The 69,899-nt window shown below is 44.7% G+C and overlaps 5 protein-coding genes across 12 annotated transcripts; 4 read left to right on the top strand and 1 right to left on the bottom strand.

Annotated features, from left to right (window-relative positions):
- The first annotated feature begins 36,637 nt into the window (after window positions 1-36,637).
- LOC115544978 (ly6/PLAUR domain-containing protein 6-like) lies at window positions 36,638-37,836 on the top strand. Its single transcript, XM_030357668.1, has 3 exons — window positions 36,638-36,944; window positions 37,077-37,190; window positions 37,409-37,836. Exons 1-3 carry the CDS (start codon window positions 36,896-36,898, stop codon window positions 37,561-37,563), a joined length of 318 nt encoding a protein of 105 aa, XP_030213528.1. The 5' UTR covers window positions 36,638-36,895; the 3' UTR covers window positions 37,564-37,836.
- A 1,781-nt stretch (window positions 37,837-39,617) lies between these two features.
- On the bottom strand, window positions 39,618-47,534 carry LOC115544974 (myogenesis-regulating glycosidase). 3 transcript variants are annotated; one of them, XM_030357660.1, is made up of 7 exons: window positions 47,379-47,534; window positions 44,779-44,934; window positions 44,273-44,694; window positions 42,779-43,310; window positions 41,814-42,618; window positions 41,581-41,690; window positions 39,618-41,261 (listed from the first exon to the last, which is right to left on the bottom strand). In XM_030357660.1, the coding sequence occupies exons 3-7, from the start codon at window positions 44,548-44,550 to the stop codon at window positions 40,914-40,916; spliced, it is 2,073 nt and encodes a 690-aa protein (XP_030213520.1). In that variant the 5' UTR covers window positions 44,551-44,694; window positions 44,779-44,934; window positions 47,379-47,534; the 3' UTR covers window positions 39,618-40,913. The 3 variants fall into 3 exon arrangements, with proteins under 3 accessions (XP_030213520.1, XP_030213519.1, XP_030213518.1); XM_030357659.1 differs by having other exon boundaries at window positions 40,905-41,261; window positions 44,273-44,691; XM_030357658.1 differs by lacking the exon at window positions 47,379-47,534 and adding an exon at window positions 46,987-47,035 and having other exon boundaries at window positions 40,905-41,261.
- A 70-nt stretch (window positions 47,535-47,604) lies between these two features.
- izumo1 (izumo sperm-oocyte fusion 1) lies at window positions 47,605-53,990 on the top strand. 5 transcript variants are annotated; one of them, XR_003977046.1, is made up of 11 exons: window positions 47,607-47,966; window positions 49,011-49,232; window positions 49,346-49,420; window positions 49,695-49,778; window positions 49,869-49,889; window positions 50,372-50,461; window positions 51,283-51,410; window positions 51,562-51,712; window positions 51,919-52,087; window positions 52,629-52,825; window positions 52,946-53,990. XR_003977046.1 is itself a non-coding variant. In XM_030357666.1 (10 exons), exons 1-10 carry the CDS (start codon window positions 47,963-47,965, stop codon window positions 52,687-52,689), a joined length of 933 nt encoding a protein of 310 aa, XP_030213526.1. In that variant the 5' UTR covers window positions 47,605-47,962; the 3' UTR covers window positions 52,690-52,731. The 5 variants fall into 5 exon arrangements, 4 of the variants coding, with proteins under 4 accessions (XP_030213526.1, XP_030213527.1, XP_030213524.1 ...); XM_030357666.1 differs by lacking the exon at window positions 52,946-53,990 and having other exon boundaries at window positions 47,605-47,966; window positions 50,444-50,461; window positions 52,629-52,731; XM_030357664.1 differs by lacking the exon at window positions 52,946-53,990 and having other exon boundaries at window positions 47,607-48,277; window positions 52,629-52,731.
- On the top strand, window positions 52,343-57,536 carry dusp2 (dual specificity phosphatase 2). Of its 2 annotated transcripts, XM_030357661.1 has the most exons (5): window positions 52,343-53,183; window positions 53,322-55,134; window positions 55,405-55,526; window positions 56,049-56,328; window positions 56,724-57,536. In XM_030357661.1, the coding sequence occupies exons 2-5, from the start codon at window positions 54,741-54,743 to the stop codon at window positions 56,939-56,941; spliced, it is 1,014 nt and encodes a 337-aa protein (XP_030213521.1). In that variant the 5' UTR covers window positions 52,343-53,183; window positions 53,322-54,740; the 3' UTR covers window positions 56,942-57,536. The 2 variants fall into 2 exon arrangements, with proteins under 2 accessions (XP_030213521.1, XP_030213522.1); XM_030357662.1 differs by lacking the exon at window positions 52,343-53,183 and having other exon boundaries at window positions 54,237-55,134; window positions 56,049-56,268.
- Window positions 57,537-61,555: 4,019 nt separating this feature from the next.
- On the top strand, window positions 61,556-65,994 carry adra2b (adrenoceptor alpha 2B). The gene is made up of 2 exons (XM_030359456.1): window positions 61,556-62,502; window positions 62,730-65,994. Exon 2 carries the CDS (start codon window positions 62,763-62,765, stop codon window positions 64,299-64,301), a length of 1,539 nt encoding a protein of 512 aa, XP_030215316.1. The 5' UTR covers window positions 61,556-62,502; window positions 62,730-62,762; the 3' UTR covers window positions 64,302-65,994.
- Window positions 65,995-69,899: the final 3,905 nt, after the last annotated feature.

Here is a 69,899-nt window from a genome sequence, read left to right as displayed (position 1 = left end):
GATGACACCGAAGGGTCCGTCATAGGGGGGTCGTAGCGGAGCCCTGTGGCCGTCGTGGCGGATGAAAAACATAACCCGCTGACTGCAGCTCCGGGGGCACCCGTGAAGCAGGGACGCCATGCCGTGCGGTCGGGGCCGAGGCAAAGTTCCTTGCGCCGTCCAGCTGGGAGGCGCGCTGAGCGGAGGCGGACCAGGGCTCCATCGACTTGGGGAGGAAGTCACCAGGGACCCGCAGCGGCTGTCCGAACACCAGCTCGGCCGACGATGACCGGAGGTCCTCCTTGGGCGCTGTCCTGAGCCCCAGTATGACCCACGGCAGTTTGTCGAGCCAGTTGCTGTCCGTGAGGCTGGCTCGAAGGGCGGCCTTCATGGAGCGATGAAAGCGCTAAACAAGTCCGTTAGCCTGCGGGTGGTAGGCGGTAGTGCGGTGGAGCTTGACCCCCAGATTCTCCGCCACCGTCGCCCACAACTCCGAAGTAAACTGCGGGCCACGGTCAGAGGAGAGGTCAGCAGGAGTGCCGTAGCGGGAGACCCACACCACGATGAACGCCCGGGCCAAGTCGGGGGCTGTCGTTGAGGAGAGCAGGACTGCCTCCGGCCAGCGCGTCATCCTGTCCACCATGGTAAAGAGGTAGGTGTAGCCGTGCGAGGGGGGCAGGGGTCCCACCAGGTCCCCGTTGACATGTTCGAACCTCCGCTCGGGCACCGAGAACTCTTCCAGGGGGGCCTTGACATGGCGATGCACCGTGGCGCGTTGACAGGCAGTGCAAGTGTCGACCCAGGCCCTCACATCTCTCTTGAGCCCGTGCCAGACAAACTTCTCTGACACCAGACGCGAGGACGGTTTCCTACCTGGGTGAGACAAGCTGTGTACCGCCTCGAAGACGGGGTGTCTCCAGTTGGCGGGGACTGCAGGCCTTGGCAGACCTGTGGAAATGACGCACAGGAGCTTGGCCCCTGTATCACTGAAGAGCACCTCCTCCAGGCGCAGACCCGTGTTCGACGACTTTAGAGCTTGGACGGAGGGGTCGGCGGCCTGATCCACAGCCATGCGGGAGTAGTCCAAGTTCAGCTGGACCGCACCGACCACCGCCCTGGAGAGACAATCCGCGACCACGTTGGACTTCCCTTGACTGGCCCGCGCGGAGAGACAATCCGCGACCACGTTGGACCCTTGACTGTCCCTTGACTTCCCTTGTCTGTGGTGAACTCGGAGATGTAGGAGAGTTGGCTGGCGGTCGGACCACGGCTCCACTGTCTTGGACATGGTGTGTGTGAGCAGCTTGTGGTCCACGTAGGCAGTAAACTCACGGCCTTCCATTAAAAAACTGAAGTGTCTGACCGCGAGCCACAGCCCGAGGAGCTCCCTGTCGAAGATGCTGTATTTGCGCTCTCTGGGAGACAGCTGGCGGCTGAAGAATGCGAGTGGCTGCCAGCAGGCATCCCCAACCCACTGCTCGTACACCACCCCCACGGCAAAGTCCGATGCGTCCGTGGTGAGAGCAGTGGGCGCAGAGGGTGAGGGGTGGGCCAACATGGCCGCGCGGGCCAGGGCTGCCTTGGTACCCTGAAAGGCTTTGACACGTTCCGCCGTCCAGTCGACCGGTTGTTTCAGAGCCTTGCCCTTCTGGGCCTCGTACAGCGGCTGAAGGATGTGAGCTACGTGGTGGAGGAAGCGATAATAGAAAGTCAAAACCCCGATGAACCCCTTGAGCTCGCTGACTGTGCAGGGGCGTGGGAAGGCTGCAACAGCTTCCACCTTCGAGGGGAGGGGGATCACACCCTCCGCGGAGACACGATGCCCGAGAAAGTCAAGGGTGTCTCGTCCGAACTCACACTTTGCCGGATTGACAATCAGCCCATGTTGGCTGAGCCGTGTGAAGAGGGTCCGGAGGTGGGACAGGTGCTCCTCTTCCGTGGTGCTCGCGACGAGGATGTCATCCAAGTAGACAAAGAGGAAGGGCAGGTCCTGGAGCACCTCGTGCATGAGGCGTTGGAAGGTCTGCGCCGCGTTCCTCAGGCCGAAGGGCATCCGCAGAAACTCGAAGAGACCGAAGGGGGTGACGACGGCTGTCTTAGGGACGTCCTCTGGGTGCACCGGCACCCAGGGGCGGACTGGCCATCGGGAGGTTCGGGAGAGTTCCCGAATGGCCGAACGATTTCAGGCCGAGCCAGCCGGCCGTAATTCTTTTAGATTTTTTTTTTTAATTATTATTATTATTTTTTATTATATATTTATATATATTTTTTGTTGTAAAAGATGTAAAAAAATAATGAAAACGTTAAGTAAGCCGTGATTTGGGGTGGCCTGCTGCCGGATATTTGCTTACAGCGCGAAACGGAGCTCTTGCCTGACGGTGAAACGGGGCCGATGTATTGCTGTCAATTTAGAGGGGGGAGCACCCCCACAGTGTATGGGGGCAAAGCGAGCGGCCAATGCGAGCGACCGAACGGCCCCTCCCAACTTGGACTGCTCCGCGGTCTGTCATTTCTGATTGGCTCAGCCTGACACACGGCCGGGTCACTTACTTCTCGTTGATCTCACTGAAGTTACACAGAAATACGAAAATGTCAAAAAGGAAAAAAAAGTGGTGGAGAGGAAAAAGAATTGGGTGGCGCTAAGAAGTTGAGGCTGAATAGGAAAAAAAATTTAGAGCAAGACGCAGCCAAATGTGCTAAATTAACCGACCTTTTCCGTGGAGAAGCCAAGGTTGACGGCGACGCTCCTGTCAGCGAGACCAATGGTGAAGCGGGAACAGGACACAGCGGCATAGCTATGACAGGTGCACTAGCGAGCATGTTTGGCAATATATGGTGACTTAAACTAATTATGGAAGTACCAGAGACGTCGGAGAACTATTCATAATATTGTAATGACCACGGAAGAGGCAGTGAATGAAGTATTGATTAGAGAGTGATTTATTAGATACCACTGCTAATAAACCATTGGATCACTTCAACACCGGTAACCACAGCAACGCACAACAAACCCCGGCCCGCCCCCATCTCCCAAACCCTGTGTATGACAATTTTTTTCCACTAAAATAATTGTATCTTGCACTATTTACATCATTTTCAGCCTTGATTTACCTTTCTAGGCACATGCAATTTCTTATATTTTGTACATGGACAAGATTGCTTAGAAAATATTTCCCAGTGATCTTCACAATATTCTAAACACATGCACATCCCAACATTGAGATGCAGTTGCAATGCACATATCCATGGATAAGGACTACTGTTTATTATTTTACACCGTGGCAAAATTCTACGCACGCTATTCCTGCGGTCTCATAAAAGGCCTCTCCATCCCAAAGTCCTGGGCCAAATTTTTGTCTCAGTCCATCCCTGCCGGCACCTGATGGTACCCCCGTACCAGGTCCACCTTGGAGAAGAAGCGTTTGTCCGCCAGGTGTGCTGAAAAGTCCTGGATATGTGGGACCGGGTAGCGGTCATTGAGGCGGCGGTAGTCCCCACATGGGCGCCACCCACCGTCTGGCTTAGGGACGATGTGCAGGGGAGACGCCCAGGGGCTGTTCAAGCGTCGAACGATGCCCACCTGCTCCATGTGTGCGAACTCCGCCCTGGCGACGGACAGCTTCTCTGGGTTGAGGCGCCTGGCCCAGGCGTGGAGGGAAGGCCCAATGGTCTTGATGTGGTGCTCCACGCCGTGCTTCACCACGGGCGCGGAGAAGGTGGGCTTAGTAAGGTCAGGGAATATATACATTAAAATAAATAGATACATTAAAAGCAACCAAGGGGAGGAGCTTGTGATGGAGGTACTAGCGGCTGACTTACGCGTCAGCATGGAAGAGGTCTCATCACCAGTTCACCCAGTACACCCCGAATGTCACACGATTCAAGATCTATCCATGTTGGTTCTCTGGATGAAGTTGCTACTTAGCACAATGAGGCGAGGTGACACCTACATCTCTTGAATGCTTCTGCAGTTCAACCCTGTGGAACCAACCTATTGGAAGCGCTGCAGTTCAACAAAACCAGTTCAGCCAAGCTAGTTTAGCCACGCTAGGTGAGCCATGCTAGCTGAGCCCGCTAACTTTGCCACACACACACACACACACACACACACGCACACAAAAAACACACACACACACACACACACACTCCTACTCCCTCCCTAACTCCAAGTCCCTCATGTATTTGTTTTGCCAGACCATTGATTGAATAAAATCAAAAGGTAACTCGGTCATCCACACACATAGTGGACTAAGGGAGGGAGGGAGGGAGGGAGGGAGGGAGAGAGAGAGCGATGGAGAGAGAGAGAGAGAGAGAGAGAGAGAGAGAGAGAGACATTGAAGGTGAAAGGGTGTGGAGGACGGTTCATATGCAGGTCTTTCAGAGAGGGAGAGAGAGAGAGAGAAAGAGAGAGAGGGAGAGAGAGTGTGCGTGTGTGTTGTCATGGGGGGGGGGGATGGGTTGACCTAGAAGGATATTAAGGCTGTATGAAAACAGAAAAGATCTGACTAAATGTAGAGAAGAAACCCCATGGAACGTGTATGCAGGCTTGCACCGTGTATCCAAAACAAACACAGCAACATGTCAGGTGCCTCATTCCATTGGGCCCGATGCAAACGGTTCCATCCGATTCCATCGGTTCAGCTCAAGGACGCCATTATCCCGGCCACGCCTATGGGATGTTGAGAGGACTTTTAAGTCAAAGCTGTTTTCAACAGTTTAAAATTGCGTGTTTACCTTGGATTAAAAAATGTGATAAGTGTCTTAAAAAAGGAAAGAGTTAAGAAGTTAAATGTAATAACTGATAAAAGAATTGTGAAAGGTTAAGAAGTTTAATCGTTATAGATAATTTAAGAATGTTGAAAAGTTCAGAAGTTGAAGTGTTATAATTTGTTTAAAAAATCAATAAATGGTTTATGAATTGTGAAATGTTAAAGTGTAGTCAATTCTTAGTTCAGAACGGCGTAAAGTTGGTCAAACGATGTTTGAAACGGCGTTCAGAACGCAGTTTATTGTGCTGTAATTTGCATGCAAAACAGCATAAAGTTGTTCAAACAGAGTTCAATACGGCGTAAGATTGGTCAAAACGCTCTTTATTAATAGCGTTTATTAGCCTGCCTATCGTCCCCCAGTGGCAAAAACTTGCGTTCGGTGTCAAACAAGGACAAGGTATCCTGCTTGCCTTTGAAAAAATGGAAGCTCAGGCGTGCTGAGTTGGCATGTGGCCCCATATGTCGTCATAAGGGGCCAAGTTACCTCCTCTTTCTCTGCCTTGCCCGCCCAGAGAATTTGCCCCGCCAATGAGACAATGAGCAACGACCGTGAGAGCGCCACATGTGTGTGTTTGTGTGTGTGTGTTATTACACACAATATAACGCTGTGTTGTACACTTCTTTGTTACTTGGATAACCGTTCTGCTGTTGGTGTTATGGCCATAACACGTCGGTTCTTTGATGTCTCTGGTATTTCCACTGTTGACAGTGGTATTGGTATTTCCACTGTTGACACTGCCCGCGGTAGCGGGCAGCCGGCAGCGGGCTGCCCGCTGCCCGCTGCCCGCTACCGCGGGCAGTGCGTGGGTCAGTTTACCTCAGATTGATGTGGAAGTGGAAGAGCCAGAGACGTTGGAGGACCCGAAGCAGTCGTTTGTGATTCATAATATCGTCTGGAGGCGCACACAGCTTTTGGCCGTGATAATATATAATATGATATAGATATTTATGTATTAGGCCCTATATGATATTATTTAGATATAGAGGTCCAGGACTATAATGCAAGCGTTTTACACTTTGTTATTTGGATAACCGTTTTTTTAACACTTTGTTATTTGGATAATATGTCTCCTATTAAATAAAAAATGTTCATGCAAAGAAAACGAAAGAAATTCACGAAGAAGATAATGTTAGGTTTTGTGTGAGGCCGCTTTGTGAACTACAGCCCCTCACTGCTCTCGATGCGAATGATATATGTCCCCACCACTCTGATACAGGCATGGCGATCTCTCTGCTCCACTTCACCGCTTTTTCCAAGGGGAGGATAACTTCAATAGGTCCATGAGGATAACGGTATAGAAAGAGCTGAAAAACATTATAAGTCGGGGCATGTGTAGATTTTCAGTTATGCCAATGGGGAGATTGTCGGTCTTTTCCACGCTAGTCGCAGGGAGCGTGACGTCACATACAAGACATGTAGTCTTTCTTATTGTGTTTTCTCTACAGCCTTTAACTGAACAATTGCACAATAAACGGTCAAACTCTTGACATGAAAAATTATCATTTAAATCCACAAACAACTTATGTGTTATCCTGCACAATAAACGGTCAAACTCTTGACATGAAAAATTATCATTTAAATCCACAAACAACATATGTGTAATCCTGGGCATATAGAGACCAAAAAATAATTACTTTTTCTCCATTGAAACCCATTCATATTTTATGATCTCATAGGTCCCATGGGGGTCTACCGGAAGGGGCGGACTTACTGCTCCTTGCTTGAAGAATATGTAGATGAAAGCATAATTGATGATAGCCTTTTTTGATCTGGTGCCACGATTTGATAGACTCTGCTATCCTTCGCACTAGGGTGGACATATGTGCATTGCATTGTGAGTCTCCTCAATAGAACACGCAAGTAAGACAGATTACTTTAATCTTTGACTTATTGCTAGATTCAGATGTAGTGTCTAAGTATTCTCCAAATCTTGTCCTAAGAATATCAGGGAGGCACTGAATTTTAAACTTTATGATACAGGATGTCTGGCTGGCTGACTAAAAAGGTACTGAATTTGAAACTTTATGATACAGGAGGTCTAGCTCACATTGCTTAAAAACATCACGATCATAAAAGCGTGACAATCTGACAAAAGCGTAAATATCATAATGAAGCGAATCGCTCCGGCAACTTCTGGAGTAGCGTCGCTACCGCTTCGGCTACTGCGGCCATACTATTATCCGCCGTTTTACTCATAATCAACTGTATGACGCTAGAACTAATAACTTTGTGCATAATTTATCTTATTAGACTTCATGACATTCAACCAAACAAATAGGCTACATAGAATATATAAAATACATTAACCCCATTCATATAAAGTACACGAATTCTAGGGAATGCGAAAAGTACACGAATGCCCGGGAATGAGCGTGCACGCGGATCTCAAAGGGTGTTTATAGCCCAACTGTATGGCCAAGGCTAAAAGTACCAGGGGTACGAATAGATAATCCGATTTTTTTTTTCACAAGGGCTTCGAGTCAAACAGTATACAGGCTGTTTCCCAAAGTGAAGGCTGCAGCCTCGCTAGAACACTTCCTTGCTAGTCGCGTCCTATGGAGATGAGGCTAGAGGGCTGGCTAGAGCGCTGCCTAGAGGGCTGGCTAGAGCACTGCCTAGAGCGCTGCCTAGAGCGCTGCCTAGAGGGCTGGCTAGAGGGCTGCCTAGAGCGCTGCCTAGAGCGCTGCCTAGATGGCTGGCTAGAGCGCTGCCTAGAGCGCTGCCTAGAGCGCCGCCTAGAGGGCTGGCTAGAGGGCTGCCAATAGTGCTTCCTAGAGTGCTGCCTAGCGTTTGTAGCGTTCAGAGTTTGGAATGACTTGCTAATGTTGAAGGGTTTCCGCTTCCGCTTTTTAATGCTGCTTCAGTAAATATTTTAATGTTTTAATTGTTTTAATTGTTATTGGCGAGAGTAGTTTGTTTAAACACCAGCTACTGTGGTAGAAATTAATGATTATATTCTATGGTAAACCATGATTATTATTAGGCCTATATATCTAATGGTAGAAAACATTTAAAGCGTCTCTGGATTCTGATCCAGGGCTTGACACGGTGCCTGGGAGTCTGGGGTCAGAGCGTGGGTTGGGGCAGGAAGGAGCAGGAAGCTACGGGGACAATGCATGCTGACCTCAGCCTGGTGTCCTAGGTTATCTCGTTGACCATTTGGTTAGAGGAATTTTGATTGATTATGGGCGGACACCTCAAACAAAGAACTGCCATGTGTGTGTGGATAAAGAGGACGGTGGAATCTGTTAACCGTCAGTGCTTTTCAAACCATTCAGCCTTATTGTTGTCTTTTTAACGATAAAGTATTTTGTCAATACTTGCTCTGGACCCCTCGATTTCTTTTCCTCTCTCTTAAGTTAGTCGAAGTGTTAATATCTTGGTTTAATTCCACGACACTACTTACATATTAAAACAAATCAATCCATGCAAAATATATTCTATTATTACGTTGCAAAAAAATCGCACAGGTACATTTTTTGCATTTACATGATGAATCTATAAAAAGCAATAAGGCTCAAAATGTTTCTGAAAACGTTCAAATAACTTAACTGGTGTAAAGCAATGTGCATTGCTTTCCATACACAATTTGTAAAAAAAAAAAAAACGCGAAAAGGGCGCAAATTTCCGAGTGTTCTCAACATTGGGACAGTGCTTGTCGGTGTTCTATTACGTAGCGTCCTTAAAAGGGTGGCCGTTGAGCATGCTTCCTTCACATTGGGAAACAGTTTCCTTTATTCAAGTCTTGTTTTTAAAGAAATAGAGAAGGGCGTTAACCCATGGACCTATAAAGAAAGCGTTTACCTCATCTTGGTTAAGTCTTCCACTAGCTGCCTCATCTATCATCTGCTTACATGATGGGCTTCGTTTGCCTTTTCTTTGTTCTTTCTTTGACAATATCCACCGGTAAGAACACCTTATTCATAAGTCCTTGAGCAACAAACTCACTTTTATGTAAATATTTGAATCCGTTCTGTGGTGGAAAAAATAACCTTTCAACCCCGCCTCTCCAGAGATGTACTGACAATGTGTTTCTGTGTAGTTGGGGGATTAAGTTGCTACTCGTGTACGGCCAAACCTTCCAAGGAATGCATTGAGACAGTTGATTGTGCAAGCGACATGTATCGCTGTTTCAGCATGAAAACAGGTGATATTGGTAAGTGTTTTACTTTATTTTTTCCTTTTTTTAAGCTTTTTTTCTGGGGCATCCCCAGAAGTAGGCCTTATTGATAATACACTGTATCTGCTTTGTGTTCTTAATATCTGAGTTGTTACAGCTTAGATGATATTAACAGTGTTACCAAATGGATATTGAAATGGCCAGACTGATGAAAAAATAATAATCTACCATCTCGTTTTGCATGGTAAGCCACAAAGGGGTGTTTTCCGAGTGCTGCGTGCCTCGAAGGAGCGACCGAAGATTGCTGCATTGGCAATTTGTGTAACAATGCAAAGAACATCGGATCAAGTTTCATCCTCCTGCTGTTGTCTACCGCTGCACTGTATTTCCTCTGATCAATGGGTTTGCGTGCACTCTAGAAACCTGGGGCCAGATTTACAAAGGAGTCTCAAAGTAATGAAATCCTGTGCATTATCTGGAGAATATGCTATATACTAGAATATTCATACAGAAGGTTCTTTACTGCAATTCCTCAATAACTTCCTCTTCCTCTCATTACACTTAAGAAATGTTTTTCAAGTCTTTCCAACTTTTATAATTTGGGCATCTGTGAAGATGCGTGTAAATCAATAGCTTGTAATCTCTAAAGTGAAAAGGTAAAATCCTAACAATTGATAAACTAATTTGTAGTTAAGCATAGCGTTTAGCAGCTTAGACCTATGTCTTTTTCTTTATTATAATATCAATACAATTCGTAGAGTTGTCCTTTGTGTAATTTTAAAATGTTCAGATTAACTTGCCACTATCATTCAACACTTCTAAATATTTTAAACTGTTTAAGATATTCTACTATATTATATTAAGATATTCTACTATAAATATTTTCTTTTACAAAGGAAGTCAAAGGCCCATTGACTCCCAGTAGCTGACACTTCAACTACTTCAGACTTTGTAACTTCATTTTTTAACTGTTAACCTTCATTAAAACATCTAACAAACACACTTGTATCTTCAATCATAAAGTCTTTCTCTATCACTTTGCTTTTTTCAGTATCAGTTTAATTTCTTACCTGCCTCATACCCATCGTTTTTTATGACTTTACACACTCCAGCTTGGAGTGTGTGCAGTCCATTAGCATTTTAATAGTGAATAAAGTATTGGTGAGTTAAAGGTTGGGTATGGAATTCGCTTTTTTGGCCATTTTTGCAAATTACTTGAAATCCTTATCTTAACCCACTTACAGCCACTGAGTTAGAAGTACTGACATGAAAATTAAACAAGTCAATCATCTGTGGAACGGGCAGGGCTCGAAAAACTCCAGCCAATGATTTCCAGAGCCACCGAGTTGCATTGGACAGTAAGTACGTCAATCAAACGGTCGCACTGCAATCCCACTCCCCGCGCGACCCCTTCGTGCACGTACTCAAAGCTCGTGACCCAGAGCAAGCTTCTGTTTGTTGTTATCCTGCGGTAGCTACTGGAGCTAGCTAACTAGCTAATGGCTCGCTCTCGCGCATCTGTGTTTCGCTCGTGCATGATTGCGCGTCCATGTACTTGGAATGGGTGGAGTCAGAGTCAGCGTTGAAGGAGAGGGGGTAGGACCATTTGAGTTGTTTATTTTCAAAATCTGCTGCCGTTTCGCAAATCCTATACCCAACCTTTAACTCATGATAGATACTCATGATTTGGGAATTGTAATCAGGCAGTCACTTACTGCAAGTGTTATTCAAATTAAGAAACCAAAAAACAAGAAAAAAAAAAGAATGTGCATTAACGCATACATTTTTATCAAATTAAACTAAGATTGCGTTACCGCGTTATTATCTATCAATCTATTATCCTAATTGTTATAGATCAGCCGTTTGTGTGCTGGAACCCCCATTTATATGGTTAGAGACTAAGTGCTTGCTACGTATCCGGTTTACTCCCGGTAGAAGCTAAATGCTGGAAATCTATCTTTTGAACAGGAACAGGAATTATTTGTATTTCTTTAGTCTGCAGTTCACAGATAATCAATATAAGTGACCAGTGGGATAATTATCAAACCAAAAGACATAAAAACATTGCCTCAGCATAACAAACACTGTATTTTGGTTTATTAATCAGCTACTTGACATGTAGCCTTGGGGCTAAGTTTGTGCTAGTGGGGGGTCAGGTTGGGTATCTGGGCCCTGGGCTCCAGTGATGTTCATGAAGGGGGGGTGTACCCGTCAGGGAGTTGATTGGGCGTCGCCAGCCGCTCGATGCGAGGGGAGGCTTTAGCCCTCTGTGCTGCCATGGAAGCCTGGTAGACAACACCATTCATTATACATAATACTACAGTATATACACAATACTACAGTATATCAAGATAATACTGAAGCATTATGCAAAGGACTACAGTATCGAAAGATAATACTACAGTACAGCAATTACACATAATACTACAGTATACCCGGAAATGTTAAAGAAATAATGATACATACATACAGATAATCCAGTAAATTCACATAGTGCTACAATAATTACACACAAGACTACAGTATATATAGTTCAGAACAGACACATAATACTAAAAGTATAACAGATAATGCTCTGAGTTGTATAATAAATTATACTTATTAATTTACTGTTATTACTAATTATTCTTGTGACTGTAAGTGAGTAGGTTATATAGCCCCTTTAACGCAAAAAAAGTTGCATAACATTTAAAAGTGCTTAACAGAAACGCTCCATAACAACAAAAAGTATGTTAAAAAAAAAGTATAGGCCTATACATTAAACCATAACATAAAATGATTAAAATCATCAGCCAAAAATCCTACAGAGCTCTCCCCAAAAAATGACATTACAGGTTCTGGGTAATGAATGACTGAATAGAGATAAGTAACATTCAAACCAAGTCTCTTGCAGTCCGGATGGGCTCCTCGGGTGGGCTTGGCTGGTAGCAGACCTGGCTGAGGCTCAGCCTGGGCAGAGACAGGTGCTCCAGTCTGGGGGACTTGGACTGTGCTCTGGAGGTCTCAGAGATCCCCTTCTCCAAGACCTGGTGGACAAGGGTCCACCAGCCCCTCAATGCTTTATGCATTGAGGGCCATCAATGCAAAACAGTTTGTTTGGAGAATAAAATATGGGGTGGAAAGGAGAAAATTAAATTGTCACCCTAAAAACAAATATTTGAAACCTTTAAAAAACTTTCAACTGAGATATAATTAAGTGCTCCCTTTCTTCACTCACTCCTTACTTTGTCCAATAACTAGTTGATTGTAATCTAACTGTGATCTAATTTACAGGTGGTTTTATGTAACCCTATCTGTCTACTAGGGTCCAAACCTGTGTACTTGGGCCCTTACCTGTGCTCTATGGCCACTACTTGTGTTAGAGAGCCCTGCCTGTGTTATAGGGGCCTACCTGTGTCCTAGGGCCCCTGCCAGTCTGCTAGGGCCCCTACTTGTGTTCTACGGCATGTATTTCAGTGCCCCTACCTGTGGTCTAGGTGCTTACCTGTGCGTTCGGGGCCCCCACCTGCCTCTTGTTCTGGAAGTGAGGGTGGGTGGTCTTGGGCCTGGAGAGTTCCAGGAGATGATGGGAGAGTTTGGGTTTTTTGATCCGGAGGTCCACGTGCCACACGAGACAGGTGGGCTCACATTCCGGGGCAGGCCCGAGGCTCCCTATACGCAGAGTACGCAGAGTGCGTAGGGCACCAAGTACCTGAGGGGGGCACCAAAAATTTAGTTTTGTAAAAAATAATAATAATACAAAAAAAAAAAAGTAAATTAGTTATGAAGATGCCCACCGTTGTTTGTTCTTAATTGTATAACCTATCACTAGGTGTTAGGTTATACTAATATAGAAAACATTTAAAGCGTCTCTGGATTCTGATCCAGGGCTTGACACGGTGCCTATATGTTTTTACCTAATATAGAAAAAGGGGCTCTCCTCTCCTCTTCCCCCACAATTTTATTTATACCTTAAACCAATTGGACAGACGTATTATTCTATCTTTTGCAGCACAACAAGCAGTACGATTCTCGTCTCTGTGGGATTTTAGTGTAAAATAAACATGTTTGTTCTAATTGTATAAGCATTTATCAGTAGCTGAAATACTGTTGCCATCAAAACGTCAATTTTGCAGTTTTCAGATTTGTATTTCAGGTATGGGTACATAAGTGATGTCCAGACATCTCCACATGCTGTTCGGCAGGCACGGTTGCATTTAGCTACTGCCCTGCTTCAGGGTAAAGGTCAGTGCCATCAAAATAGTTTGTGAGTCAAAATCCATGCAAATTCCAGGACCTCAGTCACGTTAGGTGATCAGTTTGTGTGGGATTTGTACTATTAAGCAACTATTTACCACGCTTTTATTTTTGTAAAGTTATTTAAGCATTCTTACAGAAAATATCTAATGGTTTTAGTGTCCATACAGCATAAACAATTGGGAGTTATTTGCTACACATGAAGTATACGATATGTGTGTGTGTGAATACTTTTGTAAAATTGAATGACTGGAGATGCCTTAGTTTAAAACCATTGTTTCAGGAATGCAGAGGACCACTGTGTGGTGTGCTCATTGACTGAATAAGATGCAGATGAAAGCATGATTGATGATGAGAAATGGTACATAACATTAAATGTGTTTTGTATTATTAATTCACTCAAAAATGTGTGCATAACCCTACAATGTATTTCATTGTAGGTTTTAGGTGCGGTTGGAATTGTGCATAGGTGGGAAAATTTTGAGCGCTCTATATTTCTGCACAAAATGTCCCAAAAGGAAATAAAGATTTAAGAAATGTAGTTGTTATTATTTTATCTCTTGAATAATTATTATCTATTGCATATAGCCTATGTATACACACATCCATACAGAATCCCTGCTGGTATCTCCGCCTGCAGGTTGCATCCCGGTGTGTGGCGCTTTTACAGTAACTACACCACTGCTTGCGTTGACAAGATCTAGCTTTGTGTCCTTTCAGGCCACATCTGAAACAAACAATGTCCCCACTCTCGGCTCCACGGTCACTTATACTGGCTGACGCAGGTTGCATTCGCCCCTTCATCACGTTGTCGTCCGACCCTGTGGTGCGCATTTTCTCAGTAGCCTCGTATCTCCGTAGTTTCGTTTTAAACTCTGCAAAAGACGTATTCACATCACTCTGTGTAACATGAACAGCGAACGGTCCATAAGACTCTGGCAGGCCCTTCAAAATCATTGCCACTACAGTCCGTCGCTCAATGTTTCACCGGCGTTTGTCAATGCTGTGATGGTGGTCTCTGCACGTATAACATATTCAGTCATACTTTCGGTACTTAACTTTTGAATTGAAGTCAGTTCGGTATACAGGCTTATTACCCTGGGTTTTCCTTTGCCAACATAATAGTCTCTCAAAATCTTCAGTGCTTCTCGGCCATTGTCCGCTGCATCTCTCATTACAAGCGTCAAACTTTATCATCGAGAAACTGAATCAGCTCTGCGTATGCCTCAGCATTTCTATCTTTCTCTTCATCATCTCCATCGTCTGGCTCGTATAGAATAGTATCCTTTAAACCTTGTAGCCGGAGATGGCCCAAAAATGTTGTCTCCCACAGTTCATAGTTCTTTTCATCTCCGTCAAAAACCAGCCGTGACTATTGGCCACTTGACTCGTAGGCTCTTCTACTCATGGCGCTAGTTTATGCCGCTTTTCCACTGCATGGTACCAGCTCGACACGACTCGACTCGACTCGACTCAGCTCGAATTTTTTGCGTTTCCACAACGAAAACATGGTATCTGGTACCTGAAGTGGCTGCTTTTTCTAGTACCGCCTCGCTCTAGGTTCCAAGCGAGCTGAGCCGATGCTAAAAGGTGACGTCGCCAGACGGCCGGCCACTGATTGGCCAGAGAGTGTGACGAAGTCACGAGAGCGACATGGCAACCATGCTGGTAACAGCCATAGCAGCGCCGCAGCCAACATATTCCACTTCTTCAACTTCTTCAACATGCCAGCTAATAATACGAACACGAATACCATCGCATCGATGTCCTCCATTGTTGTTATATGGGTTCTGTCCATGTGTGGGTTGCGTAGGGGTTGTTTGCGTCGCGTACAAAAATACATCACGGCCCTTTCGCGCAGCCGACCCCGCCCACGTCCAGGAGGTACTATTTGCGGTGGAAAAGGACCCGTGCTGCTACCGAGTCGTGTCGTGTCGAGTCGTGTCGTGTCGAGTCGTGTCGAGTCGAGCTACATGTGCGGTGGAAAAGCGGCATTAGTATGCTAACTCACCGGACACGCGGTACGTCGCGACTTTTCTCTCGGTGAAAAACTCGATGGAAACTCTCTGGGTAACTCTGGGCCCATAACCTGTTAGCAGAGATGGTTTGCTCAACGATCCTGGCATGCATACCCAGTGATAGGCCGAGTATAATAAATGTAGAAATGACACACAGTGGAGCATCAGTGCTGTTTGACTGGAACTAACCATCGTTTATTAAACGTGCGCTCACTTGACCTCTCCTAGGGCACATGTCTATTCAGGGACATCCTATTGGCTGCCGCTGTACACACAACACTGCATACAGAATATTATGTATAACAAAGTAAATGCAACAGATTGTGACAATGGAGGGCATATACTTGTACATGTCAACAATATACTATTATATAAATAGCTCCGGGAGTCGCAAACGGCAACAATCACTTTCTCCTCCATGCTGCAGTTCACCCCAGACTGCACTGCACTGAGTTGGCCAGTTGAACGCTGATTGGCTGTTACGTTACACATGTCACTCAGTGGCCAGGCTGTTGAACGCCGATTGGCTGTCATCACTCGAATGTCGCGTCAAAGTTTAAATATTTTTTAAGGTTGATAGATTGGAGGACCCTTTTCCCAGAAAAGGGTCCTATGTTCCCCGCTTTTCCCAAAAAGGGTACTATGTATGTTGGCCAACCCGGAAGTGAGCGTCGCCCTGGGTTCCCCTGACAAAAAGCCAAAGGATTTTTCCATTGGATTTTGGATTATTGCAGAAAAATTAGCATCTTTGAAGCACCTCCTCAAAAACTGAAAATAAATAAAAATAACCGTGCTCCAAAGAACGAAATGTAAACCAATGCATTCTGAATGGGAGTGTTTCTCCGATTTTTCCATGCTACACAGAACGAAATGTAAACCCATGCAAATAAAGACTTCATGGTCATAATAATTTAAATATCATTAATCTCCTGAGTGTGTTGGGTGGTATTCTATTTTTTTCAACGGGGCTGCATCCAGTCACTTGACCGTCATGGTTGCTATGGTGGTTGCTATCGACCGCCCCCTCTAATCCTTGGCTCTAAAAACCACGCGGCAAAGGAGCTGCCGTCAATTGTGTTGTTTTTGTCGTAAACTGGGGTCCGACGGTTAGAAAATAGACAGATATTCCAAGGTATCCTTAAAAGGCAGCTTGGATGTTTTTATTTTCTGCAGTTTAGACTTCTTCTATAACCTATTTTTGAAAGCAAAACACCAAGCTCATTGATTTAACGAGGCAGGGTTATTTGAAACAATTTATTAAATAAATATTTGTGAGAGGTCATTCCTTCTCCTGAGTTTGCTTCCTATTTATGTCTAGTGTACAACCCTACTGTCCACAAGCCCCCCCCCCCCCCCCCCCCCCCCCCCCCCCCCCCCCCCCCCCCCCTCTCCCCATATGGATTTGGAGAATTGTTGCCACGTCCCAGTGGTGGAGGTATCATATATATGAAAGAGGGCATTCAATTATACTACAATGATCAATTAGGAGGCCGATGCCCTAAAGGAAGTGATGAAATAGGTGAGTGGGTCGACAACATTTAAGTAAGCTGCACCTTGAGGTCTCTTATATATCAAAGGGGGTCTCAAAGGACGCATACGCTTCAACCTGTGGCTCCAGCCCTACAGGAAATGACTCGGCAAGTGCTCCATCTCGTTGCACCTGCACCCAGTGGCTCGCTTGCCAGATTTTGGCCTGAAGTTCTTCCCAGACCTACACCGTAGCCATCCAACCTGCATATCTGAGAATCAGGCCTCTCTTCAATAATGACAAAAAGTTATGAGAGAAATACACATTAACTTTTTGTTATCTCATAAGCGGCGTGGTGCCGGCTCATTTTGACCTTTTGACCCCAGACTTCAAAGACGTGGCCACAGGCCAGCTGTGTCTACACACATTAAGCCACAAATGTACACCTCCATCCCGCAAAAAATGGGGCCTAGAAACTAACCTCTGGCTTATGCATATTGACTGTGCTGTTGGAGGTCACGCCCCTTTTCCGGCCTTTTCGAGATAGCTAGGGATGCTAAAATGTTTACACACATTTCCCGGGGCCCCGAGAACGACATATCCAAGATTTGTAGTTCTAGCCCATAGAGAAAAAAGTTTTCCCAAATGGACTGTCATTTGGACAAAGCCCCTCAGAAGTGTTGCCTGCAAGACCTAATGGTTCAGATTATGGTGGAAAAACAGTTTTGATTTCCAGATCCAATAATATACATTTTTTTGACAGGGCGTCCTCTACATTGGCAGAACTCCGGCAGAAAGGCTGGAGGAAGTCAGGTGACGAAGAACACAGAGCGACAAAGCAAATAGGGATTCATCGTTGTCGATGAATGGATCAAAGACGACGAGCACCCAGGTGACCGGGGTGACTTGTTCTTTTCTGTTGGGGGGGGGGGATTAAGATGCTTCGAGTGTGTCTCTGGAGACTACCTCTCCTGCTTTAAACCCGTTGAATGTCCCTCATCCATGGATCGCTGTTTCACCACTGGCCTTGGTAACTTTTCTTTTTTCTTCAAACATTTTTTTCTGAGGCGACCCTAGAAGTATTTATAATACACCTGATTTATGTTCTTAAGATCATAAGTTGTAACATTACTGTATTACCATATGGATACTGAAATGGCCAGTATAAAAAATATGAATAATTCTATCTTGTTTTGCAGGGGATACCTTGATCAAGGGATGTCAATTCAGTCCTCTGTGTCTCCTGCCAGGGAGCGGTTGCTGCAAAGGCGATTTGTGTAACTTTGCAAATTCCAGCAATAGCATTGGATCAAGCTTCATCCTTCTGCTGTTGTCTACCGCTGCACTGTATTTCCTCTGATCAGTGGGTCTGCATGCACTCTAGAAACCTGGGGCCAGATTCACTAATGAATCTCCAGATAATGACATTCTGTTCATTATCTGGAGACTATGTTTGCATCTAGATTACATTTAGGGCCTTAAGCAGATGCTTTTATCCAGAACCACTTACATTTATTACATTTGTCGGACGAAAAAGAAAAAACAATATAACGCTGTTGGTAGGCCTACAGTGAGGTTCCTAATAAACCTATTGTTTTACGGATACTACCAGTTATTGTTACATTTAACAATTGTCACATCATAAATACCAATTGATAAACAATAAGGCATATACGTGTAGCACAGTTGAAAGGAATGACCCTATAGCCTACGTGATGCCGTTTCTGTTTTGGACAAGGCAATTGAATAGTTATTGCAAAACAAACAAAAAGTACGAGAAAATAAATGTCAATTTGCAGAAGTATGTTATAGTTTTTGTATGTCAGACCTAGAAACAAATCAGGCGAAAGGCTTGGTTCAACCCAGGCAATATATTTATTCTATGTCACATGGAGGTTAGAAAAATATATATGCACGTTCGTGCTGAATTGCTTGTATTAGTGGAAATTATGATTTAAATGTTTTACTAAATTGTTCATGTATCACACATATTTGATTGCTAATGTAATTCATACTTAAATATTTGAAAAATAAATATTTGTATTGCTTTCAATGGCATCAATGTCATGTGACCCAGTAACTCCATATATTATTAGTATACCATATTATGTATACCTTAAGCTTAAACCAATTGGACACACTAAGTACCAAAGTACAACCTATAGGCTTACATATCACGTTCACGATAAATATTGAAAGAGAGAGAGAGAGAGAGAGAGAGAGAGAGAGAGAGAGAGAGAGAGAGAGAGAGAGAGAGAGAGAGAGAGAGAGAGAGGTATAAGTAAGGACTAATCACCGAGAGGCAGGGCAATAAACAGTTTGATATGCCCGGCTCGTGGACAGCCGTCGAGGGCGGTAACCTTCCACGAGCAAGGTACGTTTTATTACTCTGTTTTCTGGGAATAATTGACACAAGCAGAAACCAAAAACCAGCCGTTTTTTCGTTTTTTCGTTTTGTCCAAAAAAACGAAAATCAAAATTTAAGTTTGTTTATTCGTTTTTTTGGTTCTTCTTACCAAAACGAGTTTACCACTCAATATCTGGTTTCCGCCGGTGGGCTATGGAGGTAGATTTGTGTCTTTATTATGCAATCAAAAATAATAGGTTTGAGAGCAAAACTTTCCACACTGCAATCAAAAAATAGATTTGAGAGCAAAACTATCGACACTGCAATCAAAAAAAAAATTATTGCAAGATAAATTAATGTGATAAAAAAAATATTAATGGGAATCCAAAAGTTTTGTTTGCAAACCCAAAAGTTTTGTTTGCAAATCCAAAAGTTTTGTTTGCGAATCCAAAAGTTTTGTTTGCGAATCAAAAAGCTTTGTTTGCGAATCCTAAAGTTTTGCTTGCGAATCCAAAAGCTTTGCTTGCTGTTGAGCTGAATCTCGTGGGCGGGACCTACGCCGAAAGATGTAAGACACGTCTCTATTGGCCAGTCTCGATCGGAGTGACAGCTTGCCAACATCCGAAAAGCCGCTGCCCCCCGACCGCCTCCAGAAGCAGATTGTCGGCCTGTTCGTTTGTGCCTCTCAATCCGCGGCGGCGGTCAACAACATCGCCCTGCTCTCCTCTGCCATGGTCTCCTTGTCGGCTGACAGGGAGGCCTACGGGATTTTCAGGGCACGCAAGCGCGCGCACGGGACAAGCCCATAAGGCGAAGCCTAGACGGCGTAGCCTACATGAAATAGAACTCCCTCTCTCGTTACTAACTGTGGATGTTGCCAAGCTGTCACTCCGATCGAGACTGGCCAATAGAGACGTGTCTTACATCTTTTGGCGTAGGTCCCGCCCACGAGATTCAGCTCAACAGCAAGCAAAGCTTTTGGATTCGCAAGCAAAACTTTAGGATTCGCAAGCAAAGCTTTTTGATTCGCAAACAAAACTTTTGGATTCCCAAACAAAACTTTTGGATTTGCAAACAAAACTTTTGGGTTTGCAAACAAAACTTTTGGATTCTCATTAATATTTTTTTTATCACATTAATTTATCTTGCAATAAAACATTTTTTGATTGCAGTGTCGATAGTTTTGCTCTCAAATCTATTTTTTGATTGCAATGTGGAAAGTTTTGCTCTCAAACCAATTTTTTTGATTGCAGTGTGGAAAGTTTTGCTCTCAAACCTATTATTTTTGATTGCATAATAAAGACACAAATCTACCTCCATAGTGGGCGGGTCCTCTTGTTGGCTAGCGTGCTTCATTGCCCTGTGCTCTTCATAATAAAAGTTCTTCCGTTTGATAATGTCGACAAAAATATTACTGTATTATAGACACTAGCAGACACAGAGGACTACACCACCCACAGTCAACCTGACACGGCTTCAAATAACAATAATAGTATTCATAATCATTTGAAAATGAGAACTTATGAAGTTATGATGACTTCAGTGCAGTTGATGTTTAGCCACAGTTAATACATGCAGAGCAGACCTGCGATCGCTGGCTGCTGATTTCCTCACAGCCTGAGAGCTATGAGGAATAGGCCTACAAGTGATCACAACACATTACTGACAGCTGAAAATTGCGCATTTGTTGACCTTTATCCATTTAAAGTAAACAAATTATTTTTTCTTGTTGAAAGATATTTTATATTGTTTTCATATTATTATTTACTGATGGTGTTTACAGAATGCGAGTGCGTTTTATATTGAAAGCGAGGCTGAGTGTGCCTATGAATATAGGCTACAGTGAGTTTTTTAAGGTGCTGTACAAGCCAATCATATTGTCTACTCTGTACAGTGACAGGGAGTGTAAAGTAACCTACTTCATTCAATATCGAATAGGCTACTGTAGCCTACACTATGTACAAATGGTTTTGCTCATTGCAGTTGTGACAGTCATTTTAACGTGTCAGCAGGCAAGCTTCACTCATTCCAGGATGCATTATGCGTTGCCCTATAGCCTACTTGGAACATGTTTTGGAATGGATCTATAGTAGCGTATAGAAATTTGCTCATAACAGGCCAGCTGGAATACAAAGCAAACTCTTTGTATTCCAGCTGTTTTTTTTGTGATGTTTTATGATGTTTCAATGTTGCGTTGGTAATGTGTTAGACAGCTTAGATGTTATGTTTTGTTAACCTGATTCCTATCCCACTCTGTTTAAGTAAAACTGTGCTACTGCTGCAAAATCTCTTTGCTTTTGTTTTTTTCTTTTCTTTAATGTGTTTGGAAATGACATTTAATGATGTTAACTAGATCTCATAACTGGCCTAAACACATAGAAATTTGTATATACCCTATACCGTTTGACTATAAGACCTCTATAAGAATCTCTATTCATGTAGTCAGTCAATGATCAAACTAGTAGCATGAATATGAATTACAGTCCAAGCGGGTTAGGCAAGGCAAGGCAATTTTATTTTTATAGCCCGTTTTTACAAACAGTTTGTCTCAAAGGGCTTTACATAGCATGAGCATCATAACAACATTCTCTTCCCTTAAGCCCTCACATCGACTGAGTAAAAACTCCCAGGAAAATCAAGGGGAAAAATTGGGGGGGGGGGTACTTGTGGACAGTAGGGGTGTACACTAGACATAATTGGGAAGCAAACTCAGGAGATGGAATGACCTCTCGCAAATATTTATTGAATAAATTGTTTCAAATAACCCTGCCTCTTTAAATCAACATCGTTCAACATTTTGTACGGGATGTGGGCAGGACGTTTTTTGCAGGCAGGACCTGGCAACCCTGCGTCCTGCCCACATCCCGTTCAAAATCCACCCAGAAGCAGCCCAAGTTGTTGTTTTAGTAGCGAAATGCATTGTGTGTGTGTGTGTGCGCGTGTGTGTGTGTGTGTGTTGTGGCAGCCCGGTTCGCGGATGTTTCTGTTGTACGCGGAAAGCACCACACTCAGGGTCCAAGGTAAGCCGTAGTCGGCGTTTATTCAATGAAGGTACAGGGTAAAGCAGACACTATCGATCGTGGCCTCGGCGAGGCTCTCTCCTCTCGACTCGTCGTTGGCTGCTCCTACTAGTTCCCCTGGTGTGCGTCCGTGACCGTCTTTTAAGCCAGCTCTCCCCTCCTCCGGCCGGGTGCGTTGCATCCCGGTGATTGCGCCGGATGCCGGCGCATGCTCTGCTGCCGACTGGTGGGTGAAGGCGGTACACCCCGTCGACCACTACCCCGCGGTTCCCCCGGGTAGGGAGCGGGTTGTCACATCCCTTCCCCCTTAGATGAGGCCTCCGGTCCCCGGGAGCCCAGCCCAGGCAGGCATCCCGGCGTGACAAGGCGTCGGCGTTCGCGTGCTCCTTGCCCGGTCGGTGGTCCACCCTGAACCGAAAGTCCTGGAGAGCCAGGAACCACCGCGTCACCCGGGCGTTGGAGTCCTTGGCGCCGGCCATCCATTTTAGCGGGGCGTGATCGGTGACCAGGGTGAACTCCCGACCTAGGAGGTAGTATCTTAGTTTAGTGAGCGACCATTTAATGGCCAGGGCCTCTTTCTCGACGGTCGAGTAATTCCTCTCGTTGGGAAGGAGCTTCCGGCTGATGTAGGTGACGGGGTGCTCCTCCCCCGCCCGGACCTGGGACAGGACCCCCCCCAGCCCCACCTCCGAGGCGTCGGTGTGCACTATGAGAGGGGAGGTAAAGTCTGGGGTTATGAGAACCGGTTCGGAGCACAAGGCTCCCCGAAGCGACTCGAAGGCCTTCTCGGCCGCCTCCGTCCACTGGATCCGATCTGGAAATGTCTTTCGGGTCAGGTCGTTCATAGGGCTGGCCAGGGTGGCGAAGCCGGGTATGAACCGCTGGTAGTACCCGACCAGCCCTAAGAACGACTTTACCTGCTTCTTGGATGTCGGTCGGGGCCAGTCCCGGATGGCAGCCACCTTGCTCTCCTGGGGCCTGACGTTTCCCCGACCCACCCGAAAGCCCAGGTAGGCCGTCTCTTCCAGGCCGAGGCGACATTTGGCCGGATTGGCGGTGAGACCCGCCTTCCGTAGCTCGCCTAGTACGGCCCTCAGCTGTTGGATGTGGACATCCCAGCTGCCACTGTGGATGATGATGTCATCTATGTATGCGGCGGCATAGGCCCGGTGCGGCCGCAGGACCTGGTCCATCATCCGTTGGAAGGTTGCTGGGGCTCCGTGGATTCCGAAGGGGAGAACGGTGTACTGGAACAGTCCCCCCGGTGTCGCGAACGCCGTCTTCTCCCTGGCGGACTTGGTCAAGGGTACCTGCCAATAACCCTTGGTCAAGTCCAGGGTGGTGAGATACCGGGCAGGCCCCAGTCGCTCGATCAGGTCGTCCACCCTGGGCATAGGGTAGGCGTCGAAGTCGGAGACCTCGTTCAGCCGCCGGAAGTCGTTGCAGAACCTGTAGCTCCCGTCAGGTTTGGGAACGAGGACGACTGGACTTGACCAGGCGCTGCGGGACTCCTCGATGACGTGCAGCTGCAGCATCCGGGCCACCTCCTCCTGGATCGCCGCCCGTCTGGCCTCCGGGACCCTGTAGGGCGGGACTCTCACCTTTACTCCAGGTGCCGTCCGGATGTCGTGTTGGATCACCGAGGTCCGCCCCGGGAGCTCGGAGAAGACGTCCTGGTGTTGCAGGACCAGGTCAGCGAGGTCTTGCTTCTGGTCTGGGCTGAGGTCCTCTCCTACCGGAACCACCGGGACCCCTCGACGAGCCACCAGCCCCAGGGGTGCCGGACCGGGCGGATCCCCCCCCTCCTTCCACTGTTTCAAAATGTTCACATGGTAGAGTTGGGTAGGCTTACGCCTCCCGGGTTGCCGCACTCGGTAGTTTACCTCCCCAACTCTCTCGACCACCTCGTATGGCCCCTGCCATTTGGCCAAGAACTTGCACTCCGCCGTCGGGACCAGGACCAGCACCAGCTCCCCAGGCCGGAAGACGCGCAGCTGGGCTCCCCGATTGTAAATCCTCGCCTGGGCCTGCTGGGCACGCCCGAGATGTTCCCGGACGATGGGCCAGACTTGGGCCATGCGGTCCCTCACCTGTTCCACGTGCTCCACCACGGTGCGGTGGGGTGACGGTTGGCTCTCCCAGGTCTCCTTGGCGAGGTCCAGGATTCCGCGAGGCCTCCTCCCGTACAGGAGCTCGAACGGGGAGAAGCCCGTAGAGGCCTGGGGTACCTCCCGCACCGCGAACAGGACATGGGGCAACAGCTGGTCCCAGTTTTTCCCGTCTGTGTCCATGGCCTTTTTCAGCATCTGTTTTAGGGTTTTGTTGAACCGTTCCACCAAGCCGTCCGTCTGGGGGTGGTACACCGACGTCCGGAGCTGTTTGACCTGGAGGAGTCTAAGCAGTTCTTTCAGGACACGAGACATAAAGCACGACCCCTGGTCCGTCAGTACTTCCCGTGCTATCCCCACCCGGCTAAACAGAAGCATAAGCTCCCTCGCTACCGCCTTAGCGGTGGCCGCGCGCAGGGGTAAGGCTTCGGGGTACCGGGTTGCATAGTCCACCAGCACCAGGATGTAGCGGTGTCCCCGGCTAGTCTTGGGGAGAGGTCCCACAATGTCCAGAGCTATCCTATCAAAGGGCGTCTCTATGATGGGCATGGGGATGAGCGGATTCCTCGCCGAGGGGCGAGGAGCTACCCGCTGGCACACCGGGCACGATTGACAGTAACGTTCAACATCCCTTTTTACCCCCGGCCAGTAAAACCGCGCCAAGAGCCGATCCCGGGTTTTGTCCATGCCCAAGTGGGCTCCCAGGAGGTGCGTGTGGGCCATGTACAGCACCTTGCTGACATACGGGCGGGGGATCACTAATTGTTCGGTCACCGCCCCGTCCCGTTCCACCACCCGGTACAGCAGGGCCCCCCTGGTGCTAAAGTGTGGGTGTGGTAGGCTACTCACCGAGTCCCGGGTCTGTCCATCGTGTGCGAGGACGTGACTCCAGGCATGCTTGAGGGCGTCGTCCCGCAGCTGGGCGCTAGCGAACTGGCCCGGCCGGGAGGTTCCTACCCCCCCCTCCGGCAGGAAGTCCGAAAACTCGGTGAGAGGGGAGCTCTCGGCGTCCTCGGGTGGGTCGTTCAGGTCTGGCGCCGTCAGGGTATCCGACGTGTCGGGTCCGGACCGCGGTCGTCCAGCAGCACAGCCTCTCGAGGAGGTAGGAGTCCCCGGTGGCGAGGGTCCGTCCCCTTCCGGCCCGGTGTCCTCTGCCGATGCCTCCTCCTGGGTCGCCGGGATCCGGGTGGCCCCATACGACGGTCGCGTCTTCCTCCCCGCTCGGGGAGGCGGCCCTCTCCTTACCCGATCTTCCCGCTCCGGATCCCAGAGTCTACGGAAAATCGGGCAATCCCTCCCGATAAGGAGGGGTACCGGTAGGTGGGGTACGATCCCCGCCCGGGCCGTGAACACCCCGTAGGGGGTCCGGATGACCACATGGCAAGACCCGTAGGTCCAGGTATCCCCGTGTACACAGGCCACCTCCATAGGCTCCCCACCCTTCCCCCCAGCTAGTTCGGGACGAAGGAGGGTCACTGCACTACCCGTGTCCAGGAGGGCCTGTGTGTCCTGGGTCATAACCCGTGCTGGGACAGTCGGGGACCCGGCTAACCCCTGTGCCCAACAGGTGGCCAGCATACAGGGCCGGTGCGTGTCTCCATCCGCGTAAGCCGACGGCATCGACACGTCTCTGTCCCCGGGACAGTCTCGTGCCAGATGCCCCGGTTGTCCGCAGGCGTAGCACCGCCTCGTGTCTCGAGCCTCCCGGGACACGACCGGCGGCTCCGGTGGTGGTGTCCGCGACGCCGTCAGGGGCCCCCTCCGGTCACGTCGGGTCTCCGTCGGTCGCAGGTTGGTCCGGGGACTGGCGCTGAGTTGCTGGGCCACCTGCCAGTTCTCTAATTGCCGGATCAGGTCGTCTACCGACTCGGGATGGTGGTGGGCTAGGACCCTCCGGGCGTCGGCTGGCAGCTGGCGGACGGTGTTGTCGATAAGCACCCGATCCAGCGAGCAGGGTCCCTCACCCGTGGCCAGCCACCTCCTCACTAGCCGCCCCTGCTGAGCGATCTGGGTCCGCACCGCACCATGGATGTCGAACCGCCAGTCGTGAAACCGTTGGGCGCGGGCGGCGAGGTTGTGCCCGTAGTAGGCCATTATGGCCTGTTTGAGCACCGGATACTGTTCGGCGTCCTCGGGTGGTAGATCCTGGCTGGCCTGCTGCGCAGGTCCGGTGAGGAAGGGCGAGATGATGTGGGCCCACTGTTCGGCCGGCCAGCTCTCCCTCCGGGCGGTCCTCTCAAACACCTCCAGGTACGCCTCGACATCGTCGTCCGGCCCGAGTTTAGTGAGCCGGCTGGTCGGATCGGCTGTCGGCGCGGCTGGCGGCGTGTTGTGGACGGCATGCTGCGTGAGACGGAGCACCGCTTCGCGGAGCAGAGCGAGACTCTCCGCCGTCTCCCGCTGTGACGCGGCCGCCTGCGCCAGGATCTGTTGTTGTCTCTGAGCCCCCGTGGGAGCGGCGGCGCCGTCGGGGTTCTGCATGCTGGAGTGAGTGGGTACTTTACCGCGTGAGGTAGTGGCGTCGAGCTGCCTGCATTCTCCACCATATGTGCCAGCCCGGTTCGCGGATGTTTCTGTTGTACGCGGAAAGCACCACACTCAGGGTCCAAGGTAAGCCGTAGTCGGCGTTTATTCAATGAAGGTACAGGGTAAAGCAGACACTATCGATCGTGGCCTCCGCGAGGCTCTCTCCTCTCGACTCGTCGTTGGCTGCTCCTACTAGTTCCCCTGGTGTGCGTCCGTGACCGTCTTTTAAGCCGGCTCTCCCCTCCTCCGGCCGGGTGCGTTGCATCCCGGTGATTGCGCCGGATGCCGGCGCATGCTCTGCTGCCGACTGGTGGGTGAAGGCGGTACACCCCGTCGACCACTACCCCGCGGTTCCCCCGGGTAGGGAGCGGGTTGTCACAGTGTGTGTGTGTGTGTGTGTGTGTGTGCTTAACACGCTATTTTATGTTTTATGTTATGTTTGCGTGCTGACATGTTAAAATGACTGCCACAACTGCCATGAGCAAAGAGCAAAACCATCTGTACATAGTGTAGGCTACAGTAGCCTATTCAATATTGAATGAAGTAGGTTACTGTACACTCTTTGTCACTGTAGTCAATATGATTTGCTTGTACAGCACCTTAAAAAACTCACTGTAGCCTATATTCATAGGCACACCCAGCCTCGCTTTCAATATAACACAAACTCGCATTCTGTAATCACTGTCAGTAAATAATAATATGAAAACAATATAAAATATCTTCCAGCAAGAAAAAATTATCTGTTTAATGTAAATGGGTAAAGGTCAACAGATGCGCAATGCAGGGCTCTCCATTTTTGAACTGAGTTCAGAGTGAGATTTTGTCGGGGGGGGAGGGGGGGGGGGGATATATTAATATGTAACTGCATACAAATTTGTTCACAGACATGGTGACTAATGTATGATAGTAGGCATTATTGGCTCTTAACACTAATATTCAGAAACAACACTGCCTCAAAAGGATATTGGTCTAAGCAACACCAGTAGAGGCACATACTTTCCCTGAACTTTTAAATGTTGCAAACGTGCAAAACATATATTATATTTACGCGGCATTCAGTCCAATGCTTAAAAATATATCTGTGGCATTCAGTAGGCCAATGCTGTGGTAAAGTGTGCAAAGTATGAGTATGAATATTTGATGGAGTATGAGTAAGTGTTCCCTTCTGTTACATAGATAGAACTTTATCAATCCCCTGCAGGAGAAATGTGTTAATGTTTGTCCCTATAAAACAATAATGGTAAAAAAATATAATACAAAACATGACGGTAACTCTAAAGTCAAACCGTCCAATCTGAAGGCTTTACTTAACCACTCCCCCTACTCACTTCCACCAATGCAAAGCGGACAGAACTGAGTATGGGAGGGCGTATATGAAGGTATTATTGTAGCAAAAGTCTTTAGCACCTGTAACTGCAGAATTTGAATGCGTACACTAAAGTCACAGCAAATTTGAAGTCGTATATATTTATTTTGCATGCGTACTCTAAAGTCACAAATGTGTAACAGTACATTTGTAGTCGTAAAAAAAAAAAAAAAAAAAATTATACCATTGTAAACACAAAATAGGGTCTACGAGTACGCTAATCTGTGTTACAGGTGCACAAATCCTTTTGCTACAATTATTGCAGCGCAGTTGGTGCAAAACACATTCGCACACCCGTGTTTCATAATCTGAGAACATGCCCAAAAGGCGTGCATTCGTAAACCCAAATTTGAACAAATGCATCAGAAGTTGCACATCTGTGAACGCTATGTTAATTCAGCATTTTAATGAGCGAGCACAAAACCATTTTACAACTGCTCGAATCTGCTCCTGCAAGTCTCAGCTGTGGGGATTTTTGCAGGTTGTTTTGCAACACGCCTAGGTGGTAAATGTGTAGCAAAAGTATTCGTATCCGTAGATGACAGAGCGTCCGTGAGCGGGACAAAATAGTCCCGCCCATAATTTCCTAATCCAATGAAAATCGCCGGCAGGGATGCATTTCTCAAATTACAGTGACGGCTGGTGGTGATTTTGGGTGGGTGGGCTAAAGAATGCATTACATTTATCAATACTTCACAGGGACGCCATGAGGTCACCTTTATATCTCTGCTCATAACTTTTATATAATATGAATGATTTTTAAACAAGATTAAGGTGTAGAGAAAGGCATGTCTTTATTTGAAGCACAATCATAGATAAAAAGAAAAATAAGGTGTTTAAAGTGCTTCACTGAGCTGAAATTGAACATTTCGAACTAAACCATTAAGCAAAATAAAACTTTTTTTGTGCTTAAAGTATTACACAATTAAAATGTTGACTGGTCTCCCTTTGCGCAAAATGCGGCTGTAGACGATCACACACTCTTTGGTAGAGGCGTCTGTGTCGCCGTCAATCATGAAGGACATGTAGGCCTATGTGGCGTTTCCGACGTCCGCAGCTGTCTTTTGCTTTAAGGTGTCGCCCATTAGGCCTACTGCAATGAATTGTGCACATTCCATCTCATTGCTATACGTTGGGTTGATGTTTAATCCATTTCTCTTCATGAGAATAATTTCGGATTTAAATTGAGAATGGCAACTCCTCTTTGGCAATGTTGTATGCAACATTAAATGAGATCATTTCCGATTCCTTAGAGAACCTTATTGTTACTGCCTGTCGCTGAAATGCAGCTTGGAGAGGGGCCACTTTCTCTACACACTTGTCACGTCATGTTGGGTTATTTAGACAGCTTTTTAAATGTTTCGATACGAAACGTAGTTGACCCGCTTACAAATGCATTATTACCGGCCATATTCTGACCGCACTCCTGACAGTAAATCTGTACATCGTTTGGTTGATGTGTCCCCAATCTTTTCACTTCCAATTTTTCCTCCAAAGACATTAAAGAAAACCGATTAGAAAGTAAATAATCCACTTCATCCATTTTCATGCTAACGCCCACCATACTGCACTTGCGCTACTGTGCTGTGATTAGTCGAAGGTCACTGTACTGTAGCTACTGTGCTAGGTCAGCCTTTGGGCTAAATTAAGGCCCCGTCCACACGAAGCCGATTTCATGGTGAAACCGCAAAGGTCTTCTACGGTTCGGCCTTCCGTCCACACGAAGCCGGCGAATCCGCTGACCGAAACCGCAAACTTCTGAAACCACCCTCGGAGGTGGTTTCAAATCTATCCGGTTTCGTTTTGGTTTCGTGTGGACGCCTGAAACCGACTGAAACCGCAAACCATGACGTCATCGCCCCACCCCTCGACCTCCTAGCCAATGGCTCTTAAGCCCGCGGAGTCTCAGAAATCCCAACAAAAAAGATGATGGCGGACTACAAGCTTGTAATCGTTCTGCAGCATATCATGTCCCTTGTTGGGTTGCTAAGCCATTATTTATTGAGAATCTAGTTCGCCTTCGTAGAAGAGCTGTTTGTTTGTGTTGTTAGTGGTTCGGGGGGCAGCCTTTATGCGCATGCTCGCCTCTTCTTCTTCTGGATTTGTGTACCAGAAGCAGCGCCCCTTATGGGCCTGGAATGTTTACTACAGCGTTTCTACAGATCTATCCGGTTTCGCTTGGCTTCGTCTTTACGGAGATACTTCGAAACCGGATAGATCGAAACCGTAACGGTTTCGGCTTCGTGTGGACGGGGCCTAATTTAGCCCAAATAGGAAGCATATGAAGGGGGCGTGTCAGGGCACCTGTCAATCAACGTCAATGGAAGCTTACGCTACTGCGCTTGGGCTGAATGCATTTAGCCCATTCACAGGAAAAAAACGAAGATATATATATCCTGGGTTTTTCTGTCACTTTTTGGTGCTGTTGCTCCTTTAGGTTCTACCAAAATTTAAAACAATATGTTCTAAGTTTTTAATAATATTTTTTTTATTTTCACTGTAAGAGGGCTTAGCCCTGTTAGCCAATTTATACCAGCCGTCCCCAGGGGTGGACTGGGACAAAAATTCAGCCCTGGCATTTTCTGTCCAGACCAGCCCACTACATTATCAGCACTAGGGGTGGGACGGGACGAACGGGAAGAACCCTGTATGTACTTTATTAAAACAATTTAATCAAGTACATACATCCGAATAATAGTACAGCACTGCAAATAGCAGTTGTTGCTTTTTTTTGTTTTTGTTTTTCAAGTTTGTGTCTCTTGTGCTGCTGACAAGTGTGTGCTGCTGGAGAAACCTGAACAGGAAGTTAACAGACATGCTGCGGTCGCTGCATCTCCAACCCCCATACCTACGTATCTACAAAACCCTTCTTAAATATCACACTTGATCCAACGCTAAATTCTCTCTTGCAGTTTTTAGTCTGTGAATGTGAAAATCTTTCGGTGTAAGCCCAGCATTAGTTAAAACCAGACTCTGACAATAATAACAAAATATCCTGACAAAAATCTAAATAGAAACATATTACAGACAGTAGCAGCATTAGAGCTGAAACTCATTTGTTTCAACTGTGACTCAGTCATTGTGAAACCATAAATAGAGAATTAAAAAATTTTTATCTGTAGCTGCGAGAAAAAGTCTAAGAGATGAATTACAGGTCTGAACAGATATGCATTCTCATATTAGACAATATACTTTTTCACACAGCCATAGATAAAAAAAATATATATAAATTTATGGTTATATTTAGGGCAATATATATATTGCCCTACTTCCTCGTCCGCAGCCAGACAGCTACACACAGCCATGTAGACTTTTTGTGACGTAGTGACACTTAGTGAACAAATTTGTCTGTCATGAAGGATGACTTGAGGAGATGATGGTAGCAGAGAATATAAAGAGACATTTATGAATTACCAATTGTCATTTTATCACACATATAGTATGTTTCTTCACATAAACCTTTAAACATATACAGATTGCATTCCTCTCACCACATTAAATAGTCATCACCTCAGTAAACAATAAATGAATTGAAAGATTACAATAAATTCAATGGCAAATATTGCAAATTAAACGAATTATTTCCTATTGGTTTACGTGTATTTTGTGCTAAAATTCAAAGTATCTCATCTGTATTTACAATACAGCATGATTCTGCGTCTCCATTTACAGCTCATTAGTCCATGTCAATGTTTACTGATGCTATGGCAACAAGAGACTGCTGACGTTAGAAGCTGTTAGCAATGCTAAATCATCTGAACAATAACCCATAATATCACAATTCGGCATATTTAAACAAAATCAACCACAACTTCCAACAGTCACAGCCCTTCAACTCTGGGCTAATATTTTGTCACAAGTATGCAGTTAATTAGTTCACATCACATCACCTAATTTCATTGTACAACAGAGAACATCTCTTTCGTGCATATGACAATAAACACTTTGAATTCAACTGAATTGAATCACATTCAATGTAAAAACGTTTTGTTTTGGACATTTCTCAAAATGTAGCCTAGCTAGCCCCAGGCTAACGTTACTTAACATATTTGCCTCCACTCGCTCGTCTCCCAGCGCAGCAGCACCAGCTGGGGTGTTGACCCCGGCTCCAAATAGGTGTGTACATTTTGAACATTTAGCAACTTCCACCTCCAGAGAGTCGCAGTTTTTCAGCGCCATCCGGGCGTTTCTTACGCTTATCCATTTTCAGCTCCGTCCCGACTCCCACGACCGCCATGCGGTCCAGCCCACCCTGATTTGTGTTGTGATTGACAGCACTGTCAGGGCTCTCTGAGCCTGTCAGCCCATGATTGATTGACAATGACAAACATAGACCAATAATATGTGTCGATGCTGGCCACACACTGCTAGCCCTCTGTTGCCCATTGGCTGGCCAAATTGGAGGGAATTTAGAGAGAGAGAAAAAAAAAAAACATAGCGGACCGGACCGGCCCACATTGGGTCAACGGCCCACTGGGACGATGCCCGGTATGCCAGATGACCAGTCCACCCCTGGCCGTCCCTGACTGGGACCCATCGCGTGCCAGCCATGGAGCTATAAAGATTGCAGCATTCTCAGCGCGGGTACGTTTCTTTCTGGAGAAGTGAAGAGGGCGTCCTACTGAACGGAGGTTGGTATCCTACATTATGTAAAATTAAATGACTTAGTTCAAGTGAATTCTCCCCAAAGTATTGCATTAACATTTCTGAATTTATGTTATGGCGACCATTAAAATACATTCAAGGACATTTGCGGCATGTTAATGAAATACTTTGGGGGGAATTCACTTCAACTAAGTCATTTCATTTAACATAATGTAGGATACCCATCTCCGTTCACTTCTCCAGAAAGAAACGTATCCCGCGCTGAGTATGCTGCGATCTTTATAGCTCCATGGCTGGCACGCGGTGGGTCCCAGTGTAATTTGAGAAATGCATCCCTGCCGGCGATTTTCATTGGATTAGGAAATTATGGGCGGGACTATTTTGTCCCGCTCACGGACGCTCTGTCATCTACGGATACGAATACTTTTGCTACACATTTACCACCTAGGCGTGTTGCAAAACAACCTGCAAAAAAACCCACAGCTGAGACTTGCAGGAGCAGATTCGAGCAGTTGTAAAATGGTTTTGTGCTCGCTCATTAAAATGCTGAATTAACATAGCGTTCACAGATGTGCAACTTCTGATGCATTTGTTCAAATTTGGGTTTACGAATACACACCTTTTGGGCATGTTCTCAGATTATGAAACACGGGTGTGCGAATGTGTTTTGCACCAACTGCGCTGCAATAATTGTAGCAAAAGGATTTGTGCACCTGTAACACAGATTAGCGTACTCGTAGACCCTATTTTGTGTTTACAATGGTATAAAAAATATATGTATTTTTTTTTACGACTACAAATGTACTGTTACACATTTGTGACTTTAGAGTACACATGCAAAATAAATATATACGACTTCAAATTTACTGTGACTTTAGTGTACGCATTCAAATTCTGCAGTTACAGGTGCTAAAGACTTTTGCTACAATAATACCTTCATAGGCGTAGCCCAACTAGTTTGTGACAGACCCAGAGGAACGCAACGCAAATTAAATGTGAACATGTATTGAGGCTTTATTAAAATCCCGGACGATTTTGAAATTTCACCCGGACGCATTTGATTCCTACCCTGTCAAATAGCGGCGCAAGTTGTGTGGCGTGTGAGCGTGTGCATGGGTTGAATTGCGTGCGTCTCACGGAGAGCCCTGCGCAATGTGCAGCTGTCAGAAATGTGTTGTAATCACTTGGATTCCTCATAGCTCTCAGGCTGTGAGGAAATCAGCAGCCCGCGATCTCAGCTCCTTTGATGTGAACGCGTACAGAGCGCATAGTTCAGAGCCGGACAATGATGTCGTAGTAAAGCCCTCAGGTCTATTCTGCATGTATTAACTGTGGATAAACATCAACTGCACTGAAGTCATCATAACTTCATAAGTTCTCATTGTCAAATGATTATGAACACTATTATTGTTATTTGAAGCCGTGTCAGTCTTGACTGTGGGTGGTGTGGTCCTCTGTGTCTGCTAGTGTCTATGATAAAGTAATATTGTTGTCGACATTATCAAACGGAAGAACTTTTATTATGAAGAGCACAGGTCAATGAAGCACGCTAGCCAATAAGAGGACCCGCCCACCGGCGGAAACCAGATATTGAGTGGTAAATTCGTTTCGCTCAGTAAGAACCAAAAAACGAATAAGCGAACTGAAATATTGATTTTCGTTTTTTTGACCAAACGTAGAAACGAATAAACGAACTGAAATCTTGATTTTCGTTTTCTTGTCAAAACGAAAAAACGAAAAAAACGGCTTGTTTTCTGGTTTCTGCTTGCGTCAATTATTCCCAGAAAACAGAGTAATAAAACGTACCTTGCTCCCCAATGGTCTTTCCTCTTTTAAAACATAAGCGACGTTTCAGTGACGATAAATGATTTAGACTGGGGTCAAATTCTAAAAGTGTCCAATGCTTATTGACTTATTTGTTTGACTTTGATGCAGTGGAGTATTCAGACACAAAAGTCACTATACTATCGTAGGTGTAGGATAAGTGGTCAATAAGTGTTTCATCATACCCTCTTTGTCTAAAACGTTGGGACATTTTTTCATACTTATCCTTCTTTGACTTGATAAAGCCTACTATTGTTGACTGCACATCACCAGCACCTGAAAATAAAAGGCTGTGCATAGGGACTTCTTTCTTTGTAGTATCAAGTAGACCCATCCCTTTTTTTAAGTTTCGTATTCAAAGGAATATATGCAGGGCGTTTACCACACCTTGGTTAAAAGTCTTCCACTAGCGCTATCATTTATCTCCTGCTTCCACGATGGGCTACGTTTGCATTCTCTTCGTTCTTTCTTTGACAATATCAACCGGTAAGAACACCTGTTTTATGTCCTTGGCAAAACAAACTCACTTTTATGTTGTTGGTTTAATCCGTTCTGTGGGGGGAGGGGAGCTTTCACCCCTGCCTCTACGGGGATGTAGTGACAATGTGTTTCTGTGTAGTTGGGGGATTAAGATGCTTCGAGTGTGTCTCTGGAAACGTCCTCTCCTGCTTGAAACTCGTTGAATGTCCCTCATCCATGGATCGCTGTTTCACCACCACTGGCCTTGGTAACTTTTCTTTTTTCTTTAAACATTTTTTTCTGAGGCGACCCTAGAAGTATTTATAATACACCTGATTTGTGTTCTTAAGATCATAAGTTGTAACATTACTATATTACCATACGGATACTGAAATGGCCAGTATAAAAAATATGAATAATTCTATCTTGTTTTGCAGGGGATACCTTGATCAAGGGATGTCAATTCAGTCCTCTGTGTCTCCTGCCAGGGAGCGGTTGCTGCAAAGGCGATTTGTGTAACTTTGCAAATTCCAGCAATAGCATTGGATCAAGCTTCATCCTTCTGCTGTTGTCTACCGCTGCACTGTATTTCCTCTGATCAGTGGGTCTGCATGCACTAACCTGGGGCCAATTCAATAATGAATCTCCAGATAATGACATTCTGTTCATTATCTGGAGACTATGTTTGCATCTAGATTACATTTAGGGCCTTAAGCAGATGCTTTTATCCAGAACCACTTACATTTATTACATTTGTCGGACGAAAAAGAAAAAACAATATAACGCTGTTGGTAGGCCTACAGTGAGGATGTTTCTGTGTCTGTGTATGTTATAGTTTTTGTATGTCAGACCTAGAAACAAAACAGGCGAAAGGCTTGGTTCAACCCAGGCAATATATTTATTCTATGTCACATGGAGGTTAGTACAATCATGTTGGAAAGATGTTATGTGAACTGAAAAATATATATGCACGTTCGTGCTGAATTGCTTGTATTAGTGGAAATTATGATTTAAATGTTTTACTAAATTGTTAATGTATCACACATATTTGATTGCTAATGTAATTCATACTTAAATATTTGAAAAATAAATATTTGTATTGCTTTCAATGGCATCAATGTCATGTGACCCAGTAACTCCATATATTATTAGTATACCATATTATGTATACCTTAAGCTTAAACCAATTGGACACACTAAGTACCAAAGTACAACCTATAGGCTTACATATCACGTTCACGATAAATATTGGAGAGCAAAGTGACAAAAGAGAGAGAGAGAGAGAGAGAGAGAGAGAGAGAGAGAGAGAGAGAGAGAGAGAGAGAGAGAGAGAGAGAGAGAGAGAGAGAGAGAGAGAGAGAGAGGTATAAGTAAGGAATAATCACCAAGAGGCAGGCAATAAACAGTTTGATATGCTAACCGTCGGCCTAATGCGCCTCTTGTTTGACTTATCGAACAAACGGCCCTTCGGAACAACGGGTTCCGTTTTCGTAACATTGAACCGTCGGCATATAGTGGCATGTCGATCTAATGGGAAATATTTCGGACCATTGAGACGTCGGAACAAAGAGGAGTCGGAATTAGGGGCAGCCGCAGGCCCCAATGGTCTTTCCTCTTTTAAAACATAAGCGACGTTTCAGTGACGATAAATGATTTAGACTGGGGTCAAATTCTAAAAGTGTCCAATGCTTATTGACTTATTTGTTTGACCTGCTTTGATGCAGTGGAGTATAGTGACAAAAGTCACTATACTATCGTAGGTGTAGGATAAGTGGTCAATAAGTGTTTCATCATACCCTCTTTGTCTAAAACGTTGGGACATTTTTTCATACTTATCCTTCTTTGACTTGATAAAGCCTACTATTGTTGACTGCACATCACCAGCACCTGAAAATCAAAAGGCTGTGCATAGGGACTTCTTTCTTTGTAGTATCAAGTAGACCCATCCCTTTTTTTAAGTTTCGTTTTCAAAGGAATATATACAGGGCGTTTACCACACCTTGGTTAAAAGTCTTCCACTAGCGCTATCAGTTATCTCCTGCTTCCACGATGGGCTACGTTTGCATTCTCTTCGTTCTTTCTTTGACAATATCAACCGGTAAGAACACCTTTTTTGAACACCTTTTTTGAACACCTCACTTTTATGTTATTGGTTTAATCCGTTCAGTGGGGGGGGGGGAGCTTTCACCCTGCCTCTACGGGGATGCGTTGACAATGTGTTTCTGTGTAGCTGGGGGAATAAAATGCTACTCGTGTGTCCTCACCGAAGACCCCCTTTCCTGCCTTAAGACCGAAGAATGTCCCAGCATGGATCGCTGTTACAGCCTGGATCTGACTGGCCATGGTAACTTTTCCTTTTGCTTTGGAAAAAAAAAAATGTCTGAGACGTCCCTCTAAGTATTTATAATACACACTGTATCTGATTTTTGTTCTTAAGATTATAAGTTGTAACACTAGTGTATTACCAAACGGATATTGAAATGGCCAAGCTTTGTTGGAATAAAAAATTAGAATATTAAAAAAAATAAGAATAATGCTTAATATATGCTTAATGTTTTGCAGGGGGAGGCTTGACTAAGGGATGTCTACCGAGTGTTGCGTGTGCCCTGGGACCAGTCGGAGCTTGCTGCGAAGGCGATTTGTGTAACCTTGGGAATGCCACCGGATCAAGCTTCATTCTCCTGCTGTTGTCTACTGCTGCACTGTATTTCCTCTGATCTCCTGAAATCCTGTTCATGGAGTTTGCGTTTAGATTACATTTAGGGCATTTAGCAGACGCTTTATCCAAAGCGACGTACAATAATTACATTTGTCATAAGAAAGAGGAACATAACACTGTCGGTATAGTAAGGATGTTTCTACATTTCTGAAGAGGAATTTCTACGAAGTGCCTAAGAATATTCTTTACTGCAATTCCTCAACAACTTCCTAATAACGTGTTAATTGTTCCAATTTAGTTGTTTTTTTAAAGGGACACTGTGTAAAAATTACTCCCATCTAGTGGTACAATTGTATATTGCATTCAAACTAATAGTGCTCGCTTGTTCAAAAACTACCGTGGGCAATATGTGCCAAGAAGCTGTGTCATGACATCCAATTCTACCTCATCGAGTCATTGGAGTGATGATGAGGTTCGTTATTTCAAACAAATATCAAACTGCATTGAATCATTAGTGTAAGCCAGTGATTTTCAACCTTTTTTGAGCAGAGGCACACTTTTTACATTTTCAAAATCCTTGGGCACACAAAAATGACACTCTAACACAGTACATATAATGCATATTGTAGTGGAGATTTGTCCTCAATAAAACAATAACTTGAAAATTAAGAAATCAAACAAAGCAACGTAATCAAAATAGCCACTGTGGCACCAGGGGGGACGAATCTTACGCAGTGCAGGGGAAAGAGTCAACTGTCCAGTCGTGAATTTAGATTTCTGCAGGTTTATTTTCCGATCTTCCAAGCAAACAAAACAAATGTGCAACAGTGTGAACCAGCAGCCTCACTCCTTTGTCTCTCTCGTACAGCTGGTAAAAAACCATGACCCTTCTCAGTGCCTGTCTTACTATGTCCGCCACCTCTATAAATAGGCTATAGTAAAATTAGTAATAACTTCAAAACAAAAGCATAAACAAACTCAAATTAACTAATTTATAATACAAACGAGAAAATAAACAAAAGTCATGTTATTTTATATTAAGCAAACAAACTAAATACATGTTTTACAATTAAATCTAAGAACTTCATAGCTCCAACACATATAGTTAATAATATAGTTTCTAAATTTATTTATACTCACTTAGTGTGAAACCTGGGCCTGTTTCGATGAACACAAAATGGAAATCCTGGCAGGAATGGTAGGAAGACACACACAAAGCTCTTCCTCAACAGCTCTCAGTCTCTCTCTGTTTAAATGTTTAATTACCATTAGGGCTGGCCCGAATGCCATTTTTCAGGCTTCGACTACTCGTTGGTTTTTACGAGCGAATATTCGAATACTCGTTCCAGAAAAAAACACCATCAAAAACAACATTAATAATCCTTATATACTCCCTGGAACCGATTTTGACAGTTTCTGCATATTTTGTTGAAGTAATAGCTTTTGAACGTTAATTAGTAGGCCTAAGTAGGTTGAAGTTCTTTAGTTTTTCCCCGTGAAAGCGAACAGCTGTTGTTCCGTTCCAAATCAGCTGTCCTCTGCCATCTCAGCCCTTACGGGAGCATCTCAATTCATCCTGGAACGTGCATCTTTTCAGGGAATTTGTACAATAAATCCATAACAAATACCGAATATTGATTGTCTTATGTGTCCATATTATATCCATTATATATCAATAGTATCAAATTCATGAGCTTGTTCTGTACATGAACTGTTTTGCTATTTGGTTAATTTTTTTGTCTTGCTTTTTTCTGTTCCATCTTTTTCTCCGAAACTTTTCATACTACTGACACATATGTAACTAGCATACTGTATAGAATGCTTGATATGCTTACCTGATCGGCCTCACAAATTAATCCATTTAAAAATAAACGTTTGAGGAAATTGTGAGTTCAATTTTTAGGGTTGATAAATAGATAGGCCTACCAATTGATAAACAATGAGTTATATACGTATAGCACAATTCAGATTAATTACCCTAGCAAATGTGATTCCGTTCCTGTTTGACAAGGCAATTGAATAGTGGTTGGATCACCCCCCCAAAAAAGTGAGTTTTGTATGTATGAGCGACCATGCAGGTTTGCGCTCTGAGAAACAAAAAAAGATAAAGGCTGGGTTCAACCCAGGCAATATATTTATTCTATGGCACATGGAGGTTAGTACATTCATGGTGGAGGAAAATCCTGAAATCCCCTTATTTATATACGAGGCAAAACAAGTCATTATTTAATTTGTTAAACAAACGCCTATAAAATATGGATGAGGAACTGAAAATCAAAGTCAAACAAGCCATTTTCCAAGCCCACATAGCTAGCTTTGGCAAAAGTTAAACATATAGTTACATTGTTTGATTACAAATACATAAAGCCAAGCAATGTGCACATGAAACAACATTCCATTTCATAAATCTAATACGGTTTGGAATAAAAAAGAAATTGACATCCAAAATGAAACTAATCTCATAAATTACAGAAGTGTGATATTCAGTATAGCTTTCAAGTCAGCTTTCAAACACACCCATCCTTGATGTACAAGGCATACATACTTACTTACTCCTATTAAGGATGGATAACAATACATTGTCGTCTTTTACATTTCCTCTGAGCATTTATTTAAACATAAGCATGATTCAAAGCAGATTTTGTAAACACCAAATAGAAAGCCTGATAATAATAATGAATACAGAGTGAATGATTTATTAAAATAAATTAACCTCTTCAGACAGATATCAAGTTTGCGATATGCAAACATTATTTATTAACCAATTCAGATATGTTATATTGAGCTCTTGCCCCGTTTCGCTCTTGGATGGAAGTTGGAAGTAAAGCAAAAATATATTCTCCTAATAGAAAGCCCCCAAATTTCTGTCGATCTTTTAACATCGTAACTCGTCTATTTCATACAACACTGTTTTGATTTCTCCCGTGCCTTTGCAAAGCAGCTGATTAATAAAAACAAATTGGTAAAATATGAAGCAATGCAGCATTAAATCAACCATATGAAATTATACATAAACCCAACAAGAAAACGCAGCTTAGGTCAACCCCAGCCATACTTCCCTAAAGGCTGAAGGGGAGGGCAGGACTTGGTTGGCTGCTAAGCAGGCAGACAGTGGTCAACATGGTACAATCTCAGTAAAGTGTTATTGAAGGCTGTGGAAGGCACATGATGATGGCTGGAAGATTAAATCACTGAATCCGACCAGAACTTTGGGCAGAGCATTGCAATCACCACCGGGGAAGCAGTTTGTGGGCGGGAGCAGGTTGAGAGCAGCAATGGAGTGAGTCATTACAAGGTTATAAACTGTTGTTTCGCCTTTTTTAACGTTTCAACTATCCTTCCCCCTTCCTGTCTGTTCAGTATTGCGTATATGTGTGCTTGTGTGTTCCCTCTTGTCTAACCGTGCCTTTAATGTACCCATGTGAAGTAGGCAATCTCATCCAGGTCCACTGGGTAATCAGTGAGATACATGGGTCCTTTATCAAAGTATTCCCCCTTGCGGCTCTTCCACCTTCCAGCCGGCAGGTAAATGTCCCTTTCCTGCTTGCCTGGCTCCAACACTGGCGCCACCATCAGGTCGTCTCCTATCAGGAACTGGGAGTCAATCTTGTAGGCAGCCTCGTCGTCGTTGGCGATCCACCACAGGGGCCGTATGATTGGGTCGCCCGTGTTCAGAACCTCGCCGGCCAGCTCCAGAACCCTCGGTGCCACGAGGTTCTTGTGGAATTCCGTGAACTTTCGTGCAATCTCTACTACCTGTTTTTGACAAAGTGAGTGTTTTATTTATTAAACGCACAGTACAACACACGGTCATTCTTGACAAGGACATTGTTGGGACAACGGGCAACAGAAAATGTTGGAGGAATCATATACACAGACAACACAAACACAATCAAATTCCTGTGAGAATTAATGCTAAACCTTATCTGGCCTGCCAAATGTTGTGTGTAGCCATGAATACATTTAAGTTGTTCCAGACATGTACCATTGCAGTACACTAGTACATCTGAAATTACTTCTCCACTAGCCAGAAATGCATTTAGAAAAAAAAACACTTTCAATGGTTTCTCCTCACCTCATCATCATAGGCCCAGGGGGGAATGGAGAACTGCATGGCGGGCATGAAAGCAGACAGCTCTAGCCACCGGATATATAGCTCCCTGTCTGGCAGACCATGTCCATCACCTGTCATCACAACCAAATACATTTTATTATAAAAATGTGTATGCATGTTAAAACACCCACCCACACCCACCCCCACACCCACACCCACACACAGGTCAACTTTGTTTCAGCCGCACTACACACCTGTGGTGCGGTTAGGGTAGGCGTTGCCTCCTATCATGTCAGGCAAGACAAACTGGTAGCCCAGGATACCGATGGTCAACACGGTGGGGATGATGGACTTGAGGCCCAGCTCGTACCCCCACACCGAGTCCCGGTCGATGATCCTGAAGAAGCAGGAGATGTTCTGACTCTGGTAGCCCACCCGCAGCTCCGCCCGCTGGTGGAAGGGCAGCGCCATCTCCGTGTAGCGGCGGGTGAAGACCGAGGGGTCCGTCAGCGGCCCCAGGGTGCTGAACTGGCGCGGCAGGTAGCTGGTCTCCCCGGCGTCAAACTTGAAGGAGGTCACCCCGTAGCGGCTCTTGAGCGTGTGCAGCTGGGCGGCGTACCAGTCGCGGGCGTCCGGGTTGGTGAAGTCCAGGATCCCGCCGATGCCGTTCCACCACTTCACCAGCGCCGGCAGCTCGCCGCTGGGCTCCCGAACGAAGTAGCCCCGTTCCACGCCCACGGCGAAGTTGATGGAGTCGTAGTTGACAAAGGGGTGGGTCCACAGCGACACCTGGAAGCCGCTGGCCGCCAGCCGCTCGAACATGCCGCTGGCGTTGGGGAACTTCTGCGGGTCGAAGTCGAACTCCCCGTAGTCGGCGGTGTAGCGGTCGTCCAGCTCCAGGTGGGAGCAGGTGAAGCCGTGCCGGGTGATGTTGGAGGCGTACTGCAGCAGCTTCTCCTGGGTGACGGCCGTCTTGTAGAGGGCCCAGGTCGACCACACGGGGTGCTGGAACACGTCCGAGGCCGGCACCTGGATGGGCTTGGGGAAATACCGCCGCACCTAAACAGATAATTGGAAAGGTGAACAATAAAAAAACAAATACAAAAACCTGTAAAGTAAGCAAGTATACAATGAATGAAAGTAAGACGATAGATTTAATAAGCTTGAATTTAAAAAGTACTTAAAAATGATGCCCGCTGTCCGCCTGTGATGAACGCACCATATATTTGTGAATAGACGTGACATCAGAGCCGACGCAAACTCTGTAGCTGAGTTCAGGCAGGGCCCGTTGTCCTTTGGGCGGTCTGTAAGGAGAGTCCTCGTAACGGGCTTGGAACCGGAGGGTCCTGTCCTTCTCCGACCAGCCCAAGTGAAACGGAACCGAATCGTTTATCTTTATAGCGGTTGCGTTTGATGAGAGCCAATAGCGTTCCAGGATTCCCCCAAAGGCATTCCGATTATTGTAGATGTCACTGGTGATGAAGGGGAGTGGCTCCTCCTCACCCTGGATGCTGATAGGCCAATGTTGTGTCGCCGACTCTGCCCCTCCGTACCAGTGGGAGTCGTTGTAGGCCATGGCGTGTTCCACCGAGCGCTCGTGTTCTAGCTCCTCCCAGCGAACGCGGTAACACATCACCGTGTCCTTGAACCCGACAGTCTGGACAAAGAAATTGAGATTGCCAGAATCGGAACGAGAACAGCTCAGAACGCTGCCCTGCTTGGAGCAGGAGTCCAAGTCGAGAGTGCCAGATCTAAAGGGAGGTTCAGAGAACAAAGTCTGTTATTATTGCAATGCTTAACGGAACAATGCATTCAATGTGAACAAGTTCAGCAGGGTAATGTTTATATTTATTTATTCCCATACAGTCCCCTAATGTTCTTGATGTTATGAAGTAAATGGAAGATGTATTGTATATAGAGTGACAGTGTTCGGAACACTCCATGCATGTGACCACGTGCAAAAACCCTTCTTCCCTTAGGGGGTCATCATATCCTTGTCTAGCATCAAGCTGCCTAATAATATCCTGAAAGCATCACAGAGCGAGCTGTGAGACTGCCACACCAAAATGTTGGGTCGGCTTTGCCTGAAGTCCTGACCCTTTTTTGGTGTACATTCTTTCAAAAACAAAAAGGCGACAGCTACCAGTGTTCAAGTAAAAGCAAATAATTGTGTTCTTCGTCCAGGATACAGTTTGAAGGATAAATTATTATTTTTTGATATTGTATACTGATATTGAATATGCGGATAGAGAGCACTGAAAGAAGCTAAAGGACTGTTATTGGATAGCGACATTGCACATATTCTACTTGATTAGCGTGAGAAGTATTTAGTGTTTCTGTAGCCAGTAGTAATTAGTAAATATGATTAGCATACACATTGTGCACAAACTGAAAGTCCTTTCTGTGTGAGTCATTCTAATTTTCTGTAGGATGTGTGGCATCTATAGCCACAAACCTTGATCAGTCAAACTCTTCGCCCATGACATCCCTGAGCAGTGAGAGGCATCACTTGAGGGGATGCCACCATCACACTCTCTAATCCATGCAATTCCTGCCTTCTGTTGGATACCTTTTAGATATATTTTATATTGAGTCTCATATTCTACTTTGGTTTACTGGAAGTGAGAGTGGCATGAAAGTCACGTGGGAGCCCAAAATAATTATAATCATTCTATAAAAAAGCCTCCGTGTCAGGCTCCGGCACTGCACTCACTTAAAGGCCATGCTGAAGATGATCGACCCAGCCTGGTTACGGATGGCGAAGCCGTCCTTGTTGAGGTTCAGCAGCTCGGTCTTCAACAGCTGGGCTTGACGGAGCGATGCGGTGTAGTAGCACCACGAGACGATGGCAGCCAGCACCAACACACAGCCGAGCACACCAGCCACCACCAGGGGCCGGCCATCCCGACCAAGCTTCTTCTTCAGTGGGGAGCCGGTGATCCTTTCACTGGTGTTCTGGTCCCCCTGACCCCCTGGTACTATCTGGTACATCCTTGTGGCTCTCTCTTGCGCACTTAGGCGTTAGGGGCGGATGCTTTGAAAGGGGTTTGGTTGTTTGGTGGAAGAGGGTAGCAGTTGTTATAATTTTGACTGAGACAGTAGAGGTCTATCTGGAGATCTTTGGATTCTGCTCTTCTGGAACAAAAGAACAAGAACACAAGTGAGGCTGAGATACGTTGTTTAGTTTCATCTACCCTATTGTGAGTTGAGTTTCCTAACCTCCATTGCTCTTCTTTATTTGTTTAGTTGATCTATTCCTAGAGGTTTCTGCGGTCATAGAAGTGCAAAGTAGACAGGCCAAGGAGGAGACTAGGAGGGAGTAGGCGAGCGTCCGGATCGGAGGGGGCACGCAGGGCCGGCGTCCCGGGTCGCCATCTACAAGGGAACCCCAGACAGGAACAAGGGTTGGGTTAAACTAACAGATAGCAGGAAGAAAAGTGAAAGAGACAGAAACAGGACATCCCTCATCAAGCACACTAAATATGTATAGAAGATAGAATACCGTCCCCTGTGGGTACGTAGACCTAATCCATGGATTCACATCTATAGTAGTAGGACAGACTACTGTTTTTAACAAAAAATATACATAAAATAACACAGCACATACAACAGTTATCAATAACTTATTGCCATGTCCTTCAATGAGAAGACATGTGGGTCATGGAAAAATATATACAAAGTATATTGCTTGTGTTTTAGTGTGTGTGTGAATGTTGTAAATTTCAAAAAATAAATACTGACCAGTGTAGGGTTTTTAAAACTGTTTTATAATACCTGATATAGACCAATGTCAAAAGTAGGGCTAGGTAAAAATGTCGATTCATCAAAGCACTGCAATTTATTAGTTCTCGATTCCGATTTATTTTTTGAATCGATTATTTCCAAAAAAAGAAAAAGCATACTCAGTCATTGTAATCTGGAAGCGAGTATGCCTAAATGTAAATGCTCTTTTACATTTGTCCATGTTATGATTATTACTTTTATGCTGCAAGTATAGCTCAGGAACAATACTATACAATGGTGTATTCCCTTTTTGCTAGTTAAAGCACAATGAAATGGTTAATTCATTATGAAAGGGTTCATTCTAAATAATATTACTATTTTTGTCATCGGCATGCATTATTGAATCGATATCGAAGCAATTGGATCAATATTGAATCGAAATCGAATCGAATGAAGACCAAAAGAATCAAATTGAATTGTGAGGTACCTGGCAATACCCAGCCCTAGTCAATAGCCCTGTCATAATTTCCGTCCTTTGAGTTCAGTAAGTGCCTCTATATTATAAGATATAGACCCACATCAAAACGTTGGTCATAATTTCCAGACTTTGAGCTGAGTAGGTGCCTCTAAAGTATAAGATAGTGATGAGCAGTAATCGCCAATATCCTTAATTATCAGTCATCAGGTGAACCGACTTCCACCAAATAAACGGGTGCGCACACCATCTCACTCTAAGTACAGTGCTTTACATGCAGTGAGTCAGTTTCCATAAAACCACCAGGGCGCTCTTGAAAAGTAAACAATATTTTTCAACTGTCACCCGTTCGATAAGTGCACCGGTTGAAAGATAAAGTACAGGCTCTGCGGTAAGTTGCACATCTGTATTCAGGCTAGCTTATAGCCGCAGTGGGAGCATTTGGGTGTCTGAGACATTATGCAATGTAGCACCTCTTTTTTTCTTCTTCTTTATTATCAATAATCACTGCTTCAATTAAATTTTGAATACTCATCATCGTTCATTGAGGTCAGGGCTGTTGTGCCAACATCACACCATTCAGTTATTCCCTCGGATGTCTGCAACTTTATCACAGTTATACACATTTCTTAGAAACATGCACAAATTTTACTTTATTAATTATTTTTATTATTTTTGTTTGTTTTCAACAAACAAACATCTAACCATGTTACTTCTGTTTGAGTGGGATTACCATAAACAATATAAATATAAAAAGGGGGGAAAGTATTGCTTTTACAAACCAAATATTGTATTTGATTTGCGCCCAACTTTAAGGTATGTCTGTACATGACAATTATCCCTACCAATATAACACAAATGATGTCATAGCAATAATTTATATCAACATACCAATATACCCTTTCATGGCCGACTGTCCTCCACACGCCAATGACAAGTATTTACCGCTGATACAGATGATATACCTAGATGTGGTATATCATTAACCCAACCTTCTGCTGGGTTTAAAAATCCCACGTGTATATCGCAATGGCAACTAACATTTGCATTAAGACCTTTTGCAAATAAACAGTGTCGTTAAGGTAACCCTACGAATGGTAGCATAACGTTACAGCAATGCAGCAGCTTTGAGTCCACTGTGACCATTGCAGGTGTACAGATCGGTCGTGGTGGGACTCGTGGGAGGAAGACCAGTGATTCTTTGTCATCTCAGTGTCGCGTTTCCTTACCGATTAACGTTATTCAAAATCACTGCCAGCAGCGTCGTGAGGTCCAAACAACGTTGTCCCGCTACTTGAAACTTTGATTAAAATAGATAGTTACAGTCCATTGATCGGTTAGACGACGCATGATGCGCATATTGTACATTTAGTAGACTGTAAAATAAAAATGTCAACACATAAAATGTAGTGAGTGACAAAACCTGTTTGTGGTAGTTCTGTCGAACAGCTGCATCGGCTACAGTACAGTGTAATCAGTCACTAGCTGGTACACATTGTTACCGAGAACAAAGTCCTATCATCCACATTTATACTCACTAATAGTTGACTAACTCGTTTGAAATAAATATTCACTAACAAGCATGACAAGGCGCTATGTCAAAAAGAGAAACCAAACTCACCTTGCTGTTTTCGTGAGATTCAAGAGGACAACAAAGTTCTGCGCATAAGACAGTGCGCATCTAAAATAAATTGTCCTTGATCCCGCCTACACTAAACACTTCCATGGGATTGGCCTGCCCCTTTGTCAGCCAAGGATTCAGGAACACAGCTAATGGTGTGTTCCTGAATCCTCGGACGCCAGCCTCCCGAGTTGCAGTCGTTGTTTATTGTTAGCTACATTAGCCTCTTTAGCAAACCAGCCCGAAAAAAAAGCCACAACTTTACATTGTATTGCACGCACAGCAAGACCATGCAATGTATAAATTGGTGACCGGAATAAATTAGCAATGCAATCAAGTTTTTAAGAGAATTTAAAATCGTCATTCAAATGACCTACGTGGTACAAATACAAAAAATAAAAATCTCTTCAGGGGCGCAGCCATTTTTTTGAGAGCGTCATCACTGCTCTCGGTCTACTATCAGATTTTCGAAAGATGAAGACAAAAAGGGGGCGTGCCTTCGAGAACTGCCACAAGAGAGCTGGGAGATCTTGGATTTCGACTCGGAAGTCGGGGGTTCGAGGAATCAGGAACACAACATAAGTATGCGTATGTGTGGAACTATTGGAAATGTAGTTTAACGGCCGTTCACGCCAACCTTTCGTACGGTCTGATTTTAACCTACATTTTAACCTGATTTTCAATCTTTTGCCACACTTACTGAAATGCATGACTATTGTTTCGTTCTCATTGGACTTCTTTTTTGAACATTTGTGTCAAGGAAACGTTACCCTTGAAATCAAATAGCAAAAGACGTTGTAGTTCGTTTCCTTGTTTACGTTTAAACTAATCTTAGCAAACAAATCTTTGCGTCAATTTGGTCACTTTTTTTTTTACGGAACATTGAATCTTGGCAAAAAGTAAGTTTTTTTATTGTTTATTTTATGTAGTTGTAAACACGATACGTATGATCTCCCGCTAGGTGGCAGAGACGAGCTACTTGCTATCAGTCTGCCTGACTGTTACCAGTCCCTTCTGGGGGTATCTGCAGTCTTTCGAAATAATTATGAATTACTGTGTCAATATACATTTTCTTATTCAAAATAGTTAGTGTTGTCCTCCAAAATTATTCTTTGTTTTATAAGAAGGAGGCTTTAAAACAGAGGTAACACTTTACAATAATGGTACATTAATTAACCATTAACAAACCATTAATTTACATAATTCAATGCTGTTATAAGCATTAGCTAAGTTAATTAAAAGTTAACTTATTGTCTAGTAATTGCTTACTAATGGTGGTCATGTTAACTAATGTGTTCATGTTAACGTAGGCATTCATTTGTATATTATTTAATAAGGGTAAGGATTAAGGTTAACCCTAACCCACAAACCCTAAACCTTCCCCCTGTGCTAATGAAATATAATAATGCTTATTACCGCATAAACAAACGTTAATTATTCGTTAATTAATGCAACCTTATTGTAAAGGGTTAACAATTCACTTAAAAACACCTGATGGTCCTTGTAAAACGAATTGGTTCGCAGGATAATGCAACATTTTAACTTTAAAATAAAAGTCGTTTTTGAGAAAAACGTCTGCTAAATGCAATACATCTAAATTTAAATGCAAAATATGAACTTTCCTCCCTCCAGAGACATTCATGAGGCCACAGCTCTTGGTGGTTAGCCTGTTGGCCCTGTGTCGCATGCCTGCTGGGAGGGCCTGTCTGCAGTGTGACCGCAAGACCCGACTCCTGCACGAGGACTTCCTCCTGTCGGCTGCCAGCGTGGAGAAGCAGATTGCCCTCACGATGATCAGGGACCACGCCTATGTCACCTACAGGCAGACTAGCCAGGCACACCGTGGTGTCAGTGGTGAGAACAGACATGACGTTAGACAATTGTTTTGATGTTAGGTGTACTCAGAGGAATAATACTTTATACTAATATGTTGCCGTGCTGCTCAAAGTCTAATCTATTGCCCCTAGATCCCACCACTTTTTACAGAGTAAGCACTGAGTACCACAGTGAATTCAATCGCATCAAGAAGACCCTGCAACCAGGTAAGATCAGGAGACAGCTTGTGTTCACATTGGATTAGCTCATTAAAGGAGGATTATACACCTTGTGAGCGAGGGGGTGGGGGGATCCAAACCTGAGGGCAATGTGTGTACAAGTGTCCCATATCCTTTTTTGTCTTTATCAATAAATTAAAGTATATTCCATCTTTCACTTTGAACTATGTTTTGCTGTTCTTCTTTTAGTGCTGTTCTTGTCATAAGTTTATCTATAAATAAATTATACAGTTACGATTATGATTCTCTCCGCAATTTCAAGGTTCAGGGACAATTGACGCCATTCAAATCATGGAGAAGGGCCGGAAAATCTTAGAGAAGCACTTGGTTATTTTCATCCGTGAAGGTAATTTGTTGGGTGAGGTCGCTGACAGTAGAAAGGACAAGAAGAGCTGTATAAAATTGACTTGAGATGATGTGTTTATCTCCCATCTAGGACTGTGCCCTAACAAGTGTGGTAAGTTCTATTTCAGTTCTCCATCTTCCATAACATTACCATCCCCTGTTCAAATAAAGCTAAAGGCAGCACATGTTTACTGTGTGTGTTTTTCTGTGTGTCTGAGTGTTTGTGTTGATGTGTGTGTGTGTGTGTGTGTGTGTGTGTGTGTGTGTGTGTGTGTGTGTGTGTGTGTGTGTGTGTCTGTGTGTGTGTGTGTGTGTGTGTGTGTGTGTGCGTGTGTGCGTGTGTATGAGTGGGTGTGGGTGTGGATGTGGGCGTTCATGCGTGTGTTTGTGTGTGTGTCTATGGTTTCATGCTTGCGTATGTTTGAGTGTTTCTGTCTATTAATGTTTGTGTGTGTGTGTGTCTGTATGTGCGGGCGTTCATGCGTGTGTTTGTGTGTGTGTCTGAGTGTTTGTGTCGATTAATGTTTGTGTGTGTGCGTGACTGTGTGTGCATGAGTTCATGTTTGTGTGTCTGTGTGGCATCATGCTTTACAGGGCAGCTGTATCAAAGAGTGATAGACTGCTCCTCCTGCAAATACAAGTTATACAATTGTCCTTCTCCCCCAGACCAGCTGGACTGTGGCGGTAGGTCATGTGTGTCTTGTTGCTCTGCCTTGGTTAGTTGGGGTAGGCGGGGAGGTTGTATGTCTTTGTGATATGACTGTAGCACTCTGCAGTGTACACACACACACACACACACACACTCACATCCGGTCACGAGTCTGTCAATGTGTTTGCTCATATGAGACACTGTTGTGCCTGTCCATGTGCAAGGTTAACAGAGATGATTAAACTTATCCTTGGTTCCATGAATGAGTTGCTCCCCCCCCCCCTCCCCTATCCCCTCCCCCCCCAGTCGGTCTCCCTCTCATCCTTCCGCACTCCTCCCTCATTCTCCCTGTGGCTCCCCCTCGGGCATAGAAAAACCACAAGCCAATGGTACTACATTTCAAAATGCAAATCTTGTGTGTGTGTGTGTGTGTGTGTGTGTGTGTGGGGGGGGGGGGTTTGTGTGTGTGTGTGTGTGTGTGTGTGTGTGTGTGTGTGTGTGTGTGTGTGTGTGTGTGTGTGTGTGTGTGTGTGTGTGTGTGTGCATGTGCGTGTGTCTGTGTGTGTGTGTGTGTGTGTGTATGTGTGTGAATATATAGATATATATGTATGTATATGTATATATGTATGTATGTATGTATGCAAGATATATATGTATACATATATGTTTATAAACAAACAAAAATATATATATGTATTTATGCTTATGTATTTATTCGTATTTATTGTGTTTGTTTGATGAGAGAGAAATGTTAATGGTGATGTGTTTAAGTGTGTATAATTTATCATTATTTGCATCCATAATTCACATTTATATATATTATATAACTACATACAGGCTATCATCTTTGTTTTAGAGCACCATTTGGAGGCTGAAGAAGGGGACCAGGCTGTGTTGAACTGTTTCCTGCCCTGGCACAGCCTGATTCAGGGAACACCAGAGTACCACTTTACCTGGGCCCCCGGCCCCCCTGGATCCACACAGGTGAGAACCCATTTCGCTCACACCTCCGGAAAGAAAGATTTGGTTTGGTTTTTGCTCAAATATAACAATGCTCAAAGGACTCTTTCACCGTTAAGCCGCTGGGGTAAGTTTCATGGATCACTGAGTCCCTCTGCGAAATCTCCTGTGTCAGCTGGAAGAGAGCGATTTCCAAACCCTGGTGGTCACCGAGGAGCCGTCGGTGGTGCTGAATCAGCTGCACGCGAAAGAACAAGGGACGTACCGCTGTTCACTGCAGGACCGCAAGGCCACGGTCTTCTCCACAGTCACCTTCTTCCTCACTGGTAAAGTACAGCGTGGGGGGAATGTGTTGCAGGTTCAAAGCATCCCTAGGTCACACCACTTTAAAAGGGTTCCTGTATCTATGTTCTCTGGCTGTCTGTATCTTGTGGAGACGATCCCTAATCCAGATTGAGGACAGATTGTTGTTGATTCATGATATGGAATGTATATTGGTTCTGATATATATATTTTTTTTTTCTCTTTGAAGTCACAGCTCTGCCCACCCAAACTCCCATACAGCTAATAACGTTGCCCACCCTGCCTCCAAGATACACCTCCTCGACTCTTCCACTTACCAGATACCAGTTGCTGTCTATCATTGCCACGGTGACCGCCCTCAGCCTGGTAGCCAGCATAGGCCTCACAGTGGCCCTTGGGTAAGAGACCAAACTACAGGGTTAGAGAGAGAGGGAGAGAGAGGGAGAGAGAGAGAGAGAGAGAGAGAGAGAGAGAGAGAGAGAGAGAGAGAGAGAGAGAGAGAGAGAGAGAGAGAGAGAGAGAGAGAGAGAGAGAGAGAGAGAGAGAGAGAGAGAGAGAGAGAGAGAGAGAGGGGGGGAGAGAGAGAGAGAGAGAGAGAGAGAGAGAGAGAGAGAGAGAGAGAGAGAGAGAGAGAGAGAGAGAGAGGGAGAGGGAGAGGGAGAGAGAGAGAGAATGGTGGTGGGTAGAGAGAGAAAGTGATAAGATAGAGGGAGAGATGTGAAACAGAAGGGTCAGAAAGCAAGACTAGTTCAGACTTTTAGTATTCTGATTTCTGATATACTTATTCAAGGCCAGGTATATGTCATTGTTCATTGCCTCAAAACTGGAAAAACCCAACAAATTGTTTACTAATTATTGTTCACTACTATATACATGGCTTCGGTTATCAGTTTTTATTTACTTCCGTGCAAAAATAAACATTGTGAACTTTGTCCACAGACTGACAATGAAGAGGAAGATGAAGGAGCTAAGAGCAAGGAGAATGGTGTCAGTTTATTAACAAAGTTTCAGCTCCCGAAATAAAAATCCAACTCAACGCTTATCATTCTCTGCAGTCAAGGCTTTAATCCTATCATGGGATATTTACGATTCAGTCCTTTAGCAGATGCTATTATCCAAATGATATCAAGTAGCAGGTAGGGGTTTGTTTTATTCCTCAAGTGTGGGCAGTTGGTTATGGGAAATATAAAAGTACAGTTTCATTCGATCATGTTGAAGCGTCTGTTACAGATATATTTTGTCGGCACATATTCTAGACGTGGACCCGAGAGCAGGTTCTCTGAGGGAGGGCTGACATCACCAACACATAATTACTGACGCAGTTAACCTGAGGAGCCACGGGGACCTCCTGATTGGAGACAAGAGGACCAGGGCCACGTGGGCCTGGATAAGAAGATCTGGATGGATAAATCTCCAGGTTTAATGTTTTTTTTCTAGGATTAATTGCCCCAGCAGCCCGCTTAATCCCAAATAATCCCTGTGAGAGCAGAGCCGGTGAGTATGAATCCATCCCTGTTGGTTTGTTGCCATTGTTGTTTAGTCTGGATATTTGTTTCTGGGGATGAATTCATGTTTTTTGACATGAACACTACCACATTTAATTTATATATCTTTCACATTCATTCTCTCTAGATTGAATGTTCTGGATGAATATCTTCGTCCTCGTTTCATAGCTGGTTAAGTGCAACCTTCTCACCTCAAGTCAAGTCATATTTTGCTCATTACTTCCAAAGGAATTTACTTCTGGGTTCCTTTGTTTAGTTGTGTTGTTTTGGAATAGTTGTAGATAAGCAGTGCAAATTCAGATCCAAAATAGCGTTTTTGTTTGTAATAGGTGAAGCATTTCTGTCACGTAGTCCAATTTTGATAATAAAGACAATCACTTTTTAACCCAAAAAACTCAAAATGATACATGTGTTTGAATATAGTTTTCCAAAAATTTTAACATTTCGTTTTTTGAGGCTAGCGGGCTGAACGTAGGCAATGTGCCAGGGTGAAAGGGACATGATTCATTGAAGGGATGAAGAACAGGAGAGTGGTTGTGTAAGGATTGTTGTGGTGATAGCAGGGTGTAACGCTTCCATTTCCTTTTTGGTAAACAGAAGAAAAAACACCTGCTTGTTATACATCACTTGTCATAGCAATATGCAAACAAGAGTCCTGGCAAGGAAACGTCACCAACAAGTTGACTATCATTATGTTAAATGTTTGTCTGCAAAGTTCTAGGTCAATAGAGAAAAACAAAGAGATGAATACCTCTTTCACTCGATAAGATAGTCAACACACACGCACACACACGCAAGCACGTATACACACACACAAACACACATACAAACACACATACAAACACACATTTCCTGTGACGTTTCTATGTGCTGAAACTGAAAACAGAAGAATAATTGTTCCTTTTAGCAGTTGGATATTTGATACATGTTGCACAATTAGCAAAAGTAGGCCTTCTAAGTGTTAAGTCACATTGTTCCAAGAAGTTGTTACTCTTATGTAATAGGATGGTGTTTAACTTACAACTTAGACTTTCCCTTTACCAATCACGTCCCCAGATATACAAACTAAGGGTGTTCAATCATAGTGAAAGAAAGTAATTAAATACAGAACACAGTTACAGGATAATCCAAGAGAACCACATGGGCCTAGGGAAAATGTGATTTATGTCAATGCCCTTAATAGGTGTACCGAGCTGCCCAAATATGGTGTTTCCGCTTGTGACGTTTGCGTCAGTGGAAAAAGTGGGTGTCTCCGCGGTTTTCCAGTCGTCGAATACCCGCCCATTACCCAGCTGTTATCAATGAAAGAAGCGAAACGCTCATTTTAGGCTAGGTTTATTCAAGCTGACAAGAAACTCAGACAAATAAAGAAAAGTACACTTTAGGTTAGAGTGGGCCTTATTTTCTTTGATCAGTGTTTGAAAGAGTCAATCAAACAGTTGACTGACTTTTAAGGACCGTTTTATTTTGGTTTATTTTCCAATTTTCTCAAAATAGGCCAATATAGCTTGCTTTATATTTTGCAGGTTTATTCTATATTTCCGTCATGATTTCAAACAATGAGCCGTGGGAAATAACAGGCAACGAACTGCTTCCAATTCTCAGAAGTTCGGAGCAGTTTTCTTCTGAGGGCTGCATGGTGCTTGACTGCAGACCGTTCCTTGCCTTCTCCAAAGCGCACATACGACAGTCCAGTAATGTCCACTGGAACTCGCTGCTGCGCCGGCGGTCCAAGAGCTCCGTTGTCTGCCTGGAGTGGTTGATAGCGGACAAGACGCTTGTCGGAAAGTTACGCCGCGGGGAATTCTCGCCGGTAGTGGTGGTAGATGACAACAGCCACCTCATGGCACAACTGAAGCACGAAAGCCTAGCCAACATGTTGCTGAGTGCACTAAGAGCAGAGGTCCCGAGAAGCTCTGTGCAGATATGTTTCCTAAAAGGTAAGCACAATGTTTTTTTCCATCCAACATTTCTCTTTGAATACCTGGCTGGGACTGTATAGGTGAAGGCCCAGGTATTGAGGCATTAAGTTATTTTAAGTTAAGGAGAAGAAACCTAAACCCAAATGTTTTTATGATGCACTACTTATTTATATTCTGTATTGTTTTTCTTGACTTTTTTTATACGCGATCATTTTCATTTCTAAACAATTTGAGGCATGAGATTGTCTGGCCTGTAACTTTATTTTCTGAAATTTTTTTTTTTGTAAGGTGGATTTGCGACTTTCGTTGAGGCTTATCCCGAGCTGTGTTCCACCTCCCCTGGAAGCGGGCCCCCCGCAGCGGATTCAGAACCCACGGCGCCAGAGCGGAAGACTCCCTCGTATGATCAGGTTAGTCATAGCATACCATACAAGAGGGAAATGTCTTTCAATTGTTGAGCTGGCATTTACCCAGTCTGCTGTGTGTGTGTGTGTGTGTGTGTGTGTGTGTGTGTGTGTGTGTGTGTGTGTGTGTGTGTGTGTGTGTGTGTGTGTGTGTGTGTGTGTGTGTGTGTGTGTGTGTGTGTGTGTATATATGTATGTATGTATGTATGTATGTGTATGTATGTATGTATGTATGTATGTATATGTATGCGTAGCAGTTAACATGAAGGTTTCTGCCTAGCGGGGGATTTTAGTGTAGCAGGAAATCTATAAATAATAGAGTTGTGTAGGCCTACAATAGAATAACATAAAGATGCATGTCGAACTTGGCATAGAGGGAATCAAGCCATGAGACTTTGCATGATCACACACGTTCCCAGGCATATGTGACTGGAATCGGCCTTTAAACAATCAAAACTAAAGCGTTGTGTTTGTGGTTAGCTCTTCGACGGTGTTTGGTTGACTCCTCTGCCTTTGTGTTCTATGCAGGAGGGTCCGGTGGAGCTGCTGCCCTTCCTGTTCTTGGGCAGCGCCCTGCACTCGTCTCGCAGGGAGGCGCTGGTGGCGGCGGGCATCACGGCCGTGCTGAACGTGTCGTCCACCTGCCCCAGCCTGTACGAGGGGGAGCTGCGGTACCTGCGGCTCAACGTGGAGGACAGCCTGCTCACAGACATCCGGGCCTGCTTCTCACAGGCCATCGCCTTCATAGGTGAGCAGCTGGGCTCTGCCCCCCCCTCTGGCAGTGGGGCCTACCTGCTTTCCGAAGCATGTGAGGACCTTTTACTAATCCAGGGAGATCTAGAGGATTGATTTACTGTGGTGTTGCCCACAGGTTAGAATGTAGCCGTCAACACGGTGAATAAATGCTGCTGAATTTCCCTCTCTGGGATTAATAATGTGAATCTTTTAAAGCTCCAGTAAGATGCCTTGCCCTCTACCTGCTAATTAATTACACACGGCTCCAAAGAAATAACCCTTGAATTGACTGCTTAACGACTTAAGTGAAATAAATCATGGCGAACAAGTTTAGTCTCGGACCGATTAATCGCTGCAAACCCAGCTCGGCACTTTAATGCGTCATTCAATAATCCAACCAATCCATTTCCCTCCTCATCATAATAACAACAATCCTCTCTGTGCCCCCCCCCCCCCCCCCCCCTCTAGACTCTGTGAAGGAGCAGGGAGGCCGTGTGCTGGTGCATTGCCAGGCGGGAATCTCCCGCTCCGCCACCATCTGTCTGGCCTACCTCATGCACGCCCGCCAAGTGCGCCTGCAGGAGGCCTACGACTTTGTGCAGCAGCGGCGGCGCGTCATCTCCCCCAACCTGGCCTTCATGGGCCAGCTGCTGCAGTTTGAGACCGACGTCCTCTGTCGTGGCTGAGGCGATGGGGGGGCGGGGTGTGTGTGTCCTGTTGGGTTGTACAGAAATGGTTGATTTCCATGCCTGCTTTGTTTTCCCTAAGGGGCTCACGCAGTTGGAAAAGCCGCTTATGTGGATGTTGCCACATAGTAGGTGGACGTGGGGGCCTACTTTTCTCAAGGCCTGTAGCAACCGTTAGATGACGGAGAACTGCTGATGATGTTGGCCTATTGCAGTGTGAACCGCATTGAAGTCATGGGACTCTGAGCCAGAGGGGAAATTGTTATATCTATAGAAATTGAGTTCTCTCTCTCTCTCGCTCGCTCCCTCACTCAGAAAAGTTTGTTTGTGTATGAGTCATTTTGTTTGGCTTATGTACCTTACAAGGGCTGTCTTTGTTTAATGATGGACACCTGAAGATGGTCTGAGTTTCTGGGCAAATGTACGATTAAACAACTCCACAAGCAATTGCATGTTTTTAATTGTGAGTATATTTATTGTTTTAATTTATTTCAAATCCAAGTGACTATTTGTGACTGCACTTTATTCGTCAGAAATTTGTGCTGTATAGCCGCCACGTCCCGTCATATTAAAGCATGCTGTGGGTAAAGAAAGATATCGGGCTCTTTGTCTTTTGTGAAGCACAAACTGTGAATCCATTGCTTTTCCTATTTATCTGATCATTGTCAACGGATATACCTCCTGCCTAATAGTGACCAAAACATAGTCTGCTAGGATGGCTACTTTAAAATAAAGTAGGCCTATATCCTGTCAGGAGGTCACTCGATTATGTTCAGCTATAGTTGATCTTTGTATGACTTGTAATCCCCTCCCCTCAAGACAATTGAAGTCATGTCTACAAACTGCCATTGCTACACTGCCTTCTGTCGCACGCATCATTGCCGTTGGTAATATCATTTTGTAGCTTAAGCTTCTACCTCAAATTGGATTAAGCATGATCAAAAATGAATGGCCTATTTCAATTGAATTTTTTCTAGTGTTGAGGCTTGCAATCGTAGGGAAGAACTGATGTGGACACCAGTTTTGAATGAATTGAAAACGGCCAATTTCATTCACATGCGTAAAGAGTCCAAGTATACCCTTTTGACGGATCTTATTCTCTAAAAAATAAACGACAAGGGTGAATCTAGGTAATTTGAATGCCTTTAATTCAAACGCACATTCACTCGCTAGCCCGCTATGAGCCAACAGTGCCCTCTAGCGAAAGCTTTTGTGATACGAAAAATAGTAATGCAGAGGTAAGGCTCCTCACTAGATAGCGCTACCAGATCACGCCATGCTGCTTAACTGCTGCAACACGATTTGCCAATTACATCGATGTCTCTGGGTGGCTGTAACTTGAGATATAACATGCCTTAACAGCATTATAGTTGAGCCATTAGCCTTTACAACAGAAACTGAGACTGAGGTTTGTTCCCTAACTGACCCCCCCCCCCCCCCCACGTGACACTTTTGAATACACTTTAATACTGTGCATTGTTGCAATCATTACACAAGTAGGCTAGATTTCTTTGTTTTTCGTCGTTGTCTATTACTATATTCGTTTTACTTGTATTCTGTTTCTCATTATTTTTGCACAATTGTGACTATTTTTTCTATCTACCTGGCCAATGCGGGGAATTAATAAAGGTAGGCCTATTTATCTATTTATCCATTCCACTATTATGGAAAAATATCCGTATCTAATACGAACACCCTCCCGCCAAGCACACACTAACACTCAGTATGTTCTGAATGATTTTTCTCAGGAATTTAAACGGCTAACAATTTAAATCTCTATTCATCTACCACCTGAGAGTGACACTCCATACAAGTGATATAATTAGTTTGCTCAAAGGTTAATATTCGATTTGATTCTGACAAAGGCATGAGGGAACCATTGGTATAGCCTAAGGAGCCTAGTAGGTAAGGATATGAATAAATATGCAAAATGAAAAAACAAGCCAGATGAATGGTTTATTTGCATTTAGGCTATGTAGCGTTGTCTTTCCAATTTTCTCCAAAACGAAATGTCTCTTGAATTAGGTGGACCTTTTATTTGTCACAGGGAACATTTCAAATAAAGGCATGAAATCGAAATAAGGTTTTAAAAAAAATGTGTCGCTCCTAGATAGGCTTATGTATCCCGCATGATGTCACTACTTCCGACGTCATGACTCTACGGAAGCCTTATGGGTCTATTCTAATTTGAAAACGTAATAATAATCATAAACAATGCAAATTAGACATTTACTAAATATGGCTCATGCAGGCTACATTTCATGTTAACGACCACGCGTTTTTTATGTATTGCTTTAAGTATTCAGCATGTATCTAGTTTTCTTTAGAGTTCAAGCCCTGAATTTATATTGTGCATATTCAGTAGGCTACTTTATATAGTACAATTTAAGTGTGTGTGCGTGTGCGAGTGTGTGTGTGTGTGTGTGTGTGTGTGTATGTGTGTGTTTTACGCCGTTGATAAAGCGTTAAACTGACAGCACTAGTTTTTAATATGTGTGTCTGTGTGTGTGTGTGTGTGTGTGTGTGTGTGTGTGTGTGTGTGTGTGTGTGTGTGTGTGTGTGTGTGTGTGTGTGTGTGTGTGTGTGTGTGTGTGTGTGTGTGTGTGTGTGTGTGTGTGTGTGTGTGTGTGCAAGCACATGTTTATACTCATGTGACAGGGGCGATCCACATTTTTTTCCACTGCTGCACGCTCAGGCAACTCTCCTGGCTGTTTGCTGTGAACTGAACAGTGTTTAATCCGCACAACCTTGGCTTCAGGGGCACACCCCTCTCCCCTAGAATCCATTTTCAATGTGTCACTAACCGTATGCCCACAAACACACACAGCCTCTTGACTGGAGTGCACTCTCCCGCTAAAAGCTTTATTCTCTTTCCCTTTATATTTTGAATGTGTGACCCGGAGTGAATATGCAGCAGCGTTATTTGCCAGGCGGAGGTCGTAATCAGAGGGCCATGCTCAGAATCCTAATTCAATGGCGGCCAGGGGGGCGTGCTTGCCAGGTTTCTCTTGTTGAATCATACACTGAGCGGGGGCAGCGCGCAAACACACGCAAAAAAACAAGACATCCTACACACCATTCATAAGAATCTGTGTATATGCGTGGGCAGATGTGAGTGGTTCGTGCTTGTGTGTTTGTGATTGTGTTTGTGTTTTTGTGTGCGTGTTTGTGGGTGTGTGTGTTTGTGTAATTGTGTGTGTGTTTGTGTGTGTATGTGCATGTGATTTTGTGTTTGTGTGTTGTGTGTGTGTTTTTGTTCATGTTTGTGTGTTGGTGAGCGTGTGTGTTTCTTTGACACTATATAAAAAGAGGCGCCATACAGTCCTACAGGCCGGTATCTCCCTGTTGCTAAGGGCACTCAGGTGGAGGGGGTTTCAATGCATCATCCTTCAATCCATTCCCTTTCCTGTAAGTCATGTGTTAGCTTACAGTTATGTGTATCTTTCTTGAATAACGAGATAATAACAAGTACGCAGACGTCAACACTCATGATGATAATGCACTTTTGTTGATCCTCAAAATATATTGCGTTACTATGTATAAACAGAATATTATAAAGAGTCTTTTTTGTCTTCCGCCCACAAAGAGCCCTATTTTGATGTGTCCTCTGTTGCCGTCAACCATGTGTTTTTCTAGTGAAAACCTGTTTGCTGTCATGTGCAGATAAACAATGGCAGGCTTCCCATAATATACCCACGTTATACCCAACGTGGGTATATTATCCAAACAGAACACCCCACACATCCTTTAATGAATCTATGGTGTACATGCATGGGCTCTCAGAGTTATTGTGAAGCTGATGGATGCAAATGCCTGGTTAAATCACTCGTACGTGTCAATGCAAGTTGTCTGCTGGGATTCAATGGGGAAGTGAAGTGAGGTTGATTCAAAGCAACGCACCATGAAGTGAATATGGGTTGGGATTGCAAAAGAGATGTCGGAAATTAAATAAATAAACAGAGGGAGGAAAGAAGGAAGGCAGAGAGGGAGGGCGGGAGGGAGGGAGGGAGGGAGAGAGGGAGGGAGGGAGGGAGGGAGGGATGGAGGTTAGGGAGGAAGGAAGGAAGGAAGGGACGGAGGTTAGGGAGGGTGGAAGGAAGGGGAGGAGGTTAGGGAGGGTGGAGGGAAGGGAAGGAGGTTAGGGAGAGTGGAAGGAAGGATGGGAGAAAGGCTGGGCAGGGTGCAAGGAAGGAAGGAAGGGAGGCTAGGGAGGGTGGAAGGAAGGGATGTTAGGGAGGAAGGAAGGAAGGAATGGATGTTAGGGAGGAAGGAAGGAAGGAAGGAAGGGAGGTTAGGGAGGGAGGAAGGGAGGAAGAATAAAGGAAGAAAGAAAGACTGGAATAAAATACAGAAAAATTAAAAACTGATAAAAAGAAAGAAAGAAAGGAAGAAAGAAAGAAAAAAAGAAAGAAAGAAAGAAGAAAGAAAGAAAGAAAGAAAGAAAGAAAGAAAGAAAGAAAGAAAGAAAGAAAGAAAGAAAGAAAGAAAGAAAGAAAGAAAGAAAGAAAGAAAGAACGAAAGAACGAAAGAAAGAAAGAAAGAAAGAAAGAAAGAAAGAAAGAAAGAAAGAAAGAAAGAAAGAAAGAACGAACGAAAGAACGAAAGAAAGAAAGATGAGAGAAAATAAAGAGATGGGGTGGGGGCTAGAGAAGAGATCCCATGACGTCCACACTGACATCACTGGATCTAGAGAGAAGCGCGCAAGGGGTGATGAGGAATGAGACGCGCTCCAGACCCGTGGTCCTGCTCACAATTGGAAATGAGCCCGACGCTTTCGCACCTCGAGGAAGAAGCCCGATGAGCGCTGGAACCACCGGGGCATCTCATTGAACTTTGGAAAAACCTCCGCGCCAGAGCCAAACAGACACCCTACGCACCGAAACGACCTGGAATCAGAGCACACGGCTTAAAGTGGATTATTAGTTATGTGCCTTCTAAACAATCAATTTCTTTGTAATATATCGGTCGTCATGCGGTGCTGATGAATCCAAGACTTCAGCGTTTGTATTTGTTTCGACAACCCAGGGAAGAGTGCCTCTGCATGAGTTAGGCGAATCTTTTTATTTATTTATGAAGGAACTAGAATTCACATCGTTTATTCTTAAAAATATGTAAATAGCTTGGTATAACCTTACATATATCTGCAATGTTTTTATGGGCATTCTTCTACTGTTGATCAATGTGTGCAAATGCGCACGGAGGGCGCAGCTCATGTAACCATTTACTATCCATCACTCCCCGTCTCTCGTGATGACACCGGGTTCTAAGTATTAAGTATGATTTGTTTTATTCTGCCGTCCATAAAAACGTTCAAACCCAGAAACATCCCACGGGATAAGAACAAATTATCTTCGTGGGTCGTTGTGAGTTTGCAGCCGGTGAAGATCATCCAAAACTATCTATAACATGTGTGTGAGAATAGTCTGATCGGCAACGGTATATTCGCGTCCGTCTCTGGACGTCACAGGATTTATACGATTAAAATGGACCCGAACTCGAAGGACCTGCCGTGGAAGATGCGAGGAAGCTAACGTTTAACAAAAAAAATCCAAAAAATAAAGGTAATTACAATCCTTAAAATGTATAAATACACCTTATGCATTAAATATAACATGTTTTCATTGCATCAAAAGTGTGTTTTTTCAATATAATTGTAAAATGAATTATACCAATTATTATAGCCTGTTATATCCTTATAATATATTGTTATAATTGTAATATGATTGAACAAATTAACGTATCAAAAACCAAAAACCATTTCCATATCTATATTTCTATATCTGCTAAGACTTCTCCAACGCCGAGGGAGTCAGATCCCGCCATGGCCACAACAATGGACAGTGGCTGCTCCATGGAGCTGAGTGTCTGGAACGTCAGCGCTGCCGCCGGAGCGTCCGTGCCCTGCAACCAGAGCGTCCTGAGCTTCGCCCCCTACTCCCCGGTGGCGACGGCCATCTTCGCCACAGCCATAACCCTCATGGTGGTCTTCACCATCGTGGGCAACATCATGGTGATCATCGCGGTGCTCACCAGCCGCTCACTCCGAGGTCCGCAGAACCTGTTCCTGGTGTCGCTGGCGGCCGCCGACATCCTCGTGGCCACGCTCATCATCCCCTTCTCGCTGGCCAACGAGCTGCTGGGCTACTGGTACTTCAAGACGCTGTGGTGCGAGATCTACCTGGCGTTGGACGTGCTGTTCTGCACCTCGTCCATCGTCCACCTGTGCGCCATCTCGCTGGACCGCTACCTGTCCATCTCCCGCGTCACCTACAGCAGCCAGCGCACGCCCAAGCGCATCAAAGCCGCCATCGTGGTGGTGTGGCTGATCTCAGCCGTCATCTCCTTCCCTCCCCTGCTGTCTCTGAACAAGAGCGAGGAGGGCGCTCCCGGGAGCGAGCGGGGCCCTCAGTGCCAGCTCAACGACGAGCGCTGGTACATCCTGTATTCCACCATCGGCTCCTTCTTCGCCCCGTGCGTCATCATGATCCTGGTGTACATCAGAATCTACCAGATCGCCAAGCAGAGAACGCGGTGCCCGCCGGGAGAGCCCCGGAAAGACGGCGTGGGCAGCGCCACGCCGCGCCAACCAGCGCGCCACGCGCACGCCAACGGCAACGACGAGGAGGACAGCACGCCGCCCTCCACCAAGAAGACCTCCAACGCGAGGCCCCCGACCCTGGCGATCACCGCCTCTCCCTCCCCGCAGGGGTCCCCGTCGCCCCCCGACGCCACGCCTAACAACCTCCTGCATCCTCCCTCCCCTACCCCTCTCACGACCCAGGCCCGCCCGCCCCAGGCGAACTCCTCCAAGAACAAGGCGGGGGGGAAGAAGGGCAAGAAGGGCCTGGGGCGCAAGAAGGCAGAGAACAACAACGGCGACAGCTCCAGCACCGAGAGCGACACGGAACACAACCACAGCACGCGGCGGGGCAGCACCAGCATGGTGGGCTCCCCTGCAGGTGGGGGGATCCACTCCCCGGCGACCATCCAGCGCTACCGCGAGATGATAGCCACGTCCAAGGGGTCGCTCCTGGCGCCGGGGAGGAAGTCCAAACCGGAAACCAATCCGGGCGCGGCGAGACGCAAGGCCATGATGAACAGGGAGAAGCGCTTCACCTTCGTGCTGGCCGTGGTGATCGGCGTCTTTGTGGTCTGCTGGTTCCCCTTCTTCTTCTCGTACTCCCTGCTGGGCGTGTGCCCGGAGGCCTGCATCCTGCCCGACCCGCTCTTCAAGTTCTTCTTCTGGATCGGCTACTGCAACTCCTGCCTTAACCCGGTGATCTACACAATCTTCAACAAGGACTTTCGGAAAGCCTTCAAGAAAATACTGTGCGACGGCACCAAGGGTACATTTTTCTAGCGACAACCCTCATGAGTCAACGTGTCCGGGTCTCAGGACTCTCCCACCATCTAATCAATAGAACTTTACTGAAGTCTTTCAAAAGGGCTCCTTAAAACGTGTTAATCCATTGAAATTTACGCTCAAATCTGGGCCCAGTTAAATCTGTCCACAGAAAAACAGGAGAGGACCACTTTGCCAACCTATGATAGGGGCTGGATAAGCACAATTTTCATAGGATGCAGGGTAGTTAAAAAAACATTAAATTAAGATATACATTGAATGCTCCACCATCATCATACTTTACTATTGCTACACCTGAATTGAGAGTTTAATTCATATATGTGAATGCTGGGACACTGAAAAGGGAGTTATGTTTTATTTAATGAGCTAATTTACTCCATTGGAAAGATTGCTGGTAAATGAGCAACTGGACAGTTGTACATGAGGCAAAATTACCCATCAGGCAAACAATCAGTAAACGGCTAAACGCAGTACTTGGCAGAAAACAAAGGCTGGTCCAGAAGAAAGTTGTCAAGCCCAGATACATTAAAATGCATGACCAACAGCCACAAGTTTGTCAAGACGGATGTTCCTTGGTGGTTGAAGACTCGAGAATGTAAAAAAAAAGGTGTCCAAGGCAACGAATGTGAACTGAAATACATGTTGGCCAGAGGCCTCTTATTTATCAGTACATAGCGCGAGGATCCCACAAGGCTTGCGGTGGCTGTCCTACGTCGGTGATCTTCGTCTGACGAGCTGCGGGGCTGGCCATGTGCTACTGCTAGATTAGTATCTGACAAGGGGATCCACATCAAAGGTATGTTCTGTGCTCCAAGACTCAACTCAACCAACCGCACTTAGCAAACACCCTCTAAAGCCATACGTCATCAACCTTTATTTTGAAAGAACATCGGCAGCAACATCATCAACAACATTGGCAGTTGTGCGATAGACTGGAAAATGCCTTGTGTACATTGGACATTGTTCGCAATTGAATTTCGGCGAAACAAGATTAGAATTCTACAAAACATCTTTTGAGGAACATTTTCTTTGCAAGTTTCTTTTCCTTGGTGTATAAAAAGACATGAACTTTAGCCTTCTAAGAAAACTGTTTAGCCTCTTGAAAGCAACACCATTATGGTGGGTAAAGCCTCTGGAGGACTACTGAGCAAAACGGCCTAAAACATGCACTCTAAGAGGGATGGGCGTGTGTGGTTCACGACGAGCTACGCTACGCAGAAATCATGAACATTCACCCATATTGCAGTGAGCCGACAAAACATTAATTATCAGTGCATTGGTGGACTTTTTGTGTCATCCAAAATGATCCAATGCTTGAAATCTGACTACTATTTGGCTGAATTCCTTTGACTTATTTGGCATATTGCCTACAGTGGACCTCCTTACAGCACATGATTTTCTGCAGGCAAACACACATGCACATACACTCACTCATTTCACAAAGAAACTGGTACGCTGTGGTTCACTTCTGCACAAAGAATGTGTCTGTAACTGTGAATGCTACACTGGCTTATTTACTATGGGACAAGGGCTGTCAGCAGTAACACTTCAGTTCACTCTTGTCAACTCTGCTGACCGTGTGCTTGAGTGTGTGTGTGTGTGTGTGTGTGTGTGTGTGTGTGTGTGTGTGTGTGTGTGTGTGTGTGTGTGTGTGTGTGTGTGTGTGTGTCTGTGTCTGTGTGTGTGTGTGTGTGTGTGTGTGTGTGTGTGTGTGTGTGTGTGTGTGTGTGTAGGTGTGTGTGTTTGTGTGTGTGTGTTTGTGTGTGTGTGTGTGTGTGTGTGTGTGTGTGTGTGTGTGTGTGTGTGTGTGTGTGTGTGTGTGTGTGTGTGTGTGTGTGTGTGTGTGTTTCTCTGTGCCGGTGTGTGTGTGTGTGTGTGTGTGTGTGTGTGTGTGTGTGTGTGTGTGTGTGTGTGTGTGTGTGTGTGTGTGTGTGTGTGTGTGTGTGTGTGCGTGTGTGTGTGTGTGTGGAGGGGGGGTGTTGGTGAATGTGTGTGGCTGGGTGTGGCTGTGTGTAGTTGTGTGTGCGTGAATTGGTGTTGGTGCGTGCAGGTATGTGTATGGGTGGATGTGGGAGTGTGTGTGTGTGTGTGTGTGCGTGTGTGTGTGTGTGTGCGTGACCCAGACCGTGTGTGCTTACTTGTGTGGTAAATCGAATATATATGTCTTCTTCTCAAGAAATTGTCAGTGCCTCCCCGGCTGCTAATGTACTAATTAACCTTCATGATTGGGATGAATCTTATCTACTCATAAAGTGACATCTTCCTCAGATAGGCAGTCAAGTTATGCTTTATGGACAACAGCCAATCCAAAAAGTTGATTATTACCGCTATTATGTTGAACAATCTTCAGAAAGATTGGTGTTACTAGTCGATATTGAGTGGCTTTTGACCAATGGACCAAAAAACATAACTAACTATTAGCCCACCTATGTGAAGCAGCTCCAAGTCACTTTGACAAATTAACTTCATTTAAAAGATCTCCATGATTAAGGCTGGAGGGAGAGGGGGAGGGAAGCTGAGAGGGAGGAGGGGGTCTGATGGGTGGAGGGATTAGAAAAAAACATGACATGTATTATTTACTTGAAATGATTTGGAGGAATTCTGTAACTTGCATATTTATTCCTTATTTCTCTCTTTTAATTGTGCTTTTATTCTAAAACTCTAGGCAAGGTTAAATGTATCCAAGAGCAAGCAACGTGTACAGATTTCGACTTTTTGGTATGCAAACTGAAGTTTTAAGGTCTTTGCTTTTTGAAAGTAAAAGTATATTTGAGTTCGGGGACTTTTTTTTTTTAATTTAAAGGAGTATGATCAATAAGTGATGTTGTTTATTTTAGTTATGGTACTGTAGATTATACAATCAAAGATACAAGCACACTGATACACATGCAATTTAATGACATCAAGCGCAGCAAGAAAAAACTTTATTAGCACTAGCATAATTTTCTTATTAATTCTTCAAATGAACTATTCATATATTCATGTTTAATCCCAAAACATGATGATGTAATTTGCGCTTAAACCAGATGCAGTATTAGGGTTGTCTCAAACAGGACATTAAGGCTAAGACTCGACCAACACAAGCCTGTCCGAATAACTGATTGTAATAACACAAACAGAAGAAGATGGCCATGTATGACTCAGAAACTATTTCTCTATGTACAACTGTTTACGGTTTTATCTTCTATATGCTTTGTCACGAATGTCAGACGCAAGGCTCTTTCCTCTTTCGTGACTTTATAGGGCTTGTACATCCGAGTGCCCCATGGGATTTTGTATTGAGAGGACTAAAGAGGGTTGGAAATAATGTAAAATCCAAATTGAACATATATATAACGTAACCTAGGCTAATTACAATTTTGTTTTGCCACGTCTCGCATGAGAACTGCTTTGGTTAAACACGACAATGTCTCCCCATAATAAGAAATCATTTTATGATTAATTACTAAAGAATGACCAAAAAAACATAACTACTACCATAATAACATTCCAATGCTCCTTTGCTCCCAAAATGGCGGTGGTCATTGCAATGTGACATCACGATGTACAAGCCCTATTGTTACAATATGACAATAAATTGATGCTGCTAATGCTTTCCTTGCTTTGGGACTATACACTCGTGGCTTCAAGTTGACAGATGCAATAGTCTGTACCTTGGCAAACCTCTATCTCTATGAAGCTGCCATCATTCTGACCTCTTGTTGTTCTTTCGCTCTCTCTCTCTCTCGCTCTCTCTCTCTCTCTCTCTCTCTCTCTCTCTCTCTCTCTCTCTCTCTCTCTCTCTCTCTCTCTCTCTCTCTCTCTCTCTCTCTCTCTCTCTCTCTCTCTCTCTCTCTCTCTCTCTCTCCCTCTCTCTCTCTTTCTCTTTCTCAGTCTAGCTCTCGCTCTGTTTCTCTCTCAATCTCACTCACTCTTTCTCTATTTTTTCTCTCTCTCTCTCTCTATCTCGCTCTCTTTGCAGCAATTTGATAATTCTGCTTTGGTCTGAGCTTTACAAAAACGCCCCTTTTTCCCCAACTGTCAATCTACCACTCAAAGTTTTTGAAATAAAGCAGTTCAAGCAAGCATGACACTGAGTCTTTCTTGTTATTTTGGTCAAGTTAAACGTATAACAAGTTCAAGTGGAAAGCAAACAGTGCAGAATGCTTGGCAATGCTACTGGAAATGCTCTTGGGTGTGTGTGTGTGTGTGTGTGTGTGTGTGTGTGTGTGTGTGTGTGTGTGTGTGTGTGTGTGTGTGTGTGTGTGTGTGTGTGTGTGTGTGTGTGTGTGTGTGTGTGAGTGTGTGTGTGTGTGTGTGTGTGTGTGTGTGTGTGTGTGTGTGTGTGTGTGTGTGTGTGTGTGTGTGTGTGTGTGTGTGAGTGCAAAATGCTCAAGAGAATTCCACCCTTCCACCCCCTTATCCACAACCAAAGGAGTGTGTCAGCCTCTGTCCCTGTGTGTATGTTAGTATAGATGTTGGAGGTAAACAACTTATTCAATTTAACTCAGTTCTTTAGGTCTCTTTGAAAAATTGTGTGTTTGAAAGATAGAAAGCTTTAAACCTTCTGTGATCAAAGAAGTGTCCTCTTCCCCTTTAAATAGCTTTTAGAGACTGCCTATAGCCCCTACTAATCTCCAGGAACTAGGCTGAATATCACAAACATTCACACTGAATGGGATCTGGGGTTCCAAATGTCACACATTGTCAAAAGGTCAGATCACTTTTTCCCTTTCTCCCTATCTGTCTTTCCCTCTCCTCTCTCTCTCACCCTCATTCCCTCCCTCTTTTTCTCTCTCTCTCCACATGTTTTGTGATTTTTGTCGACATTAACTTTATGTATGTACTCTGAATATGTGCTTTAACCCAAACACATCGAGTAGCATGATAGTACTGTACACAAACTGACATTTACAGAGAAATAGATGCTCACATCATTGATTCACGGATATCTAGCAATACATAAGGTGAGAGATGTCTGGATGTTAACAGACAAACAATTCACAACACACATAGAACCTTCTAGTTCTATTTTATAAGATGAATATGCTAACCATACAAATATGTTTGGATACTTTGGTTCCTGCACTTCCTCCTGTATTTTATAAATACAGATAAGTTTCCTTACTCAGTCATTTGGTATCTCTGGGGCAGAGATCCAAATGAAAAAAATAAAAACCAACTCATTTGCCCCTTGGATAAACATTTAAGCACACTTGAATTATTCAAATTCAGGAAAGTATAACTTTTTGGGGCTTGTAATATTGAATTACAGTGGCTCACCATAGTTGAGGTAATCCTTGGAGAGATGGCTTCGCAATGATTTTGATGGGTGTGTATGTGTGTGTGTGTGTGTTTGTGTGTATGCGCGTTCATGGGTGCGTGTCTGTGTTTGCGTGTGTGTGCGCGGGATGTGAGCCTTAAAAGTATAAGGGACCATGGAAGCGGATGATCGGATCAAAGAAGAATTCTTAGTGCCCAAGGACACATCACAATAAAAGCAGCCTTAATTACTTTGGGAAAGTATGGTTGAAGCAGGGTCATATGATTAAATTAGAATGTGACTCATATCAGCATTTCCTGTGGACACAATTACTCTATATTATATTATTGGAG

The sequence above is a fragment of the Gadus morhua genome, chromosome 6 (genome assembly GCF_902167405.1).
Source record: "Gadus morhua chromosome 6, gadMor3.0, whole genome shotgun sequence".
NCBI lineage: Eukaryota > Metazoa > Chordata > Actinopteri > Gadiformes > Gadidae > Gadus > Gadus morhua.
This window is presented reverse-complemented; position numbering and strand designations above follow the sequence as displayed.

Excerpts from the sequence above, each read along its gene's own strand:
- LOC115544978 (XM_030357668.1), top strand. The coding sequence starts at position 36,896 with ATGGGCTACGTTTGCATTCTCTTCGTTCTTTCTTTGACAATATCAACC. Across the intron at positions 36,945-37,076 it reads TTCTTTGACAATATCAACCG|CTGGGGGAATAAAATGCTAC; the intron begins GTAAGAACACCT and ends GTTTCTGTGTAG. Across the intron at positions 37,191-37,408 it reads CCTGGATCTGACTGGCCATG|GGGGAGGCTTGACTAAGGGA; the intron begins GTAACTTTTCCT and ends AATGTTTTGCAG.
- LOC115544974 (XM_030357660.1), bottom strand. The coding sequence starts at position 44,550 with ATGTACCAGATAGTACCAGGGGGTCAGGGGGACCAGAACACCAGTGAA. Across the intron at positions 42,619-42,778 it reads CGTCTATTCACAAATATATG|GTGCGGCGGTATTTCCCCAA; the intron begins GTGCGTTCATCA and ends TTATCTGTTTAG. Across the intron at positions 41,262-41,580 it reads CCTGGGCCTATGATGATGAG|GTAGTAGAGATTGCACGAAA; the intron begins GTGAGGAGAAAC and ends TGTCAAAAACAG.
- izumo1 (XM_030357664.1), top strand. The coding sequence starts at position 49,019 with ATGAGGCCACAGCTCTTGGTGGTTAGCCTGTTGGCCCTGTGTCGCATG. Across the intron at positions 49,779-49,868 it reads GGTTATTTTCATCCGTGAAG|GACTGTGCCCTAACAAGTGT; the intron begins GTAATTTGTTGG and ends TCTCCCATCTAG. Across the intron at positions 51,411-51,561 it reads GCCCCCCTGGATCCACACAG|CTGGAAGAGAGCGATTTCCA; the intron begins GTGAGAACCCAT and ends CTCCTGTGTCAG.
- dusp2 (XM_030357661.1), top strand. The coding sequence starts at position 54,741 with ATGATTTCAAACAATGAGCCGTGGGAAATAACAGGCAACGAACTGCTT. Across the intron at positions 55,527-56,048 it reads AGACTCCCTCGTATGATCAG|GAGGGTCCGGTGGAGCTGCT; the intron begins GTTAGTCATAGC and ends TGTTCTATGCAG. Across the intron at positions 56,329-56,723 it reads CTACCTGCTTTCCGAAGCAT|ACTCTGTGAAGGAGCAGGGA; the intron begins GTGAGGACCTTT and ends CCCCCCCTCTAG.
- adra2b (XM_030359456.1), top strand. The coding sequence starts at position 62,763 with ATGGCCACAACAATGGACAGTGGCTGCTCCATGGAGCTGAGTGTCTGG.